Source organism: Cervus elaphus, chromosome 1 (assembly GCF_910594005.1).
Source record: "Cervus elaphus chromosome 1, mCerEla1.1, whole genome shotgun sequence".
In the NCBI taxonomy this organism is placed as follows: Eukaryota; Metazoa; Chordata; class Mammalia; order Artiodactyla; family Cervidae; genus Cervus; species Cervus elaphus.
Genome location: NC_057815.1, coordinates 71,541,926 through 71,614,014, shown reverse-complemented (window position 1 = coordinate 71,614,014; position 72,089 = coordinate 71,541,926). Strand labels below are relative to the sequence as shown.

General features: G+C 42.2%; 1 long non-coding RNA gene across 1 annotated transcript; it reads left to right on the top strand.

The window, feature by feature from the left end:
* Positions 1 to 30,691: 30,691 nt before the first annotated feature.
* Positions 30,692 to 60,081, top strand: LOC122705727. The gene is made up of 4 exons (XR_006344170.1): positions 30,692 to 31,556; positions 31,705 to 31,821; positions 55,029 to 55,361; positions 59,202 to 60,081. It is a non-coding gene; the product is annotated as an uncharacterized LOC122705727 (long non-coding RNA).
* The last annotated feature ends 12,008 nt before the right edge of the window (positions 60,082 to 72,089 follow it).

The window sequence follows — 72,089 nt, the reverse complement described above, 5'->3', positions numbered from 1 at the left end:
TTCAATCCCTGGTCCGGGAAAACCCAACATGCCTTGGAACAGCTAAGCCCATGTGCCACAACTAATGAGCCTATGCTCTAGAGCCTGTGTACACTGCAACACGAGAAGCTTCTGGAATGAGAACCCTATGCACTGCAATTAGAGAGTGGCCCCTGCTTGCCACAACTAGAGAAAATTGGTGGGCAGCAACAAAGACTCAGTATAACCAAAAATGGATAAATAAATAAACATTTTAAAAAATCTTAAAAAAAACTTTCTTGCTGAAAATTCCTATGAATTTTTAATACATAGTGTTGCCTGTTTTTATTTTTTCTACCTGCTGTTATGATAAAATTTTAAGCAATTAAAAAAGTCACTTCCATACAAACATAGGATGTATCATAGTTTAGGCCAAGATGGTATTAGAGAAATTAAATGGAGAAAGCCTTGTTAAGGCGTCAGAAGCAAGAGGACAGGCCTCTGACCTGCTTCTGATCTGCCTGGACACTGTCCAGATTCTGTGTCTGCTTGCAAGCACAGTAAGTCAGGTGACACTTTAGATAAGAAAGGGAGTGGGTCTTGGAATTCTTGAGCCCTTGGAAGTCTGGCCAACCCCCAAGGGTCTAAGAAGTCTTATAACTCACAAGGTGAAACAAACAGCATTGTTAAAGTAAAACCAGGGCTGCATTTTTGCATGCAAGCTGATGAGAATATCAGTTTTCAGGCTGGGATTATAATCAGAAGCCCCCCAAACTACAATTTGAAGTTTCACCCGTGGGGTGGATGCATCACTCAGGACCCTTTCCCAATTGAGACTCCAGATTGCTGTTAATGTGGGACTTCCTAGTTGCTGTTAAAGTGTGGATATAGGTGTCAGTTCAGTTTGGTGATATACAAGCTGTTATTCTCTCTATTGCTTCTATTTTTGTTTTCCTAAATGACTATACATTGAAACTAAGTTAAATAATCTTCTATTAAAAGTTGAAATTGTTTATTTGCATGTAATGAGTGATTTCTTTTGTCAGCAAATCCTTTGAACTTGAAATTAAAACTTTCAGGAAAATAGATGGCAGAGTGGATACCAGAGCTCACCTCCTGTTAAGTGAGTGAAGTCTCTCAGTCTTCACTTAAAAAGAGATGTATCAGAGATTATATTTAACTCATTAATTACCAAAGAAAACTTTAAGATGTTTAGTCTGAAGAATCTAAGTACCAAATATTAGACTGAGTACTAAATTAGATATAACACTCGTTATTGTCCAGTAGGGCCCTGAGTCCTCAATTCTGATATCTGTTTCATAGGGAAGAAAGTACTTTCAGCTCCACCATACAAAAATATACAAGCTAACTTCTGCCTCAACAGAGTTATAAAATAGTTCAAGCAATAGACTCAGTGGTCAAGAAGAGCACTGTACTGGGAGAACATCCATTAACAGGTTTTTTTGTTTTTTTTGAGTCTTAGATGGTTTTTCAGATACTAAGTTGGTAAAAGAATGAATTTGAGGTGTCTAACAAAACCACCTAAATGGAAATAGGGCAAGAATAGATAAATTTAAGACAGAAAAATAAGGATAGAGTGAATCTAGAGGTAAAGCTGTACTCAGAAATTTATACCTGAAAGCATGTGTATAGCTCCTAAAGAAAGATGGCAAATTCTACTATGAGGTTTCCAGCTCCCAAATCAGAGAGGTAGCTAGGGGACTCCTAAGATTATTGTTACATTTATAGGTGGTTCTGAAATATAGACATTAGATCTGATTTTTCATTAGGACACACACATACACAAAGCTGTTGGTTAAACTGTTGCCAGAAATGTTTGTAACTTCAGAAGCTGAAACCTATGGGACTAGAGAAGACCTCAGACCCTAAAGGTTCTCAGGTTTTCTGTCAAACTCCACTCTCTTGGGTGCTTCTACTCACAGTCCTTTGTTAACTAGACCAAGGTCATGGGCCCAAATCTGCTGTAAGTTGTAAAAGCAGCTCTCTGATGTGGCCCACTACAGTGTGTCTGGGTAGGTTAACTTTCTCTGGATATCACCTCAAGGCTGAGTCCTGAAGAACTAATGTTTCAGACTGTGGTGCTGGAGAAGACTCTTGAGAGTCCCTTGGACTGCAAGAAGATCAAACCAGTCAATCCTAAAGGAAATCAACCCTGAATATTCATTGGAAGGAGTGATGCTGAAGCTCCAATACTTTGGTCACCTGAGGCAAAGAGCTGACTCTTTGGAAAATATTCTGATGCTGGGGAAGATTGAAGGCAGGAAGAGAAGGGCACGACAGAGGATAAGATGGTTGGATGGCATCATTGACTCAACGGACATGAGTCCATTGAGCAAACTCTGGGAGACATTGAAGGACAGGGAAGCCTGGTGTGTTGCAGTCCATGGGATCACAAAGAGCTAGACATGACTTAGCGACTGAACAGCAACAATCACCTCAAAAGTTGGTAAGATTGTATTAGTGGTGACAAAATATTAACCCCCCACCAAAATGCCTATTACTATAGCTGGTATTCCCAATCTCCTGAAAGATTCCTATCTAAGGGGTGGGGGGCTAAGAATTGCCAAGAGAGCTCTTTAGGCAAGAAACAGGGCTCAGAACAGAATTCAAGTAAAAGGTCAATCATAGAAGAATCAGAAGCCTGTTCTTTGCCTGATGTTGCTTCTATATTGTTTTGACATTTTCTTGTTTAATCTCCCTATAGTTTCTACATTTTAGCTAAAGATCCTTTTGAAGTGACTTATCTTTTTTCCCTTTGTCTGCATTTGGGTTTTAGAGATGGGACATACTGGATCTCTGTAGGTGAGTTTCATTCCAAGTATGAAAGAAATACTAGAGGGAAGAAAAAATTGAGACCAAAGTGGAGGTTACTTGTGTGGTTGGAGTTAACCCATAGCTGCACTTCCCAGGAGCACATCTTTGCTCTAGCTTTAAAGGAAAACTATATAAATAGGTTCTTCTAAGGGTGATTCCCTGACTGTGTTTTTATGTAGAGTTGAGACCCTTTTTGCCTGAATCATCATCTCTCAGTCTAGAAGTGCTGTGGGATTTCTTCCCCAAACAGGATTAATGGAAAATGGTTTTCTCTTTGAAAGGATGCTGGAAATACAATCTCCTCATTGGTCTCAAATTCAGGCAGATCATTTCCAAGATAAGTATTTTTTTTTATTGAACTGTTTTCGTCTTCCCAGTGAGGTCACCACTCTGCCTCCCCCGGAGGCCTCCCACACAGGGAACATCACACCATCACACAGCCCTGGAGATCCTATCTTCCTGCCTTGGCTCACATCCGAAACCTGAGACATGGAGAGAGCAGATATGGCCTCCTCCTCATCTCACCGGCAGAGATGTGAATCTCAGCACTTTGGGTGACAGTTTTGTGGTTTGCAGATGGTGAGAAGTACTCATGGAATTGAAGTGGTAATCCTTTCAGCTGAGGGTGCTGTTTAAACCCCAAATGTTGGCTTTAAGGCTACAAAAACTCAGAGGAATTTTCCATTTTTATCAGTATTTCTATATGATAAATAACTGTAATGATTAGCTCCTGGAACGTTCTGAAGGCCAAGGTAACCCTGCCTTTCATAGGAGAAAAAATTCTAAACATCACAAAATCTAGTCACACATATGCTCAGATACATTTTTTCATTACTTATACCAACACCATCATAAAACAAACAAACAAACAAAAAAAAAACCAGAACAGATCTGCCTAGAGCCACCTAAAAATGTCTCCATATTTCCCGGGATTTTACTTACAGAAGATAGTTCTGAGTTAAGAAATCTAATGTTATAAATTATCCTCTACATTGAGGGATGCGTATGTGCATGCTAAGTTGTTTCAGTCATGTCCGCCTCTTTGTGACGCAAAGGACTGTAACCTACCAGGTTCCTCCATCCATGGGATTCTCCAGGCAAGAGCACTGAAGTGGATTGCTGTGTCCTCCTCCAGGGGATCTTCTCCACCCAGGGACTGAACCCTAGTCTTTTACATCTACTGCATTGACAGGCAATTTCTTTACCACTAGTGCCACCTAGACATCAATCATTGACACTTAGGTGTTGTTTAATAACTTTTCCCCTCTAACATCCTTTGTATCAGCCCTTAAGGAAATGAATTTTACTGGAAAGGAGCGGGAATCAAGGTGAGAAGAACTTAGACTGGGGACACTGACCATATCTAAGGCTCCTTCAGACTTTCCCCTTGAATATTCTTTCCTTTAAAAATGTATTTCTGTATTAAAGCCAATCTGGAGTATAATATGTGGCTATATTAATACACACCTGAGGATAGCCACCTAATAGAAACAGTCAGGGGCTCCAGCTCATTTAAGTAGCAGAGAGCAGAGTCCAGTGAATAGCTTATTGTTCCCTGTCTAGTGTTTAAAGAGCACTAGAGCGCTCAGTGACTGTGACCTTGAGGTGAGTTAGGAATTTGGAAAGGAAAGTGGTACCTTACTTTGGAGGTGCTCTCAGGCCATTAGCACACAGCATACTCTGCAGCACCCTCAGCTCCACAATCATGTCTGTCAACCTCTTACCCTAAACCCTCCCTTGGATGACATATGACCAGTTTTAACACAACCTCATTCATTCATTCATTTCCAATCAGGTATAAAGTTTAAAAATTGCAAACCACAGAAGCAGACTCTAATTTTAAAAAGGGTTTTATTATTAATAGAAGGTAAAACAGGGAGTTGAGTAACAAAGCCCTAGTAGTTTGCAGATACGGCCATAGTTTTCCACCCCTCTTTGTAGCCACACCTTTGGCAATGTGTCTTCGCAGCTCCTTCCATCGAAGAGTAGAGTTTAGTGCCCTCCCCCTTGAATCAGAGCAGATCCTGTGACTTGCTGTGGCCGAGAGAATGCCATGGAAATAATGATGATGTGCTAAGTTAGAGTCTGCCCTGTGCTTAGTTGCTCAGTCGTGTCCGACTCTTTGTGACCCCGTGGACTGTAGCCCAGCAGGCTCCTCTGCCCGTGGGGATTCTCCAGGCAAGAATACTGGAGTGGGTTGCCATGCCCTCCTCCAGGGGATCTTCCCAACCAAGGGATCAAACCCAGGTCTCCCGCCTAGGGCTCAGCAAACACTGTATGCTTCCACTCTGTCTCCTGGGACTTGCCCAGTTGCATGTGAGTAAATCCAAACTAGACTGCTAGAAGATGAGACATCATGTAGAGCAGAGGTAATCCCAGCTGAGATTACCCTAGACCAGCCAGTCTCCAGTTTATTTGATAACTATAAAATTTCTGGATTATTTGTTACACAGCAAAAGCTTACTGGTTCAAAAGCTTTGAGAAGAACAGATCCAGGAACTAGGGCATTAGTGGCTTTTCCAGAGAAGAACACCAGATGACATATATAAAGTTGCCCTTCTTTCCTTTTGAATGCTTTCCAATCCTGAGTAAAAGGACTTGATTGGTCCATCTTGGGCCATGTGTCATACCCTAGGATGGGGGTGGATTCCTCTGGTTTAACACCCTTGCTTGAACCATAAGGATAAGAGGAAGAACAGTTCCTTAAAGGAGGGAGGGGTAGCCTCTGTTATTTTTAAGAAAAGGAAAGAGGAGGTCCAGGGTAAATAAGAGGAGTAGGACCCTCAGTCTTAGCAACGAAGTCTTGATCTAATGTCTAGTATCAGGCAAGGAACAGTGTGGTTCTTGTTGTCACAGAGGGGCAAGAGGTGACATTGAGAACCCAGCAGAAGGACTCCTAACCCAGACTCACTCCAGGAAAAGATTCTTAGAGGAGATGACAGAATTGAACTCTGTGAGATAAATGATGAGCTGTGTGAAGAGGCCGGAGTGATAAGCATCACTTAGGTCCTTATGGGCACTTGGACTGGCATGATCGAAAGCCTAGAGCCACCAAGAGTCATCTCATATCATGCTTATGCCTGATTCAGTACAACTTCTTAAAAAAAGAAATTCTTATCAAAAAACCAGATTCCACAAGTTTATTGTTTTATTTCCTTCTGTTCTAGAAAGCCTTGTGTACTGTTAAGGAATGTGCATTTTCTCCTACAGAGAATGGGGAGCTGTTGCAGGTATTTGAGCAAGGGGGCAGTTGTGCTTAGACTCCTGTTTCAAAAAATTGTTCTGGCAGCAAGTAGAAGGAAGATAGTAAGGGGCAAGAGAGGAGGCAGGGAGTTATGAAGCTATTGCTGTTTTCAAGACAAGAAGTAATGGCTTCAACTAAAAGGAGTAGATGAGGAAATGGTGAGGATGGGATAAATTTTTGTAATATTGTTGAAGGATATATGAAAACTCCATTTACTTCTGTCTTTAACACTAGTGTTATCCTTTAGAGCGAAGTCATAATTTAAAAGGCCTTTGTTTCTGATAAACAAATTTTCCTTTATGTCAAATAAAACACACCTGGAGAAACAGTGATACACTGAAGTCTACATGATGCTGAGACAAAAACAAAAACAAAGACCTCTTCATTCTTGTTTGGAAAAATAAATAACTCTCCTTGGACTTGCTCAATCTGCCAGAGAGCTAAGCAATTTCCACACTCACTTAGAGTCATGGTATAAGACAGAGGGCCATCAAAATCCAGATAATGGAGGGAGAGAATTCTTGCCAGAGACCATCATCCCAACTTTTTGCTTTTTAGTGATTGGAGGTTGAATGTTCAGAGAAAGTACATCTTCTGCTTTAGTCACAACTCCACCAACTGAAATGACAATTCAGTGAGTGCCTGCTTCATGAGAGATGATAGGAACAGCTTTCAAGACCTCCATGCCAGCCTTCTGGGGAGGGGAGGCTGAAGAAGCAGTGGGGTCCTTGCTCTAAAGGGTTTGGGCAGATAGTGAAGAAAAAAGATTGAGTTGACTTTTCCTCCTTTAGTTTCATAGAGTAGGCTTGGGGAATAGGTAGAGATCTCCAGGATGTGTATGAACTGGGAGGCTAAAGAAAAACTATGAATTTATAGTGGAGTGAAGTGTATTTTTGTCTGCTGGGACTTACAAAAAACTTGAGATTCAACAAGTATCAGTATTTCACTTACTATGTATGTGTTTGTTATAAGTGTGAGAAGTCACAGCAGAGTATATGACCCTTTCAATCTGGCAGGGAAGCCCAGACATTTGCATGGAATAATGCCAGTATTAATACAAGGAGTAAAGGCTAATAGCAACTAGAATCTATTGATGCTGGTGAAGGAAGGAGGTGCTTAAGGAAGGCGGTTTGGCAATGAAACACAATTTTAGACTTGTTCTTATCTCCAAATGATTGAATCGCAGAGCTTCACTGACATGTCTGGAAGATTTTGTACATTATAGAGATTTACACTTTGGTCTCCTCACCAGGCCACATTGTCTACACAATGTAAGCTCAGTGCATTACTTGTTTTCCATAAATCTTGAAATTATGTTGTCAACTGCACACCTGTGGCTCTGCATGTGTATGAATGATCTGCTAAACAAAACATTTCAAGTGCATGACATGTTTTATAATCCTGTTTGTTGGGCTGCATCCTGCAGAGCTGCAAGCCTTATAGCTGCTCAGCCTTGAGGCTGAAGAAAGAGCCCAGAGATAGCAACTAGAGACATTAATGGCTTAAGGGACAGGGAATCTTACCGGTCTGAAGCAAGGTCCTGGAGGAACACCCCACCGTGTGCGGTAGATGATGAGCAGGAAGGATGGATGGAGGAGTAGTCTTTGCTACTCAGAGGAGGAGGCTATCATTTATAGGGGGAATTGATGGCAGGTGGGCTCATCAGCTATCAGGCACTAATGAAGCCCTATAATTAAGAGGATGGGGTAGTCATGTGAGCGAAGCAGGAGATGTACAGAGAGCAAGGACTGGTTGGGGACTAAAGGCTAATAGGAACTTTAGATAATTCGGACTGCTTGAGCAGAAGAGCAAGAAAACAGCCATCGTGAGTGCCTGGCCATACCCTGTTCTTCCATTTTTAAATTTCAATTTTATTTTTGTTCTAAACAAGGCAGTTTCAGAGAGCGGATGTGAATCTGTCCCCTGTTGACAGTGGAGAGTTCCAGATTGCAACCGAGGAAATGTTAGAGCTGATGAATGACCAAATAATAGTAATTACTCTTTACTGAAGACCTATATGAGCGAGTTACTTTACCAATTGTCTTTTTTTTTTTTTTTTACTATTTATCTATTTTTTTTTTTAAATTTTTTTTATTAGTTGGAGGCTAATTACTTCACAACATTTCAGTGGGTTTTGTCATACATTGATATGAATCAGCCATAGATTTACACTTATTCCCCATCCCGATCCCCCCTTCCACCTCCCTCTCCACTCGATTCCTCTGGGTCTTCCCAGTGTACCAGGCCCGAGCACTTGTCTCATGCATCCCACCTGGGCTGGTGATCTGTTTCACCATAGATAGTATACATGCTGTTCTTTTGAAACATCCCACCCTCACCTTCTCCCACAGAGTTCAAAAGTCTGTTCTGTATTTCTGTGTCTCTTTTTCTGTTTTGCATATAGGGTTATCGTTACCATCTTTCTAAATTCCATATATATGTGTTAGTATGCTGTAATGTTCTTTATCTTTCTGGCTTACTTCACTCTGTATAAGGGGCTCCAGTTTCATCCATCTCATTAGGACTGGTTCAAATGAATTCTTTTTGACGGCTGAGTAATATTCCATGGTGTATATGTACCACAGCTTCCTTATCCATTCATCTGCTGATGGGCATCTAGGTTGCTTCCATGTCCTGGCTATTATAAACAATGCTGCGATGAACATTGGGGTGCACGTGTCTCTTTCAGATCTGGTTTCCTCCGTGTGTATGCCCAGAAGTGGTATTGCTGGGTCATATGGCAGTTCTATTTCCAGTTTTTTAAGGAATCTCCACACTGTTTTCCATAGTGGCTGTACTAGTTTGCATTCCCACCAACAGTGTAAGAGGGTTCCCTTTTCTCCACACCCTCTCCAGCATTTATTGCTTGTAGACTTTTGGATAGCAGCCATCCTGACTTGTGTGTAATGGTACCTCATTGTGGTTTTGATTTGCATTTCTCTAATAATGAGTGATGTTGAGCACCTTTTCATGTGTTTGTTAGCCATCTGTATGTCTTCTTTGGAGAAATGTCTGTTTAGTTCTCTGGCCCATTTTTTGATTGGGTCATTTATTTTTCTGGAATTGAGCTGCAGGAGTTGCTTGTATATTTTTGAGATTAATCCTTTGTCTGTTTCTTCATTTGCTATTATTTTCTCCCAATCTGACGGCTGTCTTTTCACCTTACTTATAGTTTCCTTTGTAGTGCAAAAGCTTTTAAGTTTCATTAGATCCCATTTGTTTAGTTTTGCTTTTATTTCCAATATTCTGGGAGGTGGGTCATAGAGGATCTTGCTGTGATTTATGTCGGAGAGTGTTTTGCCTATGTTCTCCTCTAGGAGTTTTATAGTTTCTGGTCTGACATTTAGATCTTTAATCCATTTTGAGTTTATTTTTGTGTATGGTGTTAGAAAGTGTTCTAGTTTCATTCTTTTGCAAGTGGTTGACCAGTTTTCCCAGCACCACTTGTTAAAGAGGTTGTCTTTTTTCCATTGTATATCCTTGCCTCCTTTGTCAAAGATAAGGTGTCCATAGGTTTGTGGATTTATCTCTGGGCTTTCTATTCTGTTCCATTGGTCTATATTTCTGTCTTTGTGCCAGTACCATACTGTCTTGATGACTGTGGCTTTGTAGTAGAGTCTGAAGTCAGGCAGGTTGATTCCTCCAGTTCCATTCTTCTTTCTCAAGATTACTTTGGCTATTCGAGGTTTTTTGTATTTCCATACAAATTGTGAAATTCTTTGGTCTAGTTCTATGAAAAATACCGTTGGTAGCTTGATAGGGATTGCATTGAATCTATAGATTGCTTTGGGTAGAATAGCCATTTTGACAATATTGATTCTTCCAATCCATGAACACGGTATGTTTCTCCATCTGTTTGTGTCCTCTTTGATTTCTTTCATCAGTGTTTTATAGTTTTCTATGTATAGGTCTTTTGTTTCTTTAGGTAGATATACTCCTAAGTATTTTATTCTTTTTGTTGCAATGGTGAATGGTATTGTTTCCTTAATTTCTCTTTCTGTTTTTTCATTGTTAGTATATAGGAATGCAAGGGATTTCTGTGTGTTAATTTTATATCCTGCAACTTTACTATATTCATTGATTAGCTCTAGTAATTTTCTGGTAGAGTCTTTAGGGTTTTCTATGTAGAGGATCATGTCATCTGCAAACAGTGAGAGTTTCACTTCTTCTTTTCCTATCTGGATTCCTTTTACTTCTTTTTCTGCTCTGATTGCTGTGGCCAAAACTTCCAACACTATGTTGAACAGTAGTGGTGAGAGTGGGCACCCTTGTCTTGTTCCTGATTTCAGGGGAAATGCTTTCAATTTTTCACCATTGAGGGTGATGCTTGCTGTGGGTTTGTCATATATAGCTTTTATTATGTTGAGGTATGTTCCTTCTATTCCTGTTTTTTGGAGAGTTTTAATCATAAATGAGTGTTGAATTTTGTCAAAGGCTTTCTCTGCATCTATTGAGATAATCATATGGTTTTTATCTTTCAATTTGTTAATGTGGTGTATTACATTGATTGATTTGCGGATATTGAAGAATCCTTGCATTCCTGGGATAAAGCCCACTTGGTCGTGGTGTACGATTTTTTTAATATGTTGTTGGATTCTGTTTGCTAGAATTTTGTTAAGGATTTTTGCATCTATGTTCATCAGTGATATTGGCCTGTAGTTTTCTTTTTTTGTGGCATCTTTGTCAGGTTTTGGAATTAGGGTGATGATGGCCTCATAGAATGAGTTTGGAAGTTTACCTTCTTCTGCAATTTTCTGGAAGAGTTTGAGTAAGGTAGGTGTTAGCTCTTCTCTAAATTTTTGGTAGAATTCAGCTGTGAAGCCATCTGGTCCTGGGCTTTTGTTTGCTGGAAGATTTTTGATTACAGTTTCGATTTCCTTGCCTGTGATGGGTCTGTTAAGATCTTCTATTTCTTCCTGGTTCAGTTTTGGAAAGTTATACTTTTCTAAGAATTTGTCCATTTCATCCAAGTTGTCCATTTTATTGGCATAGAGCTGCTGGTAGTAGTCTCTTATGATCCTTTGTATTTCAGTGTTGTCTGTTGTGATCTCTCCATTTTCATTTCTAATTTTGTTAATTTGGTTCTTCTCTCTTTGTTTCTTAATGAGTCTTGCTAATGGTTTGTCAATTTTGTTTATTTTTTCAAAAAACCAGCTTTTAGCTTTGTTGATTTTTGCTATGGTCTCTTTAGTTTCTATTGCATTTATTTCTGCCTTAATTTTTAAGATTTCTTTCCTTCTGCTAACCCTGGGGTTCTTCATTTCTTCCTTCTCTAATTGCTTTAGGTGTAGAGTTAGGTTATTTATTTGGCTTTTTTCTTGTTTCTTGATGTAAGCCTGTAATGCTATGAACCTTCCCCTTAGCACTGCTTTTACAGTGTCCCATAGGTTTTGGGTTCTTGTGTTTTCATTTTCATTCATTTCTATACATATTTTGATTTCTTTTTTGATTTCTTCTATGATTTGTTGGTTATTCAGAAGCGTGTTATTTAGCCTCCAGGTGTTTGAATTTTTAACAATTTTTTTCCTGTAATTGAGATCTAATCTTACTGCACTGTGGTCAGAAAAGATGACTGGAATGATTTCAATTTTTTTGAATTTTCCAAGACTAGATTTATGGCCCAGGATGTGATCTATTCTGGAGAAGGTTCCGTGTGCACTTGAGAAAAAGGTGAAGTTGATTGTTTTGGGGTGAAATGTCCTATAGATATCAATTAGGTCTAGCTGGTCCATTGTGTCATTTAAAGTTTGTGTTTCCTTGTTAATTTTCTGTTTAGTTGATCTATCCATAGTTGTGAGTGGGGTATTAAAGTCTCCCACTATTATTGTGTTACTATTAATTTCCTCTTTCATACTCGTTAGTGTTTGCCATACATATTGCGGTGCTCCTATGTTGGGTGCATATATATTTATAATTGTTATATCTTCTTCTTGAATTGATCCTTTGATCATTATGTAGTGTCCTTCTTTGTCTCTTTTCACAGCTTTTATTTGAAAGTCTATTTTATCTGATATGAGTATTGCGACTCCTGCTTTCTTTTGGTCTCCATTTGCATGAAATATTTTTTTCCAGCCCTTCACTTTTAGTCTGTATGTGTCTCTTGTTTTGAGGTGGGTCTCTTGTAGACAGCATATATGGGGGTCTTGTTTTTGTATCCATTCAGCCAATCTTTGTCTTTTGGTTAGGGCATTCAACCCACTTACATTTAAGGTAATTATTGATAGGTGTGGTCCCGTTGCCATTTACTTTGTTGTTTTGGGTTCACGTTTATACAACCTTTCTGCATTTCCTGTCTAGAGAAGATCCTTTAGCATTTGTTGAAGAGCTGGTTTGGTGGTGCTGAATTCTCTCAGCTTTTGCTTATCTGTAAAGCTTTTGAGTTCTCCTTCATATCTGAGTGAGATCCTTGCTGGATACAGTAATCTAGGTTGTAGGTTATTCTCTTTCATTGCTTTCAGGACGTCCTGCCATTCCCTTCTGGCCTGGAGGGTTTCTATTGATAGGTCAGCTGTTATCCTTATGGGAATCCCTTTGTGTGTTATTTGTTGTTTTTCCCTTGCTGCTTTTAATATTTGTTCTTTGTGTTTGATCTTTGTTAGTTTGATTAATATGTGTCTTGGGGTGTTTCGCCTTGGGTTTATCCTGTTTGGGACTCTCTGGGTTTCTTGGACTTGAGTGGCTATTTCCTTCCCCATTTTAGGGAAGTTTTCAGCTATTATCCCCTCGAGCATTTTCTCATGGCCTTTCTTTTTGTCTTCTTCTTCTGGAACTCCTATGATTCGAATGTTGGGGCGTTTCACATTGTCCCAGAGGTCCCTGAGGTTGTCCTCATTTCTTTTGATCCTTTTTTCTTTTTTCCTCTCTGCTTCATTTATTTCCACCATTTTATCTTCTACCTCACTTATCCTATCTTCTGCCTCCGTTATTCTACTCTTGGTTCCCTCCAAAGTGTTTTTGATCTCATTCATTGCATTGTTCATTTTTAATTGACTCTTTTTTATTTCTTCTAGGTCTTTATTAAACAATTCTTGTATCTTTTCAATCTTTGTCTCCAGGCTATTTATCTGTAACTCCATTTTGTTTTCAAGATTTTGGATCATTTTTATTATCATTATTCTAAATTCTTTTTCAGGTAGATTCCCTATCTCCTCCTCTTTTGTTTGACTTGGTGGGCATTTTTCATGTTCCTTTACCTGTTGGGTATTTCTTTGCCTTTTCATCTTGTTTAGATTGCTGTGTCTGGAGTGGGCTTTCTGTATTCTGGAGGTCTGTGGTTCCTTTTTATTGTGGAGGATTTACCCAGTGGGTGGGGTTAGACAATTGGCTTGTCAAGGTTTCCCGGTTAGGGAAGCTTGCGTCAGTGTACTGGTGCGTGGAACTTGATTTCTTCTTTTTGGAGAGCAATGGAGTGCCCAGTAATGAGTTTTGAGATGGGTCTATGTGTTAGGTGTGACCTTGGGCAGCCTGTATGTTGACATTTGGGGCTATGTTCCTGTGTTGCTGGAGAATTTGCGTGGTATGTCTTGCTCTAAAACTTATTGGCTCTTGGGTGGTGGTTGGTTTCAGTGTAGGTATGGAGGCTTTTGGACGGTCACTTATTACTTAAAGTTCCATGTAGTCAGGAGTTTTCTGGTGTTCTCAGGTTTTGGGCTTAAGTTTCCTGCCTCTGGATTTCAGTTTTATTCTTCCTGTAGTCTCAGGACTTCTCCAACTATACAGCACTGATAATAAAACTTCTAGGTTAATGGCGAAAAGATTCTCCCCCGTTAGGGACACCCAGAGAGGTTCAGAGAGTTACATGAACAGGAGAAAAGGGAGGAGGGAGATAGAGATGAGCAGGAGGAGAAAAAGGGGGACTCAAGAGGAGAGAGAGAGATCTACGCAGCTGTCTGTTCCCAGAGTGTTCTCCGTATCTAAGACACCTACAAGGATTCACAGAATTGGATTGGGAAGAGAAGGGGAAAGGAGGAAATAGAGGTGTTCTGAGGTAGAAAACAGAGAGTCAAGATTGGGAGAGAATAATCTTCGGTTTAAAGATAGGGCTTCTCTCTTTTTTTTTTTTTTTGTAAGGTTATAGTGTAGTGAAAATGAAAATGAAGAGTAGTAGAGGAGTACTAGAGGACTTTAAAAGAAATAAGAGAAAAAGAAAAATAGAAAATAAAAGAGAAAACGGAAAGGAAAAAAAAGAAGAAAAAAGAAAAAAAAAGAAAAAGAAAAAAAAGAAAAAAAGAAAGAAAAAAAAAATTTTTTTTTCCCCTAATTAAAAAAATTGTAAAAATCTATGAAAATGAAAGTTAAGGAGTAATGGGGGAGTAATAGGGAATTTTAAAGGAAAATAAAAGAGAAAAAATAAAAAAGAAAAAATATACAAAGAAAAAAAAATTTTTTTTTTCCTTACTTAGAAAAAAAAAGTAAAAATATATCTAGGAGTTTCTCTGGAGCTGTTGCGGTCAGTGTGGGTTCGGCTCAGTTTCAGATAGCTCCTCGTTCCAGCTTATACTTCTCGATATCTACAGGGCCCTTCCGGTGAAGTCAGTGTTTTCTACAGGGATTTTAATCTGTTGCACCAGTCCCTTCTGAAGCGGTTCCCTTTGTTTATTTGGCTTCTGTTTGCCGGTCTCTTCAGAGCCTCATTTCCGCCCTGACACAGGCAGGCGGAGGTGGACTCTTATTCAGGTAGCTAGTTCTGTTCCGCTGCTGGGAGGGGCTGACGCTGCGGGGCGGGGCTGACGCTGCGGGGAGGGGCTTGTGCCGCGGGGACGAGCTGGCGCTGCCGGGAGGGGCTGACGCTGCTTTCTCCGTCTGCGCTGCTCAGGCTCCCGGCTGTTCTATATGGAGCGCGCCCCGCGCTGCGCTAGTTCAAGCCCTCGGGTGTTACACAAAAGCGCGGAAGGAAAAGCTGTGCCTTCTCTCTGTGCCTTCCCCGTCAGAGCGGGCCAGGCAGTGAGGGGCTTGATGGGCGCGCTATCCCCAGGTGTGGCGCACTCACTCCCTTCCGCGGACCCAGTCTCAGTTTCCGCTGGCGCCAGTCGGGTGCGCGCGCCTTCCGCCCTCCGCGTCCCCAGCCCCAGTCCCCGCCCGCGCCGGTCGGGTGCCTGCGCCCTGTGTCTCACCGCGACCTTCCCCTCCCCCCTGCCTCCTGCCTCCGGCGGGGCTGGGCCGGTCCGCAGCCTGCGAGCTCTTCTCGGGACTTTCTCCGTCCCTTTGTTCTGCGAACGGCCGGCAGTGTGTTCCGGCCGGTTAATTTTCTCTCTCTCTTTTGGTCTCCCACAGTTCAAGTTGGCACCTCACAGAAGCTCCCTCCGATTGTCCTCAGGGCACTCAGGCCAGGACCCTAGCCCAAGCAAGGCCGCCTAAGACTCCCTTCCCGGGACGGGTCTCCGTCCTTAGCTCTTTTGTCTCACTTTTTATCTTTTATATTTTGTCCTACCTCCTTTCGAAGACAATGGTCTGCTTTTCTGGGCGCCTGATGACCTCAGCTAGCGATCAGAAGTTGTTTTGTGAAGTTTGCTCTGCATTCAGTTATTCTTTTGATGAATTTGTAGGAGAGAAAGTGGTCTCCCCGTCCTACTCCTCCGCCATCTTGGCTCCTCCCTCCCCCCAATTGTCTTTTAAATTAAAAAAGTAAATGCATTTATAGCAGAAACTACAGAGAAGTCAGATGAAGAAGAAAATAAGTTAACCTGTAACAACTGCAGGAAATCCCATCACTGGAAATTGTTGGAAAGCAACCAGTTGATCTCAGAATCATGGTACCACAAAGTCGGATGAAGCACCAACACTGCTTTTCTCTGGTCCATTGGACAGAAAGCACGGAAGAAAGTGAAGACACTGTTTCAGGGAATGAAGTCAAGAGAGATCTCTTGAATATTAGGCACTACTCACTGCCAAGGGAGCATAATTCTGAGGTATCAGCGAAGGCAAGGGCCTCCCAGAAGTGGTGAGGATGGGGGGCTGCTCTTTAGAAAGTGGCCCCCAGTCTTTTCTTGCAACATTTCTCCTTTCCTGGTTGGGCTTCCCTGGTGGCTCAGATGGTAAAGAATCTGCCTGCAATTCGGGAGACCTGGGTTTGAACCCTAGGTTGGGAAGATCCCCTGGAGGAGGGCATGGCAACCCACTCCATTATTCTTGTCTGGAGAATCCCCATGGGCAGATGTGCCTGGCGGGCTACAGTCCATGGGGCTGCAAAGAGTCGGACACGACTGAATGACTAAGCACAGCACAGCACGGCCTTTCCTGGTGAGACGTCCCAAGCTCTTCTCATCCATTGGCTCCGCCTTTGGGGCAATCCATCGCACACCTAATGATGAGCACCCGGGGGTGAGAGCGTGCTACCCCCTCACCCCCGCTACCCGCCTACTCCCTGCCAGGAGGCAGAGGATGAGCCGCCAGAGCCTGTACTCAGACCCAAACCACAGAGCTTCTGGCCTCTCTATCCGCTGGGATTTTGTTCCTCTGCTAACAGTTCATTGTATCTTCATTATGTGCTTCTCTTTCTACTCCTGCCAAAGGTCAGGGGAAATATTTCTCCTGGGGAAGAAATTTTTCACTGAAGTGTTTCCAGGAGGGGTATAGTTTAAAGGCAACAGGACACTGTGTTTAAAGCGGGGCCTTGGTGAGCCCTACATTTCCCCACCACGTAATGTATCAAACGCACCAGCTGCACCCATATCCCATATACTTTTTAAATAACTTTTATAAAGATTTTTATATTTGTGCTTTAGAAATTATTTGGCTTTACATTACTCATTTAATTTATGATTGGCTATGAGTTCCTGATAATTACTGTGCTTGCTTAGGGGGTTTTGTGAAATAAGAAAATTGAGCTTGTAAACTATATTTGATGGAATGAAATTGTTATGAATACTAAATTGAATAGTGAATGAAGCTGGCATGTTGGTACGTTTTGTAGGCATTTAATTAAACTTTTATTCATTTTTACATTTATTGTTTTCTTTTGGTAGATTTGGAGCCAATGACTGTTTTCTATTTGGGTCTCATACATCTTTTCTAGGCCCATGAAAGGATCTTACATTGGGGATCTCATTGCACTGGGGAAGGTTCTGATATAATAGTGATTCTCAAACATTTTGGCTTCAGAATCCTTTTATATTCTTAAAAGTGATTGCGGGCCCTGAAGAGCTTTTTTACTTTTTGTTTTAAAATATGGGTTATATCTACTAATATTTACTGTACTAGAAATTATAACTGAGAAATTTCAAAATCATTTATCTACTAATTCATTTAAACATAACAATCATGACCTAATTACATTATATAAATAACATTTTTATGATAAATATTTTTTCCAAAACAAGTCATTGAGAAGAGTGGCATTTTTGTAAATCTTTTTAATGTGTGTCTTAATGGAAGACAGATTCTTATAATCTCATAATTCTGCTTTCACTGTGTTGCCATATATTGTTTTGCTTGCAGCATAGGAAAAAAATTTAGGCTTATGCTGATAATTAATTGGAAAAAGGAAATACTCAATAGGCTTTTTGATACTAAATCAAACCTTGACTGTCAGGTTCTTAAAATGTTGTAATGAATCTGAAATCATATCAGTGAAACTTTTATAATATATTACCTTAAAATCCACAGGCTACTTTATACTTTGAATCAATGTTTTACCTGTGCATGGTTTTGTAACTTGATGCTTTGGACATTTAAGAAACATTGGTACCCTGAATTATGCAGATCTTTGAGATACTCACACATTTTTTAGATAATATCAAAATATCACATTTATTGTCATTACCACAGATCTCATCAGAAAAATCTGTAAGAATTGGGAAGCTGGCAAGTTAATGGAAACATCTGTGTTTTCCAAAGTTCTAGTTTTCACTTGAAAGCTCGATTGTTACCATTAGCAACAAACACTATTAGCTGTGCTTTTCTGTAACACATTCACTTAATTTTTGAGACTATCTGCCAATTACTTACATCTGAATGGCTATAGTTTTTCATTTGTTCTTTTAAATACAAATGGTAATCCAGGAAAAAAAAAAGAGTTCAGATCAGATTGCAACTCAGTTGTTTGTGCAGGTGTCTTTCCTTGAGAAAACTAAGGAACTTGAACACGTGTAGAAGTGAATGATGCCATCTTCCCATATCCTCATGCAGAATATAGAAAGACATGTGCTCAAGGGTTGAGATTTAATAAAGGTAATAATTATTTGGCTTCATCAAAATCACAATGAAGTGAACTAGCACTTTTTTCCCATTGGAAGAACACAGGGACCACAAGTATCCTTTGGTACACTACCTTGATTCATGCTATGGCAGCGGCATTTCCCCCCACCTTTTCTTTTACACTCTTCAGTGCAAATGTCAATACACTGGGAAAGGAAAATAACTATTTTAGTGTTATTATGAACATTGTTTTGACCTTGTAGATCCCCTATCAGTGGAGACACAGCCTCGCTTTGATACATAGCCTGATATAAACACGTCTAAGATGGTGCCAGGCACGTATTAACTGTTCAATCAGTTGTAACTGAAACCATGCTTTCTTTGGCTTTCTAAGCATCATTTTTTTTCTTTTTGAGTTGGATGAACCTTTACATGAGTGAAGTAAGTTAGAAAGAGGAAAACAAACATTGTATATTAATGAGTATATATGGCATCTAGAAAAATGGTCTTGATGAACCTATTTGCAGGGCAGGAATAGAGACACAGACTTAGAGAATGGACTTGTGGACACAGCGTGGGGAAGAAAGGGTGGGACGGATTGAAGAGGAGCATTGAAATACATACACTATCATGTGTAAAACAGCTAGTGGGAAGATGCTATGTAACACAGGGAGCTCAGCCTGGTGCTCTGTGATGCCCTAGAGAGGTGAGATGGGGGTTGAGGAGGAGGCTCAAGAGTGAGGGGATTATGTGTGTGTGTGTGTGTGTGTGTGTGTGTGTGTGTATACTTAAAGCTGATGCATGTTGTTGTACGACAGAAACCAACACAACATTGTAAAGCAATCATCTTCCAATTAAAAATAAAATTTTAATAAAAATAGGGTTACTATTATTTCATAGGGTGGTTGTGGAGATCAAATGTAGCAAAATATGTAAGATGCTTAGCACAGTGTTCAGCGTGTAATGTGTTTGTGATGAATATGAGATTTTATTAGCATCACTAATAATAAGTCATATAAAAGTTTCCTGGAGAACATCAGCAGGATTCCTCCCTACTACTGTCAGTGCACGACTGGACTCCCTTTCCTATTGAGACTCTTAAATGAGTATTTTTCCCATTTGGTCTTCATGCCTTAGACCAAGGCTGCTGCTGCTGCTGAGGATCTGTTCCTATGCACTCTGGGAGGAGGGCCTCTGCCAGGAATTTCCACTTGTTCAAGGGCCACAGGAAGCTGAGGTCATCCCCACCCCCCAGCCCCTAGCTCTTACAATCTTGTCTAGACACTCTGAGGAGGTGGGGGATATAATTACAGCTTGAAACCCTTTACAGGCATCAGCAACTCCGCTCCCCCCGCACGTGTGTGACTCAAGCCCCAGGAGGCCAGTGAAATCTGATGACTTGCTCGCCCAGATAAGCTGGAAGTGAAACCCTAGAGGTCCAGGGTCCTGTTGCCCTTCACATACAACATCTTTTACTCAAAACCAATTTCTCCATTTGGTTCAGTTGGAATAAAAGCAGCAAATGCATCTTGCGTATTTCCTAGACGTCCGCCCTCGGTGTTCCACGCTGCGCCTACCATAGTGCTGGTTATCCCCCAGGGGCTGCGTTCTCACGCCTGCCTCCCTCCACCCTGCTCCTTGCCTCATGGGTGATCTCTATCGATGACATCACCAGGCTCTTTTGCCCTCTGGCCTGCAGCTTGATTTGTCTGTGGCAGGAGTTGGCAGGACAGAGTTTAGAAGGCTAGAGGAGAAATAGGTGAGCCCTCCCCACTCATAGTTAGTTCTCCTTCGACTACAAACTCTGTGGGGTGACTCCCCATCAGCATCTAGTAATACCACTTTCACCCCTTGCCCCTTCCAGGATGGTAGCAGCCTTCCTCTGTGGCTAGTCCCTGGCAGGTCACTACCTCCTGCTGGTCCCTCGTCCTGCCTGCCCACATCTTTTCACATACCACCTTCACTACACTTTTTGTTGGCCGTCCAGTGCAGCATGTGCGATCTTAATTCCATGATCAGGAATCGAACCTGTGTCCCTGAAGTGGAAATGTGGAGTCTTAAACACTGACCTGCCAGGGAAATCCCAACACTCTTTTTAATTAAGGCTTTCAGTAAGCCATCTGTTCCTTGGCTGGACCCTGACTGACCCAGACAGGATCCTGCCTCAGAGAAGCTCACAGTCAGCTTGGACTGGTTATCTCAAAATCTGTCAGGGGCATGCCACCTCATAGCTGCTATATCCAAAAACCAGTTCTGCTGCTGCTGTTAAGTCACGTCAGTCGTGTCCGACTCTGTGAGACCTCATAGACGGCAGCCCACGAGGCTCCCGTCCTTGGGATTCTCCAGGCAAGAACACTGGAGTGGGTTGCCATTTCCTTCTCCAGTTCGATTATGTGCTAAATACATGTGCTTCATTTGCCCCACTGTTTTTTTTTTTTTTTTTTTGCCATATATTAATTTAGGTTCGAAAAGAGACTTTTTATCACCAGCTAAAGAGAAAAAGACTATACTTGCCAAAATAGAGGACAAGGGTAAAAACAAAACAGTATTGTTAAACTTTACCTTAGCAGTGTTGTGGTTAAGAGCACACTGGATACCCTGTCTAGGCTGGAATCCTGCTTTGCCCACTTTCCGGCTGTGTGACCAAGAGTGAGTCACATAACCTCTCTGTGCCTCGGTTTCTTCATCTGTACACTGGGAATCATGATTCTATCTACTTAATAGGGCTGTGAGGATTAACCAAATTAATTAGTGCAAATATGTGTCAAGCCCTGAGAGCTCTTCCATGCACACGGAAAGCCTCATATGAATTTCAGCTGCCATTGTTTTAATGACAATGATGATGATGGTGGTGGTGATGAAATTACCTGACTCAGGCTCTGAGCTGGAGAGTTAATAACAAGGAGATGAAATCCTCCAGACTTTCTCCTGGATGTAATCAGAATTTGGAAAGAACTGAAAACAATAATTACACATTCATTGAATTTGGTTCCATGTGGTTTGTTTCTCTGTGTATCATCTAAAATGTGTATGTACCACAAAATCTGGCCTTAGGTAGCACCAGTGAAATACTTTCCACACCTTAGAAAACACAGACAGGGAAACATATAACTGTTATGCAGAACAAACCAACCAGCAAAATGTGAGAGGCAGCCCAGGGAAATGAGTGACTTGGGTGGAGAGTCCGAGAGAAGCCGCTGGCCAGGTTTATCAGAGTCTGAATTAGGGTTGGAGAACAGGCAGATAAGGGGGCTCCTGGGGGTAGAGTGATTGCCTGTTCAAAAGCAGGTGAATGACTTAGCATTGTATGTTCAGGAGAGGACAATATTCACAAAGAAATCACAACTCCCTAACCACCCCTCCACTGACACCCCCCCCCCCACCCCCCACCCAACAAAAGAGCTGTCTACAGAAGTTTTCAAAGTGTGGTTCCCAGAACTGCAGTATCAACAAGATTTAGGAACTTGTTAGAAATGCAGATTACAGGCTCCCAGACCTACTGAATCAGGAACTCTGGAGGTAGGTCTCTCCCAGCAATCTGGGGTTTAACCAGAACTCCAGGTGAGCCTTATGCATGCTAGAATTTAAGAACTACTGGCCTATATCCAAAGCCACAGAATGCACACCTAGAGTGAACTTTAATGTAAACTACAGATTTTGAGTGATAATGAGTGTCAAAGTAGGTTCATCACTTATAACAAAAGCATCACTCCAGTTCAGGATGTTAATAGTGGAGGCAGTTGCTCAGGTGTGCAGGCAGGGGATAAACAGAAGCTCTTTGTACTTTCTTCTCAATTTTGCTATGACTCTAAAACTGCTCTAAAAAATAGTTTATTCATCTTTAGAAAGCAGGTTATATTTATTCTAGAAAATGCCAATGATTTTTTTCAACTATCTGCAATCTCTTCCCCTCCAAGAAAACCAATTTGAACATTTTAGTTTGAATCCCTTTTGTATTTTTCTAAGTCTATACACACCTGTGTGTGAATGTATGTGCTTTCCTTATTAAAAAATGGGAAAGAAAAAAAAAGAACTACTGGCCTAGAGCAAGACGGGAGAGCACTAGCAATGAACAAGGGTGAGATTTTTGCACACAATAATATTAATAGTAAGAACCCTTTATTGAGCACTTTCTATGTGTCACATATTGTGCTAGTCAGTCTACCTGTTTTATCACCTGTAATCTCCACAAGTAGATATACTATTGTTATTATGCCCATTTTACAAATGAACAAATTGAGGCTTGGGTTGGCAACCATATGTTCCCAAGGCAATAGAGCTTAGAATAATGAGGCCATTGGGTGGTAGAAAGAAAACCAGAGGCTGGATTTGAACCAATTGTCGAAGACTGTCTACAGCAGTGTTGTCCAGTAGAACTTTCTTTGGTGGTAGCAGTGTTCTGTACTGGCGCGGCCTGATAGTAGCCATTAGTCACCAGTTGATAAGTGACTGTTAGTGTGACAAGCACGAGAGAGGAACTGAATTAAAAACTTTACTTAATCTTAATGAGTTTCAATATAAATAGCCACGTGGGAGCTAGTGGCAACCATCTTAGTGCAAAACTAAAACCATAGAGCAAGTAAGTTCAGAGGCAGCAGTTGACGTTAGGTCCGTCTGACTTCCGCAGCCATGGGCTTGCCCACGAGTGCTGTTGCCCAGTGTCTGAGAAGAACTGGGATCACTTCTGGGCAAGTTCCTGAGGAAGCACCTCTCTGACCCAGGACGGCTCTCTCAGCACTGTGTCCTTAGCTGACTGGTATTTGCACAGTGGTTGGAGGTAAGGCATAGAAAGGAGCCCCGAGAAGCTGACCCCCAAATGTTCCCAATGGTACAGGGTAGAGCTTTCAGGACAAAGAGATCACACGCTGACCCCATCCTTTCTGAGCCCTTACTGAGCCCCTGCTGGCCCTGATGTCATATTAGACACTGACCTAACCAGAGACTCCAGGAGGTCTCCTGGGAAAGATATTTTTTAAACTAAGTACCAGAGCTTGAGCACATTTTATTTTTTTCCCTTGCTCGATTCTCCATGGAACCGATGGAACATTGAAAACCCCTGCTCCCAGGAATTCTTGGCTTCATCAGTCCTGTAAACTGTTGAATTTCACCTCCTGCCTTTCTTTCCACCATCCAATGACCTCATTATTCTAGGCTAGGGGTTGGCAGACTTTTTCCCAAAATGAGCCAGGTAGTAAATATTTTAGCCTTTGTGAGCCATAGAAGGTCTCTGTTTCATGTTCTTCTTTGTGAGAGTGTTGTTTTTTTTTTTTTTTAAGACAATGTTTTAAAAATGTAAAACCATACTGAACTCTCCAGGCAGGATCTGACTCACCAGCCATGGCTTGCTGTCTGTTCTAGGCTCCCTTGCCTTGGGAATAAATGTTTAACAAACTTTTATGGGTATGAGGATATTCTGGGTGAGTTTGCTGAAACCATAGCTTCCTGTGCTTCTTGGAGATAAGGTTTAGTGACAGGCTAGAGTGTAGAAACTACACATTTTAACAAATGCTCTAAATGACACTTTTAGTGCATATGATCTGTGGACCACCTTTTGAGAAACACCGTTGGTGGTACAAGGCTCTGAGAGCTCATGCAGGACCAGTCCCATCATTGGACAAATCGGGGAACTGAGATCCAGGGGAGGGAAGGGCTCCGTCCTGAGAGTATCTGAGTTAGGGCTGCGAGGGAAGTGAGCCATAGCAGGAAGAGGCCGCTGCCAAAGACAGAGCAAAGGAGGTGGAGAGAAACTGGATCTTTGGTGACTTAATTTAACCGCCGGGAACAGACCTCCTCTGAAGGTGGCCAGACCGTTGCACTTTCCACAAAATCCCCTTTCTGACTTAAGCCAGTTTGAGTCAGATGCTCTGCTGCTGGCAGCTGAAAGTGCCCCAACTGATACAGACCCCTCTTTCCACCAGCCTGCTTTGATCCACCTCTTTTGAGAGAACTGTCTTTGAAGGAATACTCTCAAGGCATCATCCAAATGTTTAATCCTTTAAATGTCAAGGCCTTTGTAGTAAGCTGGGTAGGTCACACATACCTCCCTGTACCTGAAGGCAGAGTGTGTGGAGTTGAAAGTGGTCCAGGTCCGGAATTGGGAAATCTGGCTTCTACTCTCGCTTGTATGACTGTTTGAAATGGGTGAATTACTTAATTTTCTGAGCTCAGTGTTCTCATCTGAAAAAGGAGGGATTGAAAGAGCCATTTTTAGGTCATTTTTGTGCTAGATATCACCATTGCGTTCTAAGAGTCAATACTATTCACTTAGTGATTTTCTTAATTCACTTCTACCTCCCCCCCACACTCTCTCCTCTCTTCTTTCCTTCCTCCCTCCTTCTCTCTTTCTCTCTCCCCTTCTTCTCTCTTCTTTTTCTCTCTTTCGAAAGAAAAAAACACAAAACATATGAGGGCCCTGACTCTGGCCCAGTCTGTTCTTCCTGGCAGAAATTACACCTCCGTGGGGCTCATTTATCTTCACATTTGAATCAACAGCCCTTAAAGGTTTCTCTAGGGAATTTGAACATTTCCTTCCTGGTTTGAAGAATGGAGCTAAATGACACAACACGAATTTTGAGCAGGTAGAAACACCTTTTTTTTTTTTCCATTTGGTGAAAAATAATCAGGTTAGTCAGTTGAACAGAGACAATGATTGAAAAAAAAAAATATGTGCTCAGCTTTCAGTCTGGTGGCGCAGGTGGAATGAATGACCTGTGTGCGATACCCCTGGGAGCACAGCCACCGGTCTTGGCAGGTTCTCCTCTTCATGGAGGGAGCACGGGACCTAATCCCACCTTCAGCAGGTTGTGGCAGGAGCCAGCGAGGCCTGGGTGGTTAGCGCACACTCACGTGAAATCATTCTTGTTTGACTTTTCATAACGTTTGTTCTTTTTTTCTTTTTAAATCCCCAAGCATGACACGTTCAAAGCAGAAAATGTGGTAAAACAGAAAACACCCAAAGGAAAGAGGCGGCAACACACATTGCCAGTAATCCTCCAACCCAGGATGACCACATGCCCGTGTTCTGTTTTGTTTCAACCACTTCTTTGCTAATCACCAAAGCGAAAGATGCTCATTGCTCAAGCAAAGAGGCAGAAAGGGACATTAAGTGTGGTTAATCCCACAGCCCAGGAGCGTCACGGGAAGTCTTTGAAGGCCTGCCCTGCCGGCCCGGCCCGCTTGCTGCCTCTCCCCGTTTGTTGTCCCCATGCACCAGGATCACACGTTCTGTGCATTGAAGCCACCGGGCCTGGCAGAAAGGCACAGAGTATATGCTTTAGCGTTTTAGAACGATGCTTCCCTGAGGGCTGGACTCCAGGGAGGGGCTGTGCATCAGAGACCCAGACTTCATGACTCCACATTGAAGTTGGTACAGAGTATTGGGTTTTCTAGGTGGAGCTAGCGGTAAAAGACCCGCCTGCCAATGCAGGAGACAATAAGGGACGCTGGTTTGATTCCTGGGTCGGGAAGATCCCCTGGAGGAGGCATGGCAACCCACTTCTATTATTCTTGCCTGGAGAATCCCATGGATGGAGGAGCCTGGCGGGTTACAGTCCCTGGGATTGCAGAGAGTCAGACACGACTGGCTGACTGAGCGTGCACACACGCATGTCTGGACTGCTCCCTCAAGGGGCTTGCAAATTGGTTTGAATGCCCACTGTACTCTCAGGTGGCAATACAGTCAGAATCAGGATTATTTACAAGTTAGCTTCAGATGTCCTATTGTAATGGACCGTCTTTCTCCCCAAATCCGTTCCCCTTTTCTGTCCTTCTTACTTCTGCCAGAAATACCATCACTCTCCCTAATACCCAGACTCCACTTTTGTTGGCCCTGTCTTTTCTGCTTAGAAAAAGTCTCAAATATTTTCTTACTGGGTATGTGATAAAGAGTGGTAGGATAAACATGCTCTGAAGTCGGGTTGACTTGGATTTAAATTCTGCTCCTGCCACTTAACCAAAGTGAGAGCTTGGATGCACTAATCTCCTTGAATCTGTTTCAGTCTCTGTAAAAGGTGATAGTACTTTTATACCAAGTACTGTTTATTAGGTGCATAACACTCTTCTTACTGCTTTGCATATATTAACTCATTCAATCCTCATGAACACCTTATGGGTATTATAATTTTCATTTTACGGGACAAAGAAATTGGCCCAGAGAGGTGAAACCACTTGCCCCAAGTCACATTAAGTGTCCAAGTCAGAGTTCAGATTCAGACAGTCTGTTCCCAACCATTCCTCTGCTTACCCTTCCAGTGGGGGAAGTATTTACTAAAAGGGCACCGTGAAGATTGAATGCGAATTTATAGACAGTGCCTAGAGCAGAACCTGACCAACCTGTACGTCTTACTTAAAAAAAAAAAATCCTTAGAAAACTTTCCTTTCTAAATTTTATTATCCTTGTGCTTTCTTGTTTTTTAAATTTTTTTGGCGGGGGCGGTGGGGGTGGGGAAACTGGGGTAGGAGTTGCAAAAACTGGAATTTTAGGAAATGCATATGGTCTGTAAATTTTAATGGTCAGGTCACAAGAACAATTGTGTACTATGCACTTACTATGTTCCAAGTACTATGCTAGACATTTTAAGTAAATGATGTGTGTCCTCATGGAAGCCTGGTGTGATGTACAATGTGAGGTCATTGTGGGGACAAGAAGATTCTGTTTGGCCAAGGTAACCTGACCAAGGGTACACAGTAAGTGAGAAAGTCGGAGTGCAAACTCAGGCTGGTTTAGTTCTGAGCTGGAATTCTTCCTCACTTTTGCTAAAAGAGGTCATTCTTCATGGCGTTAATGCCTTTGTAGGGTGGGAGTTAGGTTCGGGAGGAAATAGATGGGATCCTCTTTGGAAGAATGTGGAATGGTCATCATCCAAAGAGGGACGTTGGTAAAAGTTGCTCTGGCATCCGTGGGTAGGGGACCATCACTGCACAGCCCCGAGTCATGGAGACATCAGATCGGGAGCAATAGCAGGGGCATGACAGCTGAGAGCTTTTGTAGGGACTTGATATCCTTGGTCCCCCAGACCCTCTTGCCTTCTCTTGGTATAAGACCTACCCTGATAGGCATGGGGGAGGAGAGGACTGCAAACTTTTTTTCTTTGCACTGAATCCGAAGTGTGGTGATTTAGGGCTTAGGCAATGAGATTAGAAAATGAAAGTGGAATCACAGTAAATCTTGGTGTCAATGGTGTTTGGGTTGCAAGGTTTTTTGCTTCTTTTCTTTCTTTTTTCTCCCTTCCCTCCTTCCTTTCTTCCAATCTTCCTTCCTTCTTTTCGTTAACAATATCTCCATTGCCTGTTATGAGAAGGGATAAAGAATTATATTTACAGAGTTCCTACTATGTTCCTGATGCTTTGTACCAACATTATTTCTTCTGAGCCTTGCACCACCTTTTAAAGGTAGAGCGTACGTACTAGCCCCATTTTGTAGATGGGAAAACTGAGGCTCGGGAAGCATAGGTGACTTGTTCAGGATTTCAAAGAACGAAAATGGGTGAGTTGGGATTTGAAATAGATCCTGTGACCCCCAAAGCCTGCCATCTCTCTGTGACCCAGGCATGAAAGGACAGGAGTGTGACTGGAGACCACACATAACAGATGAGGTCTAGGTGTGCTGTTGCAGTCCAGTGGGGCCAACATTTGGTGCCCAATGCAGCCCAAAACACAAAGTATGGGATCAAGGTCAGCCCTCTGTGGGAAAGAAATGGAATTCTGCCTATGGCCACACTGTGTGTGGAAGTGATCTTGTTCCAAAAAGAGCTGCTTGTTTGTTTGTTTCACATTTCAGTTGTCAGAGTGAAGAAGGGTCTGAATGAATTAGAAATTGTTTTGGGCAATCTAAGCTTGGTTGGTACAACCAACCAAGGTAAATACGTGGGTAGTGAGTGACCTCCCAGAAAGGAATTCCTACCGGAAGCTTCTTGGTTCAAACTGCCGACTTCTGGATGGTTCCATGTGCAGTTCTTCCGAGCAGTCTTGCCAGACACCTTTGCTCTGCCTGAGAGAATCTCATCTCTGCTGCTCTCTGCAGTCAGCTGGGGCAGCACAGCCCATGGGATTAGTGGGATTTGTGACCAGCCAGTGAGCTCTGCCCCTAGAGGGCTGGTCAGCAATTCCTAAATGACGTACCACCATGACACAAGCAGCCACCAGCTCCCTTAGCTGTTTCCTAGAGTTTCTTGGTTTACTTAGGTTATTTTGTGTGTGTCTAGTGATCCTTGAGTTTTTTTCCCCTTCTCTTTTTTGGAACTTTATTTTTAACTGGAGGATAATTGCTTTATGATGTTGTGCTGGTTTCTGCTGTACAACGTGAGTCAGCTATAAATATATATATCCCCTCCCTCTTGAGCCTCCTGGCCACCCCCACCCCCTCCCCACCCCTCTAGGTTGTTACAGAGCGCAGGGCAGGGCTCCCTGTGTTATACAACAACTTCCCACTAGCTATTTTACACCTGGTGGTGTATATATGTCAACGCTACCCTCTCAGCTCACGCCACCTTCTCCTTTCCCAGCTATGTCCACAAGTCTTTTCTTATGTCTGCATCTCTATTCATGTGCAAATAGGTTTATCAGTATCATTTTTCTAGATTCCATATATATATGTGTGTGTTAATACAAAATATTTGTTTCTCTCTTATTTCACTCTGTATGACAGACTAGAGGGGCAGCTTACAATCTTTCCCAGGGAGAAGGAACTCTAGGCCATATAGTCCTTTCACCACAGGCAACTGCCCATGGAATTTTCCCTGATGTCTGTGTGGTTCTCAAGTTTCCTAACCTGCTCACCCCAGCACTTGGAGTTGGCTTTTCAGCTCAGAGAAAAACACTCTGAGCTGCCAGGCCACCAGTTTAGCCTTAGGGCTGGGACTAAATAAATACGGGGGACCCCCTCCCCTAGCCTGATCAGTTTATTTTCAGGGACAGGGCTTTCACAGATGTGGCCAAGGGGCTGGCAGGGAGGCGCCCATGGGCTGCAGGCTGCTGTGGCTGCACACGGGCAGTCAGGACCTGCCCCGTGTAAGTCCCACTGTGATTGATGATTGGGATGGAAAGAAAAGCCCACTGCAGATGGACAGGCGTCTGGGATAAGTGAAAAACAACAGTGCCTTTTCCTGGCATCCGTCCCTGCTTGAGGTTGGGCGGGGGCACTATAAGTAGTCCAGCAATGAGCAGCATGGGTTTTAAAGTCAGACAAGGAGTTCAGATCCCATCACTCACTGGCAGGACAACTTGGGTGAATTTGTAATCACTTTCTTGAAAGGGGAAAGGAATAGTAATACTTGTCTCTTAGAGTTGTTCTGAGGATGACATGAGACAACACTGGGGAAAGAAGTATGGCAGAGCCTGGTGAGCAGCTAGATTATTTTATGATTACATAAAAATAGTCAGCCCAGTACCCGGCACTGAGGAAATGCTTCATAAACGGCAGCTGTCTCATGGGATCTTGGAATGCCAGCACTGGGAGGGATCTCATCTGAAGCCAGGTTAATTCTATCTCCTCTTACAGGTGAGGAGTCTGAGGACCAGAGAGCACCATTGGCTGGTCCAGGACCACACTCCTAGCTCATGGCAGAGAGGGCTGACCACATCACGCTGCCTGCCTTCTTCTCTCCTTTTGAAGACCACTCTGTTTTGCTCATCATACTTAGTTTGGGGTTTTAAAAGCCGGGTTTGCGAGAGGAAATTCCATTTTGCAGAGTCTCTCTGAAAGGGTCCTGGTTTCTAGTCCTATTTGATTTGGGAGTCAAAGGCATGATGGGGGAAAAAAGAAAAACACTAGACTTGGCAGCTGCAGACATGGGTTCAGATTTTACCTGTAAATCATCAGTTCTGTGGTTTTGGGTCAGTGACTAAACTCTGAGATTCAGTTTCCACAGTCCTTCCCAAGGTCTGTCTAACTATTTTTGGATGCACATGTGGGCTAGGGTACTCCTGAATCCCCTGCATGTGGTGCTGAGTCCCACAACTCTCATGGGTCACTTTTGTTCATGGATGGATGTGTAATTAGTTGTTAAAAGGGGGGAGGGAAAGAATGTCTTAAGCTGCCGTGATGCTGACATTGGCCCTGAGACTCAGTTTCTCCTTTGGTAACATGGGGATATAAAGAGTACCCACCTCAAAATGTGCTGATGAAGACTACTGAGTTAATATAAAGAGCTCAGAACACGGCTGGACACATAATACACAATAAACATTGCTGTTACCATTTTTCCTACAGGTCAGGTGCACGGTCTAGGTACTCGGAAGCTTTTCCTGCCCCAGGCTAATTTTGTGCCTTGGTGGTTGAGTTGGTGGTCTTGGTCACAAGACAAGGGGGTAGCCGAGCAGCTGTAGGTGGAGTGGTGGCACGAGAATACCCAGAATTCGTGGGAACAGGAGGGCACGGACTTATCTGGCATGCATTTGGAATGGACATCCGAAGCCTCTATGGTGGTGGCTGTGAGAGACACATATTGCATCATGCTTGCTATTTTTTTTTTTGTGGCTGGAGCAGAGCAGAAGCTTTTCTTGGTTCAAACAGGAGTCACAAGCAAGGCCAAGCAGAGAAGCAGGGCAGCTGTCAGGAGAATTCAGGCTGGGGTGGGCTGAGTGCCTGGGCCGGCAGCCTGCAACAGGGAGGAACCCTGCACAACCGTGACCCACCCCTCGTCCAGCTGCTTGGGAGGAGGAAGGAAACTAGCATTTTCCCACTGCCATTGTGTGCCTGACAGGTTCATCAATCTTAGCTCAGCGCATCCTCTTAACCTCTCAAGCTGGTTGAGAGGCTCTTTTTTTTTTTAACCAAAGAGGAAGAGGAGAGGAGAAGCGTCCAAGGGCACGGGGAGGCACGGAGCCAGCCTACAAGCCTGGAGTCTCGATGCCGAAGCCCACCTTCCTTCCATGGCTTTGGATAGACCTCGCTGGCCCAGCCGCATATCAGCGGCAGCATCTGGCTTATCCTTAATCAACACGTGCGTGGCCAGAGGAGACAGAAATGCTCGAAGAGGCAGCCAGCTCCTGGCGCTGATGGCTTAACAAAAGGGGAAGCTTGAGCCCAAGCCTCCTTCCTGGTTCGAGTATCCCTCGCTGGCCGACCCCGTCTTTCACCTTCCGGCTCCCAGGGACCTGGACAGACCCTTGGCCTGGAGGGGGCAGCCTGTCCCAGTGCCAGCTCAGCGGGCTTGGCCCTTGTAACAATAGCTGGAAGGGCCTTTTGGAGCAAGTACTTCCTGAAGTGCCCAGAACAGCCGCCGCCGTCCTGGGGCGCAGGAACAATCACCGCGCAGGCCAGCTCCCGCCCTCCTGGGAGCCTCGGGGACTGAGGCTTCGGGCTCCAGGAGGGCTGCGAGGGTCAGGAGGGCCAGGCAGACCCGAAGAGCAGGGCTCGGACCGACCACGAGCCTGCACAGTGCAGGTCAGACCTCAGATTGGGTTTTTTTTTTTTTTTTCCCCTTTCCACATTGAAACTGGAGGGAAAAATCCTAGAGTCTCACTTTTCCTTACCTTTCCTGTAAACCAACTGCCTCATCCTTGATCTTTGTACATCTATCATTTTTCTTTAGGCTTTGTAAACAGGGAAAGGGAAAAGGAAAAAACAAAAAACAGCCAAAAGGAAGAAATAATTTCTGGAATCAGATGATGCACTCATTTAATCATTCAGCAACACTGAAGGAGGCCTGGTATGTACAAAACACAATGGGGAACAAAAACGGATGACTCAGTATTCACTCACTTAATCGACTTATCTACTCATTTCATACAAATGACACAGCCCTGCCCCAGTGCCAGGAGTTGTGGACGTGGCGATGCCTGGGTGGCTTGGGCTCTGCCCAGTGTGGGTGGCAGATAAGTGAGCCAGGAGTTGAAATACCCAGTTTATGTGATGAGTGCTAGAAGGGGAAGTGTAGGGTGATGAGGGGCATGCAGGAGGGCAGCGGAACCCAGTCAAGAGTCTGAGAAAAGGAACTGGAGGAAGCCTGGGGGAAGATAAATCAGGCCGTGCAGTGGGGGAAGTTCTCCCAGGAAGAGATACTGGCATTTGTGAAGCTGGATGGGATAGGAATGCATGTTTTCCAAGAAACATGAAGTAGGTCCCTGTGCCCAGTTTGTGAAAGGAATGATCACCTTCAGCGGTCATGACTCCAGCCCACCTGGGTTAGAGTCCTTGCTTGGCCACTTCTTACTGTGTGTGCTTGGCCAAGCTGTCAACCTTTCTGTAAGGAACTTTTCTTGTCTGTCAAATGGAGAGAATGAAGAAACCAGTCTGTACTTCCTAGGTTGTGATCAAGATTATGATGAGTTAACACATGAGAAGGGCTTCAGGGCTGTGACTGGTGTGCAGTAAGCCCTAGGGAAGTCACAGCTAGGGAGAGGTGGGGATAGCAACAGGAAGCTTGGAGAAATGAGCTCCAATCGTGGGCCAGGCTCTAGCAAACTGGGCTTCCCAGGTAACACTAGTGGTAAAGAATCTACCTGCCAATGCAGGAGACACAGGAGATGTGGGTTCAAACCCTGGGTGGGGAAGATCCTCTGGAGAAAGCAATGGCTACCCACTCCAGTATTCTTTTTTTTAATATAAATTTATTTATTTTAATTGTAGGCTAATTACCTTACAACATTGTAGTGGTTTTGCCATACATTGACATGAATCTGCCACGGGTGTACATGTGTTCCCCATCCTGAACCCCCCTCCCACCTCCCTCCCCATCCCATCCCTCTGGGTCATCCCAGTGCACCAGCCCAGAGCTTGGAGAATCCCATGGACAGAGGAGCTGGTGGGCTATAGTCCACAGTGTTGCAAAGAGTCAGACACAACTGAAGCCACTTAGCCCACACACACACTCTAGCAAACCAAGTAGAATCAGAAAGACCCAGCTCCTGCCCTTGGGAAATCTGCAGTACTGAGTTGGTAAGAACTTGGACCTGGAATCAGAGACACATGGATTCCAGTCTCATCTCATCTGTGTGATCTTGGGCAAATTATCTGTCCTTCCTGAGCCTCACTTTTCTCCTCTGTAAAATGGGTATAATGACAGTATATTTCTTATATGGTTAGGGTGAGAATCAACTGAGATAATTTATATTAAATAAATAGCATTGCAAACACAGTGTTAGAAAAATGGTAGTTATGATGGCAGCTGGTATAAGATGAGAGAGAAATAACCCCAATATTAATATAAGTGCAAATATCTTATAATAATCAAGAGGATGGTGCCCTTGGATACTGTGGCTACAACCTCTCAGCGGTTCCTACAATAAAGAGTGCCTTTTCACTGACTTCATCTCCTGTCTTCACCTTTCCTGCTTGCTTTCTACTTTAGCTATCCTAATTTACATCTATACTGGAAGGCTCCACTTCCAAACCTTTGGATCACAGGTGAAACATCATTTACCAGCAGAAGTCTTCCCCGACCACAGGCGTGGTCAAGTTTATGTCCCCCTGCTATACGCTCTCTAGTACCCTTTATTTTGGTTAGTGTCTGTTTTCCCATTTAGCTATAAGCACCGTGAAGTCAGAGATCATATCTATTTTACTTATTATTGTATCTGTGGCACTTAGTATAATCCCCAGGTCAAGAAGCCGATAAATATTCATCAAATGAATGAATATCAAGAATACAGCACAAGATTCAATTCTTAGACAGGGAGAAGCTGCCCCTTTATGTTCTTTAAGTCAAAATAGCAGACCCGAGACCCCTGTTTCTCTGTCTGGACAGCAGTGTAATTGATCCATCCCACTGTAATGAACTGGAGGGCTGATTAAGAGCTTATGTAAATGTCAAAACCTTTGGCAGCCCTTCATTTACCTCCGCTTTTGCCATGACTCAAAGCACGGAGATTTGTCAGAAGAGAAAGCTTTCAGAGAACACCCACACCCAACAGTGGAAACCTTAGAAGAGTGGAGCGCAGGGGAACGTCCCTCGGTGAAGGCTTAGGGGGTTCTGGACAAGTTTTCAAAGGCATATGGAGACAAGATGTCAGTGTGAGCTTGTTTCTCTGACAGAATCTGAAATGCTTTTAACCAGCAAGTTTCCAAGAGGCTTTTAAGTGAAGAGGTTAATGTTGTCGGTTTATAAATAAATGGATGTTTGTGGTGACTTCACCGTGGTTCATGTGACAGGGTGAACTGTGGGGAGAGGAGATGGTGCTTTGAATCAATAGCTTAACTGCTTCTTCTGCCTTTTGGTTCAGTGAGTAGGAGGAGAGAGAGCCCTGAATGAGTCATGGGGGGAACCTTTCTTTCTAATCCTAGCCTTGCCTCTGATTAGCTGTGTGTGACTGTGGGCACAAAGTAATAGTTCTCTGCCTCTGTTCCTTCATTTGTTCAATGAAAAAAAAAACCTCATTAAAGTATTGTAAAATTAACCTGTAGTAACGGTCTCTAGAATTCATGGAGTCCTTACTATGTGTCAGTACTTCTATGAACTTTGTTGATCTTCTCAGCAACCTATGAGATAGGTTTTACTGTTATCGCCCCCATTTTACAGATGAGGACACTGAGGTACAAAAATTAAACACCTTACCTTCCCAAAGTCACACTGCTGCTAAGTGGTGGAGCCAGGATTTGAACACAGATTGCCTGGCTCTGTAATTGGTTTTAATAACTGTGCTACACTATACTATCTCTCAAAGTTGGGGTGGGGGGCACATGGCTTGGGAAGGGCTTTAAGAGGAAGAGAGCCCAGTTGCTTCTTGGCTAGCCAGGATCTCAACAGAGTCTTCAGTGGGAAAGAGAAGTGGGGAGTGGTGGCTGAAGAGATATTATGTCTCTATGGTAACTGCCCCTTTTGGAAGGTGAACTTTTTATTTTTATGGCTACTATTGGGGAATTAGAATGCTGAGACCCTGAGCTGGGAGACAGGTATGGACTTAGGTCCAGGGTTGGCTACTTGTGTAACTGTTAGGGTGAATTACTAATCTGATCTGAGCTTCATAGCTCACCTGAAAAATGGACCTAGAGATTATCATACTAAATGAAGTCAGTCAGACAGAGAAAGACAAATGTCGTGTGATATCACTTATATGTAGAATCTTAAAAAAGGATACAAATGAACTTATTTACAAAACAGAAATAGACTCATGGAACACAGAAAACAGACTTAGGGTTACCAGAGGGGAAGGTGGGGAGGGATACATTGGAAACTTGGGATTAATAGATACACACTACTATATAGAAAATAAATGATAAAGATGCACTGTACAGCACAAGGAACTATATTAATATCTTGTAATAACTTGTAATAGAAAAGAATCTGAGAAAGAATATATATTTCTAACTGAATCACTTTGTTGTACACCTTAAACATTGTAAATCAACTGTATACTTCAATTAAAAAATTGGACTGTCAAGATTATAGGGTGTTTTATGAATTACATAAGAAATTACATAAGAGGTACTCAGTGAGTTTCTCCCCCCTTTTTCTCATAGCAGCAAGAAGATGAATTTATTTAATCACACCTTAAAAGTGGCTTGGGATATGTTTATTCTCTGGGTTCTTCAGACAAGCTGCATTTGTCTATCAAAGAGCAATTTCCTGGTCCTTTGGTCTGAGGCAAATGGCCATTTCCCATGAGGTTTTAGCCTTGTTAGGGGTAGAGTCTCAGCCCCATTTCAGTGATGAGCTGGAAATGGATATGAAATATGAGACCATTGGGTTCCATACACTTTTACTGGGCATCATTTCCATGCCATGTGTCCTGATCTAGGGACTTGGTTGTTCAACCGTGAAGCCAACTGGATGATTGGCTGTGGCCTTTTCTGTGAGACCCGAGGAACTGGCTAAGGCTTCTTATTAAGGAAGCAGGAAGCCAAGCTCACCAGCAGATAAACCCAAGCCAGCCTCCAGGATGGCTTCTTGGAGTCATTTGCCAGAGAGTCCAGATGCAGGGTCCAGTGAGGTCAGGAGGGACAGGGAGTATACACAAAATTTTTAAAGCTGGATTGGATCTGGAGGAGCTTAAGATCCTAGTGGGGAAGGTTCTAGATAAGCCCAGGTAGACATGTGTGTGTGCATGCTTAGTTGCCCCAGTTGTGTCCCACTCTTTGTGACTCCAAGGACAGACTCTAACTCCCCAGGCTTCTCTGTCCGTGGGATTCTCCAGGCAAGAATACTGGAGTGGGTTGCCATGTCCTCCTCCAGGGAAACTTCCTGACCCAGAGATCGAACTGATGTCTCCTGTGTCTCCTGCCTTGCAGGTAGAGTCTTCATCACTGGGGCCACCTGGGAAGAGGTGCATGGCTGTGTTAGCCCAAAGACAGAGGGCGAAGACAGGGCTCAGATGGTATACTCAGCATTGGAAGAGAACCAGATAAAACCTGAAATTCTCTTGCTAAACCAGTCCAGGGGCAGACATTTTAGGTGGGGGGCCACATTGAAACAGGAAGGAAAACTGACTTTGCTTCTGCCCCTGCCTACTTGGTGATGATAATATCTGTATGTATGGAACATTTGCTGTGGGTCAGGGGCTGTGAGCGCTTCCTGGGTGGCTCAATGGTAAAGAACCTACCTGCCAAGCAAGAGACGCAGGTTCAATCCCTGGGATGGGAAGATTCCCTGGAGAAGGAAATTGCAACCCACTCCAGTGTTCTTGCCTGGAAAATGCTATGAGCAGAGGAGCCTGGTGGGCTATAGTCCGTGGGGTCATGAAGTGTTGGACACGACTTAGTGACTACACAGTACAGCGGTACAGGGGCTGTGAACATGCAATCTCTTTTAATATCCAGAGCAAGCCTGCAACATTAGAACCTATTTTCTCCATCTTATAGAGAGAGAACTGCTGGAGTTCAGGAATATGGGATGACTAAGCGTTGGTCAAATATTTAGAAAACATGAGGGCCGAAGCAATGATTTCCAACTCCTCGACTTCCTCTCTTGGCATGTTTTCTGGGCTCCTGTTCTTTCTCCATTCACATGCCTTCTTTCCCCTGGCCAGGTCCTAGAAGGCCCTTGTGGTTTAATTAGTAACCAGAAAATCTGCTGGCTCTTGCCATTTCTCCCACTTGTAGGTTCTTAACAAAGAGCTGATGTGCCTTCTCTCCCTCTGCCAACTTTGGCCACCTAATCTGAAGACAGCTTCTCCTACTAGTGGTAGGATTTCAAGGGGGTACAAGTTTCCTGAGCTTAGGCTAAAGGACCCTTGAGTAGCACAGTATAGGGCCCCTCACAAGCATGGCCAGCCCGCCGGCAATTAATGACATTTCAGGACAGAACCTTGAGACATGTTCTCCTTCCAATGAATGATGCCCTTGCCTATTGGTAAGTCTTCCCCATTTATGCCTGTTTTCCTGTGTCTTGCTGCATTCATCCCAGGGCTCTGGGGGAAGTCTGCCTGGCCCAATGTCCTTGCAACACTTTACTCAAGGTCTTTTGGGTTGTTATGCAAACATACACCTCAGGCAATATTCTCAAGGCTACTAAGAGATTGGAAAAAAGATTAGATTTCCCTTTTAAAAAACTTTTAATTTAATATTGGAGAATAGCTGATTAATGGGGCTGGTGGTCCAGATGGTAAAGAATCCACAATCCTGCAATGCAGGAGACCTGGGTTTGATCCCCGGGTCAGGAAGATCCCCTGGAGAAGGACATGGCAACCCACTCCAGTATTCTTGACTGGGAAATGGACAGAGGAGCCTGGTGGGCTATAGGCCATGGGGTCGCAAAGAGTTGGACACGACTGAGCAACTCAGCATTAGCATGAACATGATAGCTGATTAACAGTGTTGTGCTAGTTTCAGATGAACAGCAAAGGGACTCAGCCATACATATACCTGTGTTCATTCTCCCCCAGACTCCCCTCCCATCCAAGCTGCATGGACATGAGCAGAGTTCCCTGGGCTACAGTAGGACCCTGAGGGGTATCCATTTTAAATATAGCAGTGTGTACATGTCTATCTCAAACTTCTTAACTGTCCCTTCCCCACGTCTTTCCTCCCTGGCAACCATAAATCCATTCTCCAAGTCTGTAGACTCCCTTTTTATTGAACAAAAAGGTGTAAGACTTGGCTTACACTTTTACTTTTTCCTCAAGGTGTTGATATTGTCATGGACACAGCTGGATAGGATGTTAGAAACAGCCTTGTGGTCAGTCTGGTTCCCCATCCTCTCTTGTAAGTTTAGGTCCTGAGGGCTAGTTTTGGTATCTGCCTGGCTGTAGAAGGTGGTTGCTTCCCTCTACCTCTTTCACTCAATTTGTATGACTTGAGGTGCTTATTATGTGTCAGGGAATGTTCTAGATGGTAGTGATATGACATAGACCCTGCTTTCACAGACCTTGCAAATTCTGTAAGGGTGGTTGACATTAGGCAATTACTGATATGATAAGCACTCTCATCAGGGAAGCAGCAGGTGCTACAGGAACTCATAAATGGAGCACTACCTAATGAGATCAGGGAAGACTTCCTGATAGAAGTAACTACTAAACTATGCCGACACTTGTGAGGCATTGATGAATGAAATTTCCATGAATTTTGTCATCAAGGCTTGAACATTTTCTTACTTCAAACGGGATATTTATACTCACTGTATAAATGGAGATTGAGCAGAAATTTGAAATAATTTGAAAAATTCTAAAGACTCATGTCTAAAATTAAAAAATGGTCTAGGTTTCTCCCTTCCATCTTGCTCACCATTAGGGCTGGGCAGACCTATAATTTAACCTGGGTATGGTTAAATTTTTTGACTCCTAATTGACATTGACAAACAAGAGGATGTTTAAAAGAGGGGGGTCACCAAGAAGTGGAGAGGCTTGAACCTTTGTCATACAAGGACAGGATTGTATTTTTTAAAGGCATGAATATTTTCTTTATTACAATGTTTAAAAATATGCATTATTTCCAGAATATTCTTTTCTAAAAATAACAGCCTAATTGAGATAATTTATATGCAATTCATTACATAGGATACAATTCAGTGGATTTTAGTAGATTGCACAACTATCAACACTATGTAAGTTCAGAACATTTTCATCAGTCCCAAAAGAAGACTTGTACCTATTAGTCACTCCTTACTGTTCTCTCCTCCCAGCCCCTGGCAGCCAGCAATCTACTTTCTATCTCTAAGGATTTACCTATTCTGGCCCTTTCATTATAAATGGAATTATAGAACATGTGGCCTTTTGGTTTCCTGTTTCTTTTACTTAACATAATAATTTCAAGGTCTCATACATTCTTGATAAGGTATAAATTAGCTCCATAGTTGGATAAAAATGTGTCATTATCAACCAATATTTTAAATGCATATACTCTGATTCAGAAACTTTATGTCCAAGAATTAATCCCTCAGAAATGTTCTCACAGTAAGACAGTTGTGAAAAGACATTGGTTGAAGCATTAACAAAGACTAGGAAAAAAAATCTAAAGTCTGTCAGATAGGAATCTGGCTGAATATATTACAGTCTATAGTGGAGTGATGTGCAGACATTCACAGAATGAGTAGGTCCTGTATGAAGTGGTGTGGAAGGATCTCCAGAAAGAATTGATAAGTGAATATAAGGGAACATAGCAAGACAGAGAACAGTGTATAAAGCTGACTTTCACCAGCATAAAAAAAAAAGTGTGCATATACATTTATATGTGTGTGTGTATATATATGTGTGTGTGTGTATGTGTATATATACGGAGGGAGGAGGGAGGAATAAGACAAAGGAGAGGAGGAAAATATCTCTGGTAGGATGTCTAAAAATGATTTACAGTGATTGTCTCCAGGGAAGGGACATGGGAAAGGGACTCTAGAAGACAGGGAGGGGGAGAGAGGGAGACTTGCTTCAGATCGCTCTCTTAAAAAAATTGAACCAATTTATAGACATGCAAATATTTAGGATTGTATTTTAAAGGGGATACAGTAAGGCAGCAGCAAAGCCATGAGAAACCTCACATTTTGCCTGGGACAGAGTAGACCTCCATCCTCCTCCTACTCATTAAATAGTACATACATCCCAGATGGAATGCCCTATATGATGACTCAGAGTCATTAATAACATGACCACTTGTGCAGTGCCAAGATTAGACAGCCAAAAGCCGAGAGTCTGTTGTGTTGAAGTGGTGCTGGGTGGGAAGCACTCTCTCCAGAGATCAGGGCAGGGTATGACTTGCCAGAGGAGGGTTCATAGAATGTTTAGACTGTGACTCATGAAGGTCGCAGATGAATAAATAGTTCTCTTTCTGCTGTGACTGTTGATAGGACTGGTGACAGCTTACCTTTGCAGTGGCCAAAAAAAAAAACCTGATTCTGATTTTTGACAAGTCAAACTTTCCTAACCAGCCAGGCCCTCAGAGGGACCACCATGAACCTGGCCAAAGCCAAAGGGCAATGAAGCAATGGGTGCTCTTGAAAGCCATGAAATCAGAAAAGCAGACATCTCCTCCCAGCCAAGGAAGAGTCATCACTGGGAAGGAAGGAATGGAGAAGGAAGTTTTCCCATTCCAGAATTGGAGTGGTTATCTTGCTTCTTCGTGTGGCTAGTTGGCCATAGACTACCACTTTGTTCTCTGTTAATAGCCTTAGAGTCTCATAATTCCAATGAGAAGAAACATGATCCTCTTTTTGGAAACAATTATATAATTTAGGATATATTTGGTTACAAGTAACAAAAAATCTGACTGATAGTGCCTACTCCATGAAGATGGTTAACTATCTTATGTAATATGAAGACTGGAAGTAAGTACTTTAAAGTGAGAACTTCAGGACAACAATGTCCTTTAGATGCCAGGAACATTTCCATTCTCCATACATATTTCCATTTCCCACATACATATGTGGGTCATTGATCATTGATTCTTCTTGTTTCCCCATGGCTGCAAGATGGCTATCATATTCCCAGATATCACAACAGTATTCAAAGATAGAAAACTGGTAGGAGGTAAGGGTGTAGAGAGGCAAAGGATCCTTTCCCTGGAATGACTATGTCATTTTATCAATGAAGGAACAAAAGTATCACAGAAGCCCTCCCAGCTGACATATACTTATATATAATTGATCAGAACATTATTAATCAGAATTGGGTCATGTGTCCGTCTACGCTTAGCTGCAAGGGAGACTGGCAAAATGAAACTGTTAATGAACAGCCATGAATGACTTAGACTTTATGATTCAGCCCCACAAGCCTGGACACTTCGCTGTCTTGTCTGTTGTCAACGAAGAAATTTATTGAAGGCAGGGAATGGTTTCTACCATATACCCTTAGAAAGCTACTTAAACATTATACTATGAAGACACATCATTAATATACCATTTAAAAACACAGGGATAGAGGTGTGACTAAGTAGAATTTTCAAGGCAAGAAGATCTACAGGGATGTGATGTGTCCGAGTGACTTAGCGGGTGCTCACAGAAGACTGCAGAGAAAAACAAAATCACTTAACATGCCCTTTGCTATACTCATCCTCTGTGAACCTTCCCAGCCTCCCCAGGCAGAGCCCCAGATCTTCCTCCTTGCTCCTGTTGCACTCTGCACACGCCTTCATCATACCCATCACCACACTGAATTCAGAGTCAACGGTCCCAGTTCTATGTGTCATGTCTTTCTGCATCAGTGCTGGGAGATCTTCCATGGCGTCCTATTGTCACCAAGGCATGGGCTTTCATTGAAGGTAAACCCAGGTGATCATTTAACTAAGCTCACAAGGCCTTTTGTGCTTACTTCAAGGTATTTACTTCTTCAGTCTCACGTTTCCCCACTTGGCTTCTCTTTGACTCCTGCATTTCATACACACTCAACTCAGGAAGCTGCCCCTCTCTCCTCTTGACACCTATGCACCCCTACCCTTCTGCATAGAACACTCTTCTTTCCCTGGGTCTGCTCAACCTCTTCTCACCCTTCCAGCTTTAGCTTAGGTGTCACTTCCACCGGGAAGCCTTTGCCAGCTCCCACACTGGGCTCGGTAGCCTTGCTCTGCGTCCTTTCACACTCTGCATATCTCTCGGTAGTGGAACTCTGGGTTTCCCAGCCGTGGGACTGGGTTGCATTCACCCCTTCATTGCCGATGCTGGGTACAGTGCCTGATTCATCCTGTCTGAACGGCTGAGTGACAGCAGCTTTTTTTAAATGAAACGTTTTGTGCCACATCAGCTGGCAGAGCCCACAGGTGCGGCCCTGGTCCAGACGAGGAGATGACTGAGCGCTCACTAGTGCTGTAGTAGAGCGAGCCCTGGGCCAGCTGCCCTGCCATCCTGTGGCCCCGGACAAAGCACATCCTCCCTTTGGGCACCCACATTTCTCTTCTTGAAGAGAGGGAGAGATAGAGAGGTGGGGGAGTGGGGAAAAGAATTTGTTTTCAACTTTTAAAAATAAAAATCAGGAAATGTCTCTTTTGTTTTATTTCCCCAAAGAAATATTACACTAAAGTCTGATCTCAAAAATGTAATACTGGAGAGGCTCTGGCTGAAGCAGGGGCACATGAAGGTTTTGGTGTTGTCATAAGAAGTCACCTCTAAGTGGCTTAAAACCAAGTGAATTGAGTATTTTACAGGTCTGTGGGTTAGAAGTCAGAGGGGTCTCACTAGGTGAAAATCAAGGTGTTAGCAGGGCTATAGCCATGGAAAGCCTGGAGAGGTGAACAGTTCTTGGCTCACGGCCCTTCTCTGTCTTCAAAGCTAGCACCGTGGCCTCTCTCTGACCATCCTCCCATAACCACAGTGCCCTCTGACCACAGCTGGGAAAGATTTTTCACTTTTAAGGTCCTGGGTGATTAGATTGGGCCCAGTGGATAATCCTGGGTAATCGCCCCATCTCAGGGTCCTTAACTTCATCTCACCTGTAAACTTCATCATACCCATAAACTTCATCACACCCTTTTGCCATGCAAGGCAACATATTCACAGATTCTGAGGCTTAGAACATTGACATCATTGTGGGGCCATTATTCTGCTACTGCAAGTCAGTGGGAACAAAGTGGGCTCGATAGGAGCCTTTCACTCTGGGTTTACCTTCTTGGGCAGCCCTTGACCTCACAGTGTTCCCTGAAGTCCTAGAGCTGAGTTAAGGATCTCAACGATCTCTCTTTTCTAAAGAAGACATACAGATAGCCAAGAGACATATGAAAAGATGATCAACACCACTAGTTATTAGAAAAATGTCAATCAAAACTACAAGGGGTACCACTTCACACCAGTCAGAATGGCCATCATTAAAAAGTCTGCAAATAATAAATGCTGGAGAGGATGTGGAGAAAAGGGAACCTTCCCACACTGCTGGTGAGAATGTAAATTGGAGTGGCCGCTATGGAAAACAGTATGGAGGTTCCTCAAAAAACTAAAAATGGAGTTGCCATATGACCCACCAATCCCACTCTTGGGCATATATCCAGAGAAAACTCTAATTTGAAAAGATCCATGCACCCTAATGCTTATTGCCACACTATTTACAATAGCCAAGGTATGGAAGCAACTTAAATGTCTGTCAACAGATGAATGGATAAAGAAGATGTGGTACATATATATAATATATATATCTACACATACACACACAATGAAATATTACTCAATCATAAAAAAGAATGAAATAATGCCATTTGCAGCAACATGGATGGACATAGAGATTGTCATACTAAATAAAACAAGTCAGATGAAGACAAATCCCATATGGTATCACTTGTATGTGGAATCTAAAAAATGATACAAGTGAATTTATTTACAAAACACAAACAGACTCACAGACATAGAAAAATGCATGGTTACCGAAGGGGAAAATGGGGGAGGGATAAATTAGGAGTTTGGGAATAGCAGATACAAAATACTATATACAAAATAGATAAATAATAAGGTCCTATTAATACTATATAGCACAGGAACTATATTTGTTATTCTGTAGTAGGCCATGATAGAAAACCATATATATATATATAAATATATACACGTGTATATACATATGTATACACCCATATAATTTACATATATATAGATACATGTAAAACAGAATTACTGCTATACACCAGAAACTAACACAACATTGTAAATCAACTATATACATCAATAAAAAATAAAATAAAAGATCTCAATGGTCTCTACGATCTCTTCTGGGCTTGAACAACTTTACTGAATAGCTCTGTGACCTTGAAAAGCTATCTGTCTGTTCCTTCATTTTCCCAACTACAAAAGGTGGTAATGTCTGTCTACTGGGTTGTGCTGAAGTTAAAGGAAACAATCTGCAAAACACTTAGCCCAGTGCTGGCACACAGTCAACGTTCACCAAACATTAGTTATTTTTGTTATTAGGTGTCTAAGGAGCCTTTCCATTTCAATATCTGCAATTCAAAACATATATACAGCAGAAGGGATTAAAAAAAAAAAACACACACCTGGTTTTCCTGGGTTATTTAACCACCACACTGAAAATTTTAAAATGTCTCAGTTATTTGACCTAAAAAACAAAGCATATTTTTGTGCCTCTGGGTTTAGAGACTCATGAGAAAAATGGGAAATACGATGGGTACCAAGGAGAACGAGGAGGCTTGCAGACAGCAGGGGTCTGCTCACACCAGGAGGCAGCGTGCAGGCCCTGGTGTTTATTTAGGAACGTATAAAAAGGTCTGAGGCTGTGGCTGTGAGACAGCTTATGAAACACAAACATTAGGGAAGTTTACTAAAGATCAGGCTTGAGTTTTATAGCTTTTGGAAGAAGCACCACATTCCAGATGACAATAAAAATCTGGCCTTCTAAAGGTACCTAGCCCCTCGTGTCACTTTTGAGTACATGAACCCACAAGAATGTTCAAGGGAGGGGCCATTCTTTCTCAAGAGATATATCTCCCTTCTCTAGTCTTCAGAGTCTCGTGATGACATCTTGGGCTAAAGCGCTGTGAGTCCAGTGGTGGTGACTGTTAAGTGGACTCATCCTTTCTGTTGCGGTGTCATTTACCACTTGGAGGATTCTACCCTGAACTAAAATGTGGAAAAATTTTATGCACCAAGATGCTAATTGCAGCTTTATATACAAAAGTTCCTAAATGGAAAGCATCTCAATTTGGCTGTGTTAGGAGAAGGACTTAGTGAATTACAACACATCCAGATAATGGAATAAAAGGCAGCCAATGCTTATAAGAAGCTTCACATAACATGAGCAACTGCTTAGAGCACATTAACTGAAAAAACATAGATGTAGGATACACATTTGTATAAGCAATCTAGTCTCTATGTTGTTAGGAAATATATCAAAAAGATTTTGTGCTTGATCCCGGTGTCTGAAATATGGAAAAGTGGTTCCCCCTACTTAGTATTTTTCTCTATTTTTCTGTCTCTTACAGCCAGAAGAATGGCATAGTGCTTAAATACATTGGGTATGAAGGCAGACTGCCTATGACCTACCTCTTAACCTCTCTGAATCTTAGTTTTCTGATCTGTCATGTGGGAATAATAGTCATCCCTAGTTTGTAGGATGGATATTAGCATGAAAAAGAATTCAGGTGAAAGGCTTGACACAGAACTTTGTACATAGTCAGCACTCAAGGGATGTGGGCTGGTGTCACTATTTTCCTGCCTAAAGTACCTCCAACAAAACTCACAACTATAAAAAGAGGAAAATATAGGTTGCTTTCCTACCTTTAATTCAGTCAAAGACTTACCCCACAGTGTTATTTAACAATCTTCCTTTTTATTCATCCTTAATTACCTATGTTATTTTGGAAAGCAGTTATATAGTCAGCAGCCAAAAGCCTTTCCTGTGAATGAGAATACTCAGCTCTTCTGTTTAGAGAAAAGTCTAAGACCCCGGCTCGTCCTTCACCTGCCCACAAACCCTGAGACTCTGCTCCCATCTTTCAGTGCTTTGGGAGGTCTCCTGAGATGCCCATCTGTGTATCTACCAGCTGTGTCAATTGGGCTGTCCATAACAGAAAGTGATCCAAGAGGTATAAACGAGTGCATTAGTGATTTATTGCTGCATAACAAAAATGTCACAAACCTTAGGGGTCTAACCAACATGCATTTATTAATTCACAGTTTCTGTGGGTCAAGAGTTTGGCTTGGTTGAATCCTCGGCTCAGGGTCTCACACGGCTGCAATGAAGGTGTCAGCTGGGCTGTATTCTCATCTGGAGGCTTGGTTGGGGAAGAATCTACTTCCAAGCTCACTCAGGTTGTTGGCAGAAGATATTTTCTTACAACTATAAGCCTGAGGTCCTGACTTCTTACTGCCTGGAGGCCCCTCTCAATTCCTAAAGGGCACTCATAGTTTCTAGAAGCCTCCTACAGTTTGTAGTCTTTCTGTAGTTTCCAGAAACCACCCATATTTCCTGGCCACGTGGGCTCTTACAACTTCACAGTTGACTTTGTCAGCAAGGAGAGTCCTTGAAAGAAGCAAGTCCACAAACAAGAGGAAACCTTGTTACATATAACCTAATGTTGTGGAAAATTCTGAATGAGATGGGAATACCAGACCACCTGACCTGCCTTTTGAGAAACCTGTATACAGGTCAGGAAGCAACAGTTAGAACTTGACATGGAACAACAGACTGGTTCCAAATAGGAAAAGGAGTATGTCAAGGCTGTATATTGTCACCCTGCTTATATAACTTATATGCAGAATACATCATGAGAAATGCTGGGCTGGAGGAAGCACAAGCTGGAATCAAGATTGCCGGGAGAAATATCAATAACCTCAGATACGCAGATGACACCACCCTTATGGCAGAAAGTGAAGAAGAACTAAAGAGCCTCTTGATGAAAGTAAAAGAGGAGAGTGAAAAAGTTGGCTTAAAGCTTAACATTCAGAAAACTAAGATCATGGCATCCAGTCCCATCACTTCATGGCAAATACATGGGGAAACAGTGGAAACAGTGTCAGACTTTATTTTTCTGGGCTCCAAAATCACTGCAGATGGTGATTGAAGCCATGAAATTAAAAGACGCTTGCTCCTTGGAAGGAAAGTTATGACCAACCTAGATAGCATATTAAAAATCAGAGACATGACTTTGCCAACAAAGGTCATCTAGTCAAGGCTATGGTTTTTCCAGTGGTCATGTATGGATGTGAGAGTTGGACTATAAAGAAAGCTGAGTGCTGAAAATTGAGGCTTTTGAACTGTGGTGTTGGAGGAGACTTGAGAGTCCCAAGGACTGTAAGGAGATCCAACCAGTCTATCCTAAAGGAGATCAGTCCTGGGTGTTCATTGGAGGGAGTGATGTTGAAGCTGAAACTCCAATACTTTGGCCATCTGATGCAGAAAGCTGACTCATTTGAAAAGACCCTGTTGCTGGGAAAGATTGAGGGCAGGAGGAGAAGGGGACGACAGAGGATGAGATGGTTGAATGGCATTACCGACACAATGGACATGGGTTTGGGTAGACTCTGGGAGTTGGTGATGGACAGGGAGGCCTGGTGTGCTGTGGTTCATGGGGTCACAAAGAGTCAGACATGACTGAGCAACTGAACTGAACTGGACTGAATGTCATCATGGAGGGACAGCCCATCATATTTGCCCCGTTCTATTCTATGGTTTAGAAGCGAGGGGAGTAGGTGGGAACCCTGGGGCCATTCTCAAGTCTGTTGCCACCATAAAGAAGGGGGCTAATTTCTCATGATAACAAGAATCCTGAGGCAGGGAGATGCAGGTTGAGGGAGCATCTCCATTTTGCCATCTATGTCCCAGGCTCTTTCCTTCTATTTTACCATCCTTTTGACCGTAAAATGAGTGTGCTGCTCTAAACATATCCACATTCAAAGAAGGAAACATGGAAAAGAGAAAAGGACACATGCTCACGAAATAGCAATAGAATAGATTCCCAGAAGCCCCACCCCCACGCATGCGCACTGCTTCTCACTGACCTCATCAGTGTCACCTGGCTGCTTCATCTACCATCAGAAAATAGACATATCTTAATAAACCATATTCACAGGACCCCAACAAAATAAGCAATATCTGTCCCAAACATTTTCAGTACATAGGTGCATGGGATAGAGTTTTCCAGGGTGGGCTAGCCTATGAATAAGTGATAAAGCTTGGATAAGAAAATTCATGAAGAAAATTCTTTGCACAGTGCCTGGCACATAACAACATCTCGATCAACGCTGCCTTTTCCCTCCCTTCTCCCTTTGCTTTCTGCGTTGCCCCCACCTCTGGATTTGAGCGCTGCGATCTCAGCAGCCCCTTTAGAGTTAAGCACCCTGACACGCAGGCAAGTCTGCCGAGGAAAGCTGACAAGGGAGGAATGTAATAGCCGCAGCTGGAGCCCTGCCAGGGGACCAGCAACTGCAACGCCCTTATTTGCTCTGGGGAGGAGCAGCTTGGAAACTTTTTATGAGATTCCAGAAGCAGCAAGGTCATCAATTTTATGGCCATCCTGCTTCATTTGTAAATACAGCCTTTGAATGAGAATGTTTGGGCTCCTTGACAAGAGCAAGGCTGATGAACAGGGGACAATCAAATAAAAGATACTCTGTTCCTCACCACCGAGGCATCCTGGGTCACCTTAGATCCCTGACGAACAACAACAACAAACCAGTGGAACCTTCAGAGAACTGGATTTTACAGGCATGCCCAACCCCCCCTCCCCAACCCGCCCTGTGGGTCTGAGGCAGGTGATCTGATTTGTCCGGTTACAGGCATGGCAACACGTGTTTACCATCACGCTTGTTTTCCAACCAGCTGTAAGTGTCTGGGGGACAGCTCGTGGTCAGGCATGTTTGCTGTGATCAAGTCAAGGCTGAGGAAGAGGGCTGTGTTGTAGGCAGCCTCCGCATGTTCGGGTCAGTAGGAACCAGCGGCTCCAGGGACACCTGGGCCCCTTTGTCTAATTGCTCCCCGAACTGGGGCTTTTGCTGCAGCTGAGTATTTACCAGGCTGGGCCACGGAAACTGACAGCCAGCCTTCGCTGTCTGGCCAGATGCCAGGGCAGCCTCTGGTGGCAGTTGGCTAAGGGGACAGGGTCACACTCTCTTTGGTCTTTCTTTTCTCTGGACCAGGAGGCAGCCAGGCAGAGGCAACTTGTGCATGTCTGCTTGTGGGGATTGAGGGAGGGTGTGGCAAGAGGAGGCAGGAAGTGGTAAGGAGGCAGGATGATATTTTTCATAAATGGATGAAATTCTCCCTTTCAGGCACAATTCCTGGCTCCTGATACACTTTTTTTTTAAATTTAAGATTGTGCTTACTTTATTTTATTTTTTAAATTAATTTTTTGGAGTATAGTTGATTTACAGAGTTGTGTTTCAGGGGTATAGCAAAGTTATATATATACATACACATACCTATACATATATCCACTCTCTTTTAGATTCTTTTCCCATATAGGCCCATTACAGAGTGCTGAGTAGAGTGCCCTGCGCTATACAGTAGGTTCGTTATCTATTTTATATATATTAGTATATATATATGGGGCTTCCCAGGTGGCACTAGTGGTAAAGAACCCGCCTTTCAATACAGGAGACATAAAGGACGCAGGTTCAATCCCTGGATTGGAAAAATCCCCTGAAGGAGGGCACGGCAACCCCCTTCATTATTCTTGCCTGGAGAATCCCGTGGACAGAGGAGCCTGGTGGGCTACAGTCTATGGGGTCGCACAGAGTCAGACTTGACTGAGCGACTTAGCGCACAGCACAGTATATATATGTCATTCCCAGTTTCCCAACTTATTCCTTCTCTCTCCCATTCCCCTTGGGAACCATAAGTTTGTTTTCCACATCCGTGACTCTATTTGCACCTTTTTTTCTTAGATTCTACATATGAGCAATGTCATATAATATTTGTCTTTCTCTGTCTGACCCACTTCACTTACTATGACAATCTCTAGGTCTATCCATGTTGCTGCAAATGGCATTATTTCATTCTTTTTTTATGACTGAAACATGATATACTTTTAATGGCTATTTGTTGAAGAAATGAGTGATTTTAGTTATTTAATATTTATCGAATGCCTGTTATTTACCAGAGGCCTAAAATGTGATGACACAGTGCAAAATTTCATTTTAACTCTCCTGGAACTTTAATACTAGTGAGGGCACAATGGTAATAACAAATGAATGAGCAAGGTACTTAGGTAATTAGAGAGAGTGATACGTGCCCTGTGAAGACCAGCAGGTAGGATGACATGGGAGGGGAGGTTGAAGATGGAGGTTTGCTTTAGACAGGGGGCCTCCTCCCAAAGGAGATGATATTTGAGCTGAAACCTGAATGGTGAGAAGACACTAGTCATGGTGGAAGGCAGCCAACCCTAGGAGAGCAAGGAAACTGTAGTCCAGACATCTGAGCTGAGCAGGGGGCTCGTCTTTCTTCTAGAACCTGGGCAAAATGAGGAAGCAGAACAAAAAAGTATGAGGAGTAGGGGTAAGACGTGGTGTTGCAAAAAAGGAGTTTAATGGAAAGTCTGTCTGTATTGAGACTAGGTGGCTCTCCACCCTCACCCAGGGACTCCTGGAAGCTAAGCCTCTGTCCCCAAGGCAAGCAAATTGAAATGTGGTTCTCTGAAGACACTGGATAGCCCTAGAGAAACGCCTGCCTTGTTAAGGAATTTAGGGGATCTCCCAGTGTGATGGCAGCTTCCTGCCTGACCCCCCACAAGGGGAAGCCCGCTGGTTGGTTCCAGACTCACCAAGGTCATCAAGGCAGCTGTTAATTGCCTTCACTGTAACTATAAACAATTTTAAGTTTTACCCAGTGTGGGGACAGCACTTGAAATAGTGGATAAATAATATTCCCACATCTTAAATTCCTGGCCTGTAAAAGCCTTGCTTACAGCCTGTCAGAGTTGGGGGGTAGTCCTTGGGAGACAGAGAGGTCATTGGGTCTCACAAATCCTGAAAGCCTTCAGAGTTATTGTTTTCATCCCCATTACCTAGAAATGCACAGATAGGATTGAAAGAGGAAGATGTTTACTATACATCTGTAAACTTATATCCTGTTACTGAACCAAATGTCTAAAGTAGAGTATAAATTAATGTATGACATAAATCCTACTATTAACCTTTGAATAGCATAATTATGGGCTTCCCTGATGGCTCAGATGGTAAAGAACCTGCCTGCAGTGCAGGAAACCCAGGTTTGATCCCTGGGTTGAAAAGATCCCCTGGAGAAGGAAATGGCAACTCACTCCAGTATTCTTGCCATGGAGAGAGGAGCCCACTGGGCTACAGTCCATTGGGTTGCAGAGTCTTACACGACTGAATGTCTAACACACACACAAAACATAATTATAGTGCACTGTATTTTTGTATGTTAGAAGTGTAACTTTGTTACTATAAACATAATTTTAAAAACTATTTCAACATTATTTTTTAATTTTCTATAAGCATCAAGAAATGGAAATGGCTTGGATAAACTGAATCATCTGGATTGGAGTTTGAATGTACCCCAAAGCATCATTACATATTTGCTGCAGTTTCTTGGATGATTCTTCTCACTTAGGGCTAGTTCAGCTTGCAATGAATTTTACTAGTTTACCACTCAGAAGAAGTCCTTATATCTGTGGTTATGCAAAATCCTCTTTGTTGGAGAGAGCTGAACATCTGAACAATATTACCAGCCTACTGGAAAGAGAACATTGGGCGTCCTCAGAATTCTCTTGAAACACTTTCTACTTGGTAAGAATAGTTCTAGGTAATAGAGACATGGAATTAATTAAAACTGTTTTAAAATGTATGAAATGAGAAGACTAGGGTAAAGGGTGTAAAACTATTGCATGCCAAGAGAAGCCCTGACCTTTTTCTAAAACTCAATGCCAGCTTTATTCTGATGCCTTCTGTAAAGACTTCCAAATGGACTTTTGCTGGCTTCCCCATCCTTACTGCCAGTCAGTTAAAATCCTACCCATTTGTCAAGGTCCATCTAAATGCTCCATTTTCTCTGAAGCTCTGTTGAAGGCCCAGATGGAGTAATCACTCCTTTCTCGATGTTCTCATGGTGCCCGTAATTCATTCTTTCAATCTCTCTCTCAACTCTGGTGGGCACTAGTATTTGTACCATGCTATGTAATTCACAAAGTGCTTTCCTGTGCATTTTTCTCATTTAATTCTCAGCAACTCTGTGACACTAAGCGTAGGGAGAGAGAGGCCCAGAGAGTTGAGATTGCTAGACTGGCTTTGTAAACTATGATTACAAGTCAGGCAAAATCATCTGATATATCTAAATTCAGTAGCCAAAGAATGCAGGCTTCTGTAAAGAGTTAAATAGAAAGGACATTTACATTGCTTTAGATTCTATTACGTTAAAGTGTCTATAACATTAGATGCAAGAGGCCTGCAGAGATCTTAAGAGCCAGAGAAACTTGTAATCTAATCAAGAGATCAGGTTGAATTGGGGTTTCAGACATTTGTTGAGTAGCCATTTGTGGGGCAGGATCAGGGGCTGTGTATAACTTGAGTCCCACAGTGTGACTGTGTCCCTTTTGAAGTTACAGATTCATTGACATAACCTCTAAGAATTGAGTTCAGGATGTCACATCAAGGTTACCAAAATCTCTGATCACAAGCAATCCCAAGAATGCTGAGATGGCAACTCCCATACTTCCTTGGGATGATTTAATACTTTTAATAGTTTTCTTAGTTTTTACAAAAAGCACCACCCAAAGAGCCCAATCTCTTGTCCAGCCAAATAGCTCTGTGCAAGACAATTTTCAGTTAACAGGAGTGTGGTTGTGTTTCTTACTGGGCAAGCATCTTTCATTCCTTGGAAGTTTTAGATTAAATATATACATGTTTAAAGTAATTAGGACTCGAGTATAAATACTTTTGTATTAAGAAAGAGGCCATTTCTGGTATCCTTATATACTTGGAATGTTTAAGAATATTTGACCTATTAAAATGATATTTTTGTAATTCTAATTTAAAATGTATAATCGACAAATTATTGAGATATATCTTTAAGTGGAAATTCATGTCACTCACATTTATAAACATAGTTTATCAGGTTAACTGTTTGGGAATATTTGTTGGGCAGACAGCTGATCTTAAAATGAAAAATTGAATTATAAATGAAGTTTGAACTATCTGGAGGAATCCCATTACCTAAGTTTTTAAATGTAACCAAGTATTGGTGAAAGGCTCTTTAAAAGTAACTAAGGAAAATGATACTTAAAATTTGCTCCACTTACAAACTGGAAAACAATATTTGTTGCTTTTTTATGTGGAACATAAAATCTAAGGAGAAAACATATGTTTAAATGTCTAACTTTAGTAAATTGATCATTAACTTAAAAATCCAAGGAAGATGTCTCAATGGTCTTTTTGGTACACAGAATGCAATCTTAGGACATCAGCATAACTTAAATTCACAGAATTGACCTGTCCAGGATCACGTGGTTAGTAAGTGGCACAGTCACCACTTAAAGTCAGGGTCTACATCCTGTATCTTTTGGTTGAGCTCTGATATCCTTTTTTGGTTGCTTTTTCAATACCTCTTTTATAGCCCTTGCAATATTTTGCCTTGGTTTGGAATTATTTATCCATGTCTTATTTTGATTATTTGCATCTCCTCAGCTTCACGAGGAGAGACTTGGGGTAGAAGTAGGGGAGAAGTCAATAAATGTATTAGATTCAAATCATTGTTGATCATAGATAACCTCTGAGAAAGGGTGGCTGGGAAGGGGGAGCTGTATAGACTATTACCTTTCTGTGATGCTGTTTAGCATTAAGGAGGCTGTCTTTAGGCCTGGCCTCCAGCTGCCCAAGCTCTGATGAAGTGGCTATAAACTAACTCCATTCTGTCTGCCTTCTTTTAAGATTAATTCTATGGATGTCCTTCAGTGTCTTCCCACTGCTCAGGAAAAAGACAAAAGCCTTTCTAAACTTAATGAGATCAGAATGGTCCAGCCCAAGCCCACTTCTCTAGACTTTTGCTCCACTTGCTCTAAGGACACAACCTTCCTTTAGTTCTCTGGACAAATCAAGGTCTTCCCCAGATGAAGTCAGATTTCTAGTTGAACACTTACAGCTTTCTGAACTCCTTCATAGCACTGCTTAGAGGCTGTAATGCTATATTTTTGTTTGTAGCTATTTATTTAATATCTAGAAAAGACCTTTAGCTCTGGGCACCTTGGCTCTTTTCCCCGCCATTATACTTGGTGCTTATGGGTGCATGCTCAGTCACTTCAGTTGTGTTCGACTCTTTGTGACCCTATGAACTGTAGCCCACCAGACTCTCCTATCCATGAGATTCTCCAGGCAAGAATACTGGAGTGGGTTGCCATGTCCTCCTCTAGGGGATCTTCCCAACCCAAGGGTCAAACTCACATCTCCTGCATCTCCAGCATTGCAGGCAGATTCTCTACTGCTGATCCACCTTGGCAGAGCATACTTAGTGCATAGTAGGGGCTTAGCAAATGTAGGCTTTTATTATTGTTATTAGCATTTAATAGATGTTTGTTGTTGGGATGAATGAATGAAGTGGTAAAAAAGGAAGGATCGACTTTGTGGCAATCATTTAGACTGGCCTGATCTCCATTCAGCTGGGAAGGATTTTAGATGAAATTGTATCAGACAGATAGGGGACACGATGTCTGAGATTTCTTCCAGGCCAGTGAGCCTTTTGCTCCAGAAACGCCGTTTGTCACTTCGCTTTAGCCATTGCTTTTATCATCCTCCTGGGGAACTCTGTGTGTGTGTGTCTCTAACAGAGAGAGACATAAGATAGGGACAGAGAGACAAAGAGACTCACACAGAAAGAGACAGAGAGACAGAGAGGGAAAACCAGATTGCACTGGCATGTAAGGTGATGGGAAATGACCCAGTAAGGCCCCTGGAAACGACAGCGGTCTCTTTTCTAGCCTCATTCAAGCAAGTGGGATCTCATTTGGCAGGCAGTAGGCTGGCTGAAAAATGCCAGGTCCCTGAACATCAATGAATTTTGCATTTCCAAATAATGGGTTTATGATTAAATTCCAATAACTCAAGTGAACCTTCCATGAAGAATGCCAGACTCAGCTGGTAACTCTCATTCTCTCAAATCCCTTCCCCCCTTTATTTTTTAGATCTGTGCCTCCAGTCCATCAGTCACAACCATGAGTGAGGAGTGAATGAAATTCTCTGATGACGTGGAGATGCTTCCTCACGATGGTGAACTCTTCCTGAATATTGTAGGAAAAGACACTGAAGGGCAGGCATGAGGCTGGAAAGGCAGAAGGAGTCTCTAGAAATAGGATCCCTACTTTCTTCCTCTGGGAGACTGGTGTAACACTGACCTCTAGCTGGATGGAGAGAGTGAATTCAGCTGGTGCCTCTACTCTGGCTGGATGTTGTCGAACGTTGGCTGGTGTGAAAAAAAAAGAGAACGTTTGGAAATCTCTTCCTTAAGGATGTTTCCGGTATCCCACTTGGCTTCTCTTTTCCTCCTCAAATAACAGTGTCACCGTTTGTTTAGTATTCATGATGCGCTAGGCCTTATGAGTTCCCATTTTAGCTCTAATTATTCCCAACGACCCTGTGAGGTAGATGCAATTGCATCCATTTTCCTGGCAGGAAGACTGAGATTCAGAGAGTTTTGCAATTTGCCTGGCACATACTCTTAGGAGCTGGCTGGACCAGTATTCTAAATCAGGTTTGTCTACTCCAAAGCCTGTCCTCCTTTTCCAGACTCTTGAGTCTGGTTGAAACCCCAGGGAGGGTTTGGGTGTGTGTTCCACTCCCCGGGTCCCGCTGTTTGGGAAAGATCTCTCAATCAGCGTGCTTATTTGTTCTGCTTCTACCTGACTAATTCCTGTTTACATTCAGAAGCCGGGCTGAATCTCCTTCCAGATATGTCAGTTTCTGTAAAAGAAGCCAGCTGTCTCCCAGGCCCCTGACTTTGGTGATAACATCTCCATTTTCACAGACTGCAAGCTCTGTTTTAAGCCATCGGGTGACTGGTTAGTGGTGAATCAATGAAGCTACCCAATCATGACCTAGCATGGAATTTGAAAAATCTACTGGGGGATGAAATGTCCAAGAAAGTGCAATTCAGCTTTCGGTTTACCTTTTCTGTGTGTTTTTAAGATGTGTTAGTTGAGACTTTTCTGGTTGATGGATGGATTTCAAACTGTTAAAATGGGATTGGAGGTAAAATGTAGGAAATGAGTTTCATTCTCACCTTGATGAAGTGATTCAGCTGAGCATGTGGGTGGTGAGATGGGTGCAATAAGAGGAGTTCTGAAAAAAATAAAAACTAATGAAAGTTCTGTTTTTTAAAAACACGTATTAGCTGATGTAAAGACGACTGTGGCTTATGTAATGGGGTGTTTCAGCTTTCCATGGTTGGGGGGGGGTCCCCTAGCACATCCTTGGGTTAACCCACAGACATAGATTAGACTTTTCCAAGGCTTGCAACCTAATGGGTTTTGTCTGGGTTGGTTTGTTCCTGGAAAGCCTTGCCTTTGGCCATCCAATATGTTCCTTTTGGAGTACAGTGTTTACCTGACTTCACAGTATCTTATTTAAACATTTTAAACAGTTACCCAACTAATGAAAAATAACCACGTACTCTTTTAGACATTTTCTATAAATAAAATACATTACTTCTGTTTAAAAAGTGATTATAGTATGCAGACTACATTTTTAAAAAATTTATTGACATACTGCCTTCTTTCTTCTGCAAGGCTGCAAATACTTTTATTTCATTTAGCTTTCATTGTCCCACATGGATTGATTGAGTATACATGCTTCCTAGTGCAGTGCTAGATCCCATTCCATTTCATGGTATGAATGAGCCATCATTTAGTTCATGAATCTCTCACTGTTGGGAATTTTTATTTTTTAAAATAACATTTTGATAGTAGAAACATTGCTATGATAAACTTGCTTGTGTCTATACAGGATTATTCACTAGAATAAATTTTCAGAAGTGGAGTTGCTGGGCCAGGGTGACAACTCCATTTCTGAAAATACCTGGTCAAATTTTTATTCTGTGTCAGACAAATATCATATGATATCACTTATGTGTGGAAGCTGAAAGAATGATACAAATGAATTTTTTTTAAAGGTATGAAGTAAGAGAGATACACACTCTGCAGGAAGAATGTGGGTCATTGTGGAAAGTGAGAGGCCCAAATGAACTTATCTACAAAACAGAGACAGACTCACAGCACACGAACTTATGGTTACCAAAAGGGAAAATGGAGGGCAGGGGGGATAAATTAGGAGGTTGGGATTAACATGGCACACTATTGTATATAAAACAGATAATCAACAAGGGCCTACTCTATAGCAAAGAGAGCTCTGCTCAATATTCTGTAATAACCTATATGGGAAAAGAATCTGTAAAGAAATAGATATATGTATAACTGAATCACTTTACTGTATGCCTGAAACTAATACAATATTGTAGATCTATTGTATGCCAATATAAATTTAAAATGTAAAACTTCCTCCTTTGAAAAATTACACTATTTACATTTTATCCATGCATATGACTTCCTAGCCTACAAATAAGCAGTGTAAGAACACTGACAAAGTTGGAGACTTTAAATACTGTTCAATAATCTCAACTTGAGGACTTCCTAGGTGGTGCTCGTGGCAAATACTTGCCAATGCAGGAGATTCAAGAAACACAGGTTTGATCCCTGGGTCGGGAAGATCCCCTGGAGGAGGAAATGGCAACCCACTCCAGTAGTCTTGCCTGGAAAATTCCATGGACAGAGGAGCCTGGCAGGCTACAGTTCATGGGGCCTCAAAGAGTTGAACATGACTGAGTTCCTGAGCTGGAGAAGGCAATGGCAACCCACTCCAGTTCTCTTGCCTGGAAAACCCCATGGATGGAGGACCCAGGTAGGCTGCAGTCCATGGGGTGGCGAAGAGTCAGACACGACTGAACGACTTTACTTTCACTTTTCACTTTCATACATTGGAGAAGGAAATGGCAACCCACTCCAGTGATCTTGCCTGGAGAATCCCAGGGACGGTGGAGCCTCGTGGGCTGCCGTCTATGGGGCCGCACAGAGTCGGACACGACTGAAGCGACTTAGCAGCAGCAGCAGCAGAGTGCCTGAGCATACACACATAAACTCAACTTAGAAAACACGTGAAAACAATAAGTAGGAGTGAGCATTCTTCCAGCTGGCGAGAAGACAAATGCGATGAAGACCAGTCATGGTTTGTAAAACACCTGTGATGAGTCGGGGAACTGGACAGGAAAGAACAGAATGTGTCTGGAGAAGCACCAGCAGACGGTGTAGCTGGAGCAAATTGGATGACAGGAGGAGAGATAGAGAAAGGCTGGGTGTACAGCGCTTGATTGTACGGAGATTGATTTTGGAAAAAAAATTACTAGTTTAGCTTTTAAGAAAAGACAGTTTTCAATCAGTTTGAATATCTCTCTCTGGGGTTGTGCCGGTCCTTTGGTTGTGAGTCGACATGAAGGCTTTTGAGAAGGGGGATGTTAGTAGATTTGATTTTTTGAAAATCATCCTGGTTCCATCTCATCTTTGTCCTTCTTGCTTTTATCATCCTCCTGCTTTCTTTGGGAAGTAAGAAGAGAGGGTTGAGAAAGTTCACGGTTGTTTGTGTCTGCCTAAGTATTTACTCCTTAAAATTCAAAGTGTGGGGTAGGGAGGGTTTCCCTTGTTGTGTTGGCATTTGTGTGGAAATCTAGGAGAACTTAAGAATAAATCAGAGGACCAGCCAGAAGTGCTGATGACATTGTAATGCAAAATTAACTGCTTATTACCTTTTTGGCGGGCCTGGGATTAAAAATATGAAGATTGATTTTTGAAAAAAAATTACTAATTTAGCTTTAAAAGAAGACAGTTTCAATTTGTATTTCAAATCATCAGTCTGAAAAATGTTGAATGAATAATAATAGTCTGACCTTATGTTTCAGGAGAATAAATATTATGCATTGCCTTCTGGTTAAAAATAAATGAATACTACACTTTGGTTCTGCAAAAGATGTTGCATTTGAAAATCTAAAAAGTTAGAAATATATTAACAAAGAAAAGGCAAATCAAAGAAAGGAGAGATGGGTAAGAAGTGAACAAAGAAAGAAGAGAAATCGAAAGCTTGAGTGTGATTTTTTCAAGTCCTTTTTTTGTGTGATTTTTCAAGTCCTTTTTTTCTGAAGCAAATTCTCTTTTGAACAGTTTTTTTAAATCTCTCTGTAAATCTGTTAGAGACAAAATGATAACTCATAATTACATTAAATTCTTATGTCTGTCTCTTTGTGTTCCCTTCTTTAGGATCATGTAGAAGGAAATTCAAGAGCCATAATATTCTGGCTTCCAGCGTGACACGTGACCAGAGTAGGTGTCCATCCCAAACCAGGAGCCTTCCTCTTCATCTCTCAGTTCATAGGCAGGCCTCCTTCTGGACCCAGGAGAGGAAATGACAGAAGATAACAGATATGGAAGTGAGCTGGAAGGTTAAAATATAATTCCTCACAGACACAAAACTTTAGAAAAATTCCTGTTCTCTTTTAGATTAATTTAACATAACAAATCGAGACACATGTGAGACTCTGTCATCAGGACAGAGATCTCCTGGTGATGTTAATATATCACATCTCTTTCACATTGTCACCAATACAGAAAGAACCCCAAAGTTGTACGTGTTGTACCAATATTGCCGGGCAGTCAACAACTGGTTTCCCTTAAACATCGCTGTTTCCAATTCTTCTAAAATTACAGATCGTACTTGTTTTGTTTCACATGTGTGTGTTTTCCCCTTTTGGTAACTGAAAGCAGGTTTATCTGTGACTCTTTTGGCGTAGATAATTTTTGCTAATTGGTCTTTTAATGTCTTACACATTGACTAGGAGTTTATTGACTCTTGTTTATAAATGAATACTAATAAAGACAGGTGACATAATCATCATATTTAAGGATTTCTGGTATGGTTAGCATTTGAACAATGACCTATAATTTGCTAGCATCAATGTCTCATTTGTAGAAATGGAAGAGTCATTCTCACATTCTGTTTCATAACATTTGTTTATGCAGACTTGCAGCACAAGTTAATTATGGGAACCTAAAGGAATAGTCACATGATTGTCTTCTCTAGATAGGCTTTTGCTTTCGACATCTGAACCCCTGTACTATCACTCCTTAAAATGATTCAATAAATTTTCCTAAAGAGACCAACCTCTCCCCTTCACTTTTATCTCCCATACGGTAAAGACGTTGTTTTCTGTATACAGCTGAAGTCTCTAACTTCCTTTAAATCTTGCTGGCTTTAGATGGGCCCATGATGTTCTATTTGAGGATAACCTAGTAAAGGGAAGAATGTTAAATTATCTGAGGCCATTGGCTTAGCTTCTAACAGAGTGATCCCAGGTCTTGCTCAAGATGAAGGGAATTGATGATCCTGTCCAGGCTGGAATTATTGATGGAGGACTCGAGTTGCCCAAGCTGACCCTTTGGCCTTCAAATCTGGTGTAACATGGAAAATCTCTCCCAGAGTCATCTTTCTTCATGGCAATGTCAGGAACCTTCTGTTTGAATATCTGACTTGTTTGGAGCCCTACAAGAGAGACAGGGTGCATTCTGAGAGAGATGATGTTTACTATGAGCAAGAAGACTGATGGAAAGTCCCAGCTTATCTAAAACCCAGGGGCCAGACCTTGAGATAACAGCACTCTGTTTTAAAAGTATTTACGTTCAGAAAAAGGAATTTCACAAGGCCCCAAAGCACGGCATTGTAGCATGAATCGTGTCTCCCTAACCACTGTCCAATCCTAGAATGTCTATTTTGGAGAGGACAAAAATGTCATTGGGAAAAGGAAATTATATAGTACCTTCATAGAATTTTAACAGTTGGTAATAGTAAAATGAAGTGATCTTGGTTTGGGAGAAAGTAAGACAAAATATTAAGGGAGATTTATTTATGAATCTTCCCTCCCCACTTGCTAACAATAACTATTAACTTCAGGGCTTACTGTTCTAAATGCTTCATATAGACTCGGGACAACCTTGATTTTTATCATCCCTTTTTATGTATGAGAAAACAGAGGGTCAGAAAATTTAAATAACTTTCCCATGACACAGAGCTGCATACACAAATACACATACATCCACAGGTGAAAGCTGTCTAGGCTAAGCAGGATTAATGAGCCATGTGCGTGAACTATTAAGAATCTCTCCCCATATTCCTCTGTTAAGAGCAATGAGGCCAATTAGCAGACAGCTAAAAAAAAATAGCTTAGTTTCCTCAAAAATACAAATACAATCATGGAAAAGCCAGCCCAGTGAATTTTGTGAAAACAGTAAAATTCATTCCTATGCCTTTTCCCCCTTTACCCACTGCCCTGATCAGTAACTCGTGCACTTATTACTGGTGAAAAATGGTGCCAAAGCCCTGTCATATTTTCAGTTTATGAAGAACATTACTGTTATTTTTTGCTGACTTTGACATTCAGAGTAGCACAGAGGGTTCCCACTTTCGGGAAAGACGTTCAACCCCAAAGAGTGGAAACACAAAACTTGCTTTGCTTATTCCTCAGTGACCCGGAGCATTCCAGCTCATTAAGGTTTCTGTATATTGATTTGGTGCATGGTGGCTGAGCAGAGTGGGTGCCAGGAGAGCGGTAGATGAGGCTGGAGAGGTGGATGACAAGATCAGAGCATGCTGTGTGGGCCCTGGAAAGGATCTGTGGTGTCATAACAGGGCAGAGAAGCCATTTAAGTGATTGGTGCCAGAGGGTGATATGATCTGATGTATAATTTTAAAGGATCATCCAGGCTGCTTTGTGTATTTAATGTTTGTGTACTTACGCATTAGAAGAAGACAGAAGAGGTCATGGCATCTTAGACTTGGGGAATAGCAATGATGGGAAAGAGGGGATGGATTTGAGATATATATGGAAGTAGGAATTAGAGGATTTGGTGATGGACTGAATATGAGAAGATGGGTGTGGGGGAGAAGGAAGAATTAAGGATGACTCGCGTTTGCCTGAGCAAATGGGTAGATAAAGGTGACATCTGTTGAGATGGAGAAGGCTTCCAGAATAAAAGGCTTAACAGAGGTAATCAAGAGCTTGATTATAGAAATGTGAAGCAGATATCCCAGCACAAGCATGCAATAAGCAGTTGCAAGTTTTGGCTGGGAGGTCAAAGAGTTATCTGGAATAGAAAGATAAATATGGGAGTCCTCTGCATATGGATGGTCTTTGATGTCTGGTGAATGGGTAAGAACCCTTGTGGTAAAAATGTCAAGTGAAAAGGAAAAGGAGTCAGCACCGTGCTTTGAGGACTTTAAATTTTAGCAGAGGAGATGGAGCCAATAAAGGAAACTGAGAGAATGGAAACCAAAGGAAGAATATTTCAAAAAGGAGGGGATTTTATCAGTGGGGATCAAGTAAAATAAGATTGCACAGCAAAGTTAAATAAACATTTACCAGGGAAAATTAGATGCCATGAGTGTTCTCAAAATTGGAGATTTGGGAAGATCTCAGGACATATGTTAGGCAAATAATAGAAGTTTACTGTTAGCTTGTAGAGCATAAAAGTTATGTTAAATCACTTTTCAACCTAGCTGGGTAATTACTATCATGGGGGTAGGACTTGGGGCAAAGTCAGGACTCCTTATCTATTTAAAATCTTCTAATGGAAAACTCACACAGAACAAGTTCTTAGCAATGTACATCGTAATTAGGGAAGGGAGAGAATTCAGGGAGCATTCTTTGCAAAACCAAGAACTGTGTAGGCAGGGTAGGGTACACTGTCTTTATGAACACAGCAGAGCTATTAGGCATTTATTTTCATCTTCATTTAATAGACTTTAAAAAAACCCTCTTAATTTTTATTTTGGAGTATAGTTGATTAACAATGTTGTTTCAGGTGGACAGCAAAGTGAGTCAGTTATACACATACATGTATCTATTCTTTTTCAAATTCTTTTCCCATTTAGGTTGTTACACAGTATTGAGCAGAGTTCTCTGTGCTATATGGTAGGTTTTTGTTGGTTGTCCATTTTTATTTTTTAAATTAATTTTATGAAAGTATAGTTTCTTTACAGTTTGTATTATACAGACTCTTTGGAGAGCAGATCCAACGGGGCGGCGGGGGCGGGGGGAGTGTTCTTGAAAAAGCCAAAGATTGTATTAGGCTTTAAAAAGGCTAGATCTTGCTTTTGGGGGGTGGTCTAGATCAGGCCCTGAGGTTCTCTTTAATAGAAAGAGAAGAAAGGTGTCCTCTTCTTAATGTGATTACTTTCAGGATTTCCCTTCAGGTGAATTTGAAAATAAACTGACCAAATCACCTTTGCCCAATTTAGGCTTCTTCTGAGATTGAAAAAAAGAAAATGTGAAGACTAAAATAGAACAGGAGATTATATCCAAAGGAGATTAAGAGATTTCTGGCAACCACTGCAGAGAACGAGAGACACGCATGCACCGCTGGAGACAGGGAGAGAGTGGGACGCAGATCACACAGAGAGAAGCTCACGGCCCTGGAGTGGGAGGCTACACTATTGTTGGGAAGAGACGAAGTGTCGAAACTTTCCTTGTAGAGGGACTGTGTCATGGAGGAACTGTTTATCTGATTAGGTCCCAGACCTTTCCCGGGTATCTTTCAAATCAGAAAAATATGCACAAGGGAAGGAAAAGAATTAAGGACATAGGTGGTTTTATTCGTACTGCAGAGCCTTTGAGTCTCTTTGGACTTCTGAAGTCAATTCAGGGTGAACTGAACATCCCCTTTAGAGGATGCAAGTAAAAGAACCGAGCAGAACCCTCCTGCTGGAGGATGAGAATGACAAGAAATCCACACTTTAACTTTGGGGACTGTAAGTCCTGGGATGAATCTTCAGTTTCTTGTCTTTTGGGAATCATTTCCCTGTATCAGGTTGCTTTGTAGCTTTATATCAGGCAAGTTTACTCACTTGACTAGTTTGTTTCTCTTTCTAAGAATCTATTGATTCATGAAATCATCAAGTATTGCTACTGGATGCATCTCTTTCAAAGCTGGCAGCAACTGTTGCCTGGCCCTAACAGAAGCCTACTAACTCTATTGTTATTAGAGTTATATTGTGTTATTTTATCAATTTAACTTAATTTAATCAATTTAATTAATTTTAATTTAATCTTTGTTCTGCCCCCCATTATTGGAGATGATTTCACAGAGAGCCACTCACTTTTACCTCTGCTCTTAGAGCCCCTGGGGTGTAAATCTTGAGGTTAATCTGACCTTCAGCCCAGACCTCATAGTAAGCCTACTCCTTGGTTTGAAATAGCTTCTATTTGTTAAATAAAGGGGTGGATTACAGGGTGGGTATTTATTACATTTTATGCTTTGTTATTTATATGTGTGACATGCATTCTTTAATAAGTAGTGACAATTGCATAAGAAAAAAAATGAAAAAGAAAGAAGAAATCACGGGATATTTTCAAAAGAAGGAACAAATCAGTCCAAGTGTGCCAGGAAAACTAGGTGAGGTGGAAGAACCAGTCAGGGCTTTCAGAATAGAAAAAACACCCTCCTCTAACTCTAGACTGATTTGCCTAAGGTTATAATGCTTTGAAAACTTATTCTTTGACACTTAATTGAATGACCTTGACTAGATTCCTTTCCTCTTTTAGGCCTCAGTTTCCCCAACTGAAAAAAAAGAAAAAAGTGGGGCCTGGAATGGAAAATCAGGGTTGGTAAATGCATGCGTATCAGCTCCAGTCCATGCCCATGGCAGACATGAGTAATTGATCACAGCACTCATTCTAAGTTGGGAAAAGACTTCCCAATTGTTTTCAACATAGAACTTCAGTTGTTCACATATAAAAAGAAGTCTAAAGTTCCTTCAAGATTTGTCATTCTGTATCCCATCCCTGCCATTCTCTGTTTAATCCTCCTAATTAGTCTGGGAGCTCCTTAAAGGGTGGGACCCATTCCTTGTACCCAGTGGACACTAGAGTTTCAATAAAAACCAGCTTCCTGGAAAGCGCCATTTCTTCCACCTTTTGCACTATTGGTATCCTAGATCAAGAATGGAGCAAATCTTCTAGAGACCAGTAAGTGGAGTCTGGTTGTTTGTGAACTAAATCCATTCCACCCGCTAGGCCATATTCAAGAGGACCAGGATCTAGTCTCTGCTGGAGACTTGTGAAAAATGCAAGGGGACTTGGGAAAGCCACGTGAAGGAGAGAGCAGCAGAAGTGCACTCAGAACTGAGGGAAGAGGGGACGTGGGGTGAAGGTCTGCATGGGGCTACTATTAAGGGGAGATGAGGGTAGTTGAAATGGCACCTGGCAGATTAAGGAGATTTTTCTCTGTTGGCTAGCTCACACACTCTGCCAGGCCTACCCCTCACCTGTTAACTCTGCCAAATGAGGGAGGTGGTTTCTCTGATGCTCTATTCCAACGCAGTGGACTGAAAATGAAGTTATGAGCAAGAGAGCGAAGCCCAGAGGGACAGTTTACAACCAAGCACCGCACGCCCTCCAGTGGCAGAAAACCAGTAACTCGGGTGAAAATAAGCCCTCATTACCTAGACTAGACTTTGGAAGTACTATAATTTTTTTTCTTTTGCTGTCACCTGGATACTTGGAATAACTATACAGATTTTTTTTTAATGCTTGAATGAAACCCATGAGTGTTATGTAATGTTATCAATATATAGAATGTCAGAACTGAAATTAATCATAAAAATAACTTATCCCATTTTTTTTATTAATCCTAATAAATGAAAGTTCAGAGAGGTAGAGGGACAGAACTGATGCTTCACCACCATCTTTGGCTCTAAATTCAATGCTTGCTTTACTCTTCATTTTGGCTTCTCTATAGCAGTATTTTTTCTTCTTTTGTAATTGTTCTTAGCCCTTATTTATGTTGTTACACATGTTATATGTTGTCACACATATACTATTGTGCCTTTTAACTGAAAATACATTAAATAATAGTCATGAATTTTTTGACATTACATACATAAAGAAGGCTTCCCAGGTGGTGTATTGGTATAAAGAATCTGCCTACCAAAACGCAGGAGATGAAGAGACGAGGGTAGGGAAGATCCTCTGTAGAAGGAAATGGCAACCGACTCCAGTATTTTTACCTGGAAAATTCCATGAACAGAAAAAAAAAAAATTCCATGGACAGAGGAGCCTGGCAGGGTATGGTCCATGGGGTCGCAAAGAATTGGACTCGACTGAATGACTGAGTGCACACACGTAAAACCAGGAAAATGTATAACAGAAGCTATCATGACAGACCAGAGAAGGGCATTCAGTAGATGGCATATAATCTCAAATATTGAGTTTTTACATATTCTATTTCTCTATCTCCAAAAAACTAATTCTTAAGATTTTGTCTCAAACCAATGCCATAAATTAGTATATTGTATATTGAATTTTAATTTTTCCTTTTAGAAAAACCTCACATTAAAAAATATATAATCAACTAGCCTCTTGTAATACACAGGAAATGCATAACAACATAGGTCCATGGTCTTGTAAAATTCACAGTATTTTGTGGTTTGGAAAATTAGCAAAGAAATTTCCAGCTGATGAAGTTGATGAAAGGTTAAATGATAAAAGTTTAACTGCTGAAAAGATAATTTACTAAGCCTACAAATGACTATTCATTGGAAGGACTGATGCTGAAACTGAAGCTCCAATACTTGGACCACCTGAGAGGACTCATTGGAAAAGACTCTGATGCTGGGAGAGATTGAAGGCAGGAGGAGAAGGGGGTGATAGAGGATGAGATGGTTGGATGGTATCACCGACTCAATGGACATGAGTTTGAGCAAACTCAGGGAGATGGTGAAGGAAAGGGAAGCCTGGTGTGCTGCAGTCCATGGGGTTGCAAAGAGTTGGACTGAATAACAACAATGAGAATCACCAAGTTCTGGATCTTAGCAGATCCAGAGCTCATTCAATAAATCTAATTTACACAATGATCAACAGGAAGAAGAAATAGTATTTTTCTTTAACATTTGCCATGGACATGGCACTGTGCTAGGCTTCCTTGAGGAATTATGATAACAGTTACCCATTACTGAGTCTTACTCTGGACAGAGAGCTGTTCTAAGCAAGCAAGTCACATTAATTTCTTGTTAATTCTCACAACAACCTTAGAGATAGCAGTATAATTCTTATTTTGTAGATGAAGAAACTGAGGCACAATGTGATATTAAGGGAGTTAATAAAAGAAGTAGATGATATATCCCCACTTTTGTTGGAAAGATAGGTTTTCTTACCTCTGCTGAAAGAAAAGATACATCTGTAATTAACTGTGGCTAATTTGTCTAGGACACAGAGTTTTGGAACCAGAAATTTAAGGCCTGAAGAAAGAAAGGAGGTATTCCAAGTGGATTCTTTGCAATGTTGATGGATGGGACTTATATCAGTACTGCAGGACAAGGTGACCAGCAGTAGGTTTCAACTCACATAATCTTCCTTATTGAGCATCACCTGCCCTCAACTGCATTCTACCTGGTGATCCTATCTAGGCTCAGGAGGAAAGTGTGTTTGACTGACTAGTGATCTCTATCACAAGTAAAGGGATGTGGGCAGTTGGCATGAGAGCACATATTTGCCACAGTTGCTCCACAGGAACTAAATTCTACAAAACCTACACTTTCTGAAGTGTTATATGCAGGTGCAGAGGCATTGACATCACTTGGGAACGTTATAGAAATGCAAAAACTCAGATGTCATTCCAGACCCATTTTATGAGCATCTTCATTGTAAATAAAGCCTGAAGTGACTTCTGTGCCCACTGATGTTGAAAAGTGCTGGGGTAAAGCTTGTTTACAAACAGAGCCATGACATTTCAGAAATCAAGGACTGTGTTCTCCTGCATGTGATTCAGTGATGTGACTATTTTTTCTCTTTCCTCCTTTCATTAATTTTATTATTAAACAGTCATATTTTTCTATGGAAAAATGGTGATTTTTCACATCAATGTTGACAGTCTAAATTGTTCTAGGAATATATCAATGTATTTGGCTCCATGCTCTTTCAAGTGTGAAACCATCCAGCAAGTTTACTTCCCAGATACATCCATCTGATGTCTTGAGTTAAACTGTCACTCAGTGTTTGCTCTATTTTATAAATGTTTCTTCATACTCACTTTATTAGGCTAACATTTCATTTTTTCCCCTTTTCCAAATAATATTTTTAAAAGGCAGTATTCCTTAACCATCTTTGTAGATTATCTTTTGGATGGAACCCATAAGTACATCCCTGCCCCATGCCACCAAACATTCCCAAATGGAACAGACTCTTAAAAATGTTTTGAAACGCAGAGTTCTAAAGCTTCCTTGGTAGGAGGACTACAGAGACAGAAAACAGGAAAGACGTCTACTCTAGAATATAATTGTCATCATCCTATTCCTCCTTCATGTTTGCAAATCCATTTCCCATCCCTTCCCTGTTAGAGATCAACAGTCCTGGGAAATGCAGGAGCCGAGCCAGCTGCTGTTACTACCACTCTGCAGACGAGGAAAGTGAAGACTAGACGGGGAGGCGAGAAGTCAAAGGTCACACAGCTGGCTGTGATAGAGCCGGAAATAGGATGGAAAATTCTGAGCTCTACTAGGCACCTGGTATTAATATTAGAGGATTTTTTTTTCCTATTAGATAATCACAAAAACTATTCGATCTATTGCATTCTAAAAGACAGGGATAATTTCTTTACACATGAAAACCCAAGTTTTTCTAATCACGGTAATCTTCTAAAACGTCATGAATATTTTGATAGCAAGTCTGTTCTGTCATGCTATTTTTGTTTGACTCTAGTCACACAGAGCAACCTTGTTTGAAGATATAATTCACTTGTCATTGCAATCCCACAAATAGACATTTTTCTTTCTAGAGAGTAAAATTCTGAAGACTGAGGCCATTTTCTAGTTCAATTTCCCCTGCTTCCATTTTAAAGCTTTCCAAGGTTGGGGTCTATGATGAGGTAGGTCCTTTTAGGACATGAGACAGACCCCTTTCCTCCCTTGGAATTATCTGGTAGCTGCTTCTTTACAACCTCTGCTAAGATTTATTGATACATCTTGTGATCCAGGGAATAACTGATCATTTCAGTGGAAGTGGTCATAATTTTTAGTTCACATCTTTGGGGACACTTTTTAAGGCATGTAATCTGAAATGTGCAGTGCATTTGTAAAGCAGGAGTCAGAGTCTTCAAAGTTGTGGAAACTAAATCTGAAAGCATCTGTGAATTGTATTAGGGTGGTTAACCTTCATGCACGAGGCTTGCGTTCTATTGTCTCAGCCGCTTTTTACCCACCCCCATGCATGGCCTGCAACGCCCCTGGTTAACACCAGTGCCCAGGTGTTGTGTGGCTCTCCTGCAAGGATGACTTGCCACCATCCCACGCTGCAGACGTCTATTCAGGGTGAGCACCAGGCCCAGAATTCATTAATTAACAAGGGTGATGGGAAGTTGTAAACACAGCTGTCAGCTGCAGGCTCCAGGACCTGCCTGCATTCAACAAGTTAAAAAAAGTCAGTGGTAACATAGTCTCATTGTCTGGGGCCTCCTCAACCAAACTTGAAAGCTGGTCTCTGGCAGAGGAACCAACAGCATGCCCTAGTCTCTCCAGAGCTACCCAGAGACAGGGCTCCTTTTTGTCTGGAGTGTCTATCCTTAGAACCAACCCATCATCAGATGTCAGAGTCTTAACAAAAGCAAAAGCAGGGAGAAAGCAGCAACCTTGTTACAAAAGGGCACATTTTCAGAAATTCAGCACTTTTGTTTTTGGTGAGTTCTTGGAGGAGACTTTGGCTTCCCAGGTGGCGCTAGTGGTAAAGGATCTGCCTGCTAATGTAGGAGACACAGGAGACACGGGTTTGATCCCTGGGTTGTGAGTATCCCCTGGAGAAGGGAATGGCAGAATTCCATGGACAGAGGAGCCTGGTAGACTATAGTCCATGGGGTCACAAAGAATAGGGCACGACTGAGCATGCATGCAAGCAAGCAATAAGTGTAAATATAAAATATAAGTATCTTTTAGTATTTTCCTATTTATAATTGGGCTTCCCTCATGGCTCAGCTGGTAAAGAGTCCTCCTGCAATGCAGGAAACCCCAGTTCGATTCCTGGGTGGGACAATCTGCTGGAGAAGGGCCAGGCTACCGACTCCAGTATTCTTGGGCTTCCCTTGTGACTCAGCTGGTAAAGAATCTGCCTGCAATGTGGGAGACCTGGCTTCTATCCCTGGGTTGGGAACATCCCCTGGAGAAGGGAAAGGCTACCCATTCCAGTATTCTGGCCTGGAGAATTCCATGGACTCTATAGTCCATGGAGTCACAAAGAGTTGGACAGGACTGAACAACTTTCATTTTCTTTCACTTTATTTATAATTGTTCTTTGCAAGCTACAAATGTATGCTATATATTATTATGTTAATTATATACTATTGTATATATAATTCTTCTGATCAGTTTTATTGGGACATTATTTGGCTCCAAGTCACAATATACTATTGTGCATCTGTAGTTTGCAAAGCCCAATAGTAGAAGTTGAGGGGGTATCAGAAATGATTAACCAGCCTCCCTGCTTTTGTGTTGCTTCCAATCTCAAGGGAAAGACTGACCTGTTATAAGTAACTTCTAGAACAAGTGCTATAACTGAATGAAAAGCTAAGTGCTATGTAAGCAGAGGAGGGAGACCTCGTTCTGATTGAGCTAATGGAAGACTTCAGGGAGAGGATGGATTTGTGGTGGGAAAGACACTCCAGACTCAGGACCTGAGGAGCACAAACTGGGGTGTCTGCAATGTTCTATTTCACCAGGGGAATGACTGTAGGGTGAGGAACCTGTGAAGAGCTGGGAGCAGAGAAAGGGGGCCAGGCTTAAGGAAGAAAGGTCACACAGGTGCTCAGATTTGAGGTGGGATTATTAAAGGTTTTTTTGTCCAGGGGCATGGGAAAGCTTAGATCTTCTCCACCAGTCACTTTTTTTCCCAGTTGATTTCCCAGTAGGAAATACAGTCAGGAGTAGCAGTTAACTGGGATTCCAATTGACCTGCATGCGGGCGTATCCAATAACCTTCACTGTTACACTCTGGGCTGAGTGCTGACTTTAGCTTAAAGACTAAATTGGGCTTCAGGTCTCAAAAACTTGAATCTCGATCATTCTAACCTGCTGAGTTATGTAGAGGCAAAGGCCAGCGAGCCTAGGCATGCATATGGAGACAGTGGCCTGCCTGGATGTCTACTTGCGGTCACCTGGAGAAGGTAAAGGGTTAGATGGGTCTTCAGCACACAGGAATCTGACCCCAAAGAAAAGTGATGTGAAAAATGATCTATAATTTTGATCAATCAGATGAATAACTCTTCCTCTTTTGAAAAGTTAGGGAGCGAGCTAGGAAGAGATGGCAAAAGCTTGCATGATGGAAGGAGAGGGGTGGAAGTGTTCCCTCTCCTACAGGCAGTGACGGGTGGGTGGTGGATACAAAGTGGATAAGAGTCCATGAACCAGGAGAGCAGATTTTAGTTGACAGCACAAAACAGGAAGGCTCAAGTCCTTGCTAACATTGAGGAAGTGGTCAAGTTGATGGAGCCCATGAATCAGAAAAGGGTGGATGATCAAAGGACCAAGAGGTTGACAGCAAATGAGGAGCAAAGCAAGATAAGTAGGAGAAGAAGCAAATGGCCCTGACAAGGAAAATGGAAGCACTGCTGTCTACCTGTCCACTTAGCCCGTTGAGACCAAGTCCCTGGTGACGCTGAGGCCATGGTGACCACAGGTAGCTGACCTGGTAGTTAATGCAGCGTCACGTGTGGAGAGAGATCTGTCTGTGTGGTGGGAAGTAGGGGTGGGCAGGAGCCCCTTCAGCTTCCCTCCTCCAACTCTAACAACCTCTGCTGTGTTATATACACATGAGCAATATACGATACTGTTTTCTTAAAGAGGTAATGTTTGACATGTTTGGAAATAATCGGTATGGCAGAAAAGACCGGACTGGAATTTAGCAAGCAAGAGTTTTAGTCCTAATTCTGCTAGTTTGGCTCCTTGAGCAATAATAACAACTATAATAAAGACCACGATATTGGTATCATCGTGATACCGATAGTGTGCTAAGCTATATGTTACACAGTGGTGCATGTAATTATACCATCTATGTATTATTTTATCTGACCCCCACAATAACTCTACAAAATAGGCATATTATTCCCATTTCACAGATA